This window comes from Crocuta crocuta, unplaced genomic scaffold (assembly GCF_008692635.1).
Source record: "Crocuta crocuta isolate KB4526 unplaced genomic scaffold, BGI_CrCroc_1.0 scaffold448, whole genome shotgun sequence".
Taxonomy (NCBI): Eukaryota; Metazoa; Chordata; class Mammalia; order Carnivora; family Hyaenidae; genus Crocuta; species Crocuta crocuta.
This window is the reverse complement of record NW_027532411.1, coordinates 3653902-3725990: the sequence shown is the minus strand read 5'-3', so window position 1 is coordinate 3725990 and position 72089 is coordinate 3653902. Positions and strand designations below refer to the sequence as shown.

General features: G+C 39.0%; 1 protein-coding gene across 1 annotated transcript; it reads right to left on the bottom strand.

Annotated features, from left to right (window-relative positions):
• Window positions 1-31704: 31704 nt before the first annotated feature.
• Window positions 31705-71374, bottom strand: COLEC10 (collectin subfamily member 10). The gene is made up of 6 exons (XM_077778936.1): window positions 71167-71374; window positions 50235-50306; window positions 48807-48878; window positions 38877-38930; window positions 36901-36996; window positions 31705-34815 (listed from the first exon to the last, which is right to left on the bottom strand). Exons 1-6 carry the CDS (start codon window positions 71312-71314, stop codon window positions 34424-34426), a joined length of 834 nt encoding a protein of 277 aa, XP_077635062.1. The 5' UTR covers window positions 71315-71374; the 3' UTR covers window positions 31705-34423.
• Between the last annotated feature and the right edge of the window lie 715 nt (window positions 71375-72089).

The following is a 72089-nucleotide window of genomic DNA, read 5'->3' as shown; positions in this document are numbered from 1 at the left end:
AATGGTAAAATTAGAGAAATCACAATTATATAATTCCTAACCACACAGAAGAAGGGCCATTAGGGCTTGTGTTTATGGGGTATCCCCAGGCCCTCAGATCCTGTATAGCCCCACAGCTAGTAATAACACGGGCAATCAAGCAGAGCCATACGTTTCTGATGTCACCGTTTTCAACCTGTGGGACTACATAGGGAATTTACACAGCCAGAATAAGTTTCTGTTTTCTCATCTGTAAAATGGTGCCATTAATCACATCTGTCTCTCACTAAGGATGAAATGCTATAAGATCTTCGCTAACAAAAAGTCTCTACTCTGTAACGGGCAGAAATTTATCACTCAGTTTGTTGTAGAACTTACTCCAGGTGCTAAAAATCAAAAGTGGACAAAGCACCCAGCCTCGGGCTTCATAATATTTACATGTTTGTGGTGGGAAGACACAAACACGGTGTAGAGACCAATAAGCAAATGATTATAAGTCATAATAAGTGCTGCAAGGAAAGTAACTATCTCATTCTGTGTGGTCAGGGAAGACTTCTCTGAGGAGGTGACATTTAAACAATGCAAGAAGAGGGGATAATATTGGTGGGGGAGGGAATATTTGTGTGAAGACTCTAAAAAGTTTTGTCTTTGTGGAGTCTGCTATAGATTGAATATTTGTGCCTCCATCCCCAATTCATTTGTTAAAATCATAGCCATAATGTGTTGGTTGGTATTAGAAAGTAGAATCTTTGGGAGGTGAATAGGCATATTAGGATGGAACTCACATGAATAAGATTATGCCTTTATAAAAGTACTCCCTTGACCCTTCTGTGGCATGAGACACTGTCTATGAACCAGAAAGTGGGCCCTCACCAGACACAGAATCTGCTGACACCTTGATCTTAGACTTCCCAGCCTTCTGAACTATGAGAAATAAATCTCCGTTGTTTATATGCTACACAGTTCATGGTGTTTTTGTTACAGCAGCATAAATGGACTAAGACAATCCATGGCAATAAAGCCAGCAGTGTGTCGAGAAACAGGAGAAAATGAGCCTGAAGTCAGAGCCTGATCATTCCAGGTGTTATAGGTAGGGTTAGAAATTAGGATTTTTTTTCCCAAGAGCGACAGGAAACCAGTGCAGAGCTTTGAAACAGATAAGTTAAGTGACCCGGTGTATGTTTTAGCATACTTTTAATGCTGTACGGACTTAGAGTGGGTAAGAGTGGAGAGCGCACAGTCAGGAGGCTGTCACGCTGACCCATGAAAGAAGCAATGGCGGCCAGGTCTAAGGTGGCGGGGGTGGAGAGGGAGAGAAGGACAGGGATTCCAGTTGCACTTGTGACAGAATAAAGAGGACTTGATGGCAATTGGTGCAAGGAAATAGAGAGGAGAAAGTGAGAATCAGGAGGGGGACCTGGTCTTCTGGCTAATTCCCTGGGTAGGGTGGTTATGCCACTTACAGGGCTGAGGAGAGGAGACGAGAGGAGCAGGGAGGAAACGACCAAATTAAATCAGCAGTTCTTTCTAAGAAATGCTAAATGAGAGCCATCTAGGAAAAAATCAAGTACAGAAACTTTGTCTCAGCATGGGAACAAATAAGTGTCATTCATTATTATTAATAACAACCTTAGTATCTTTAGTGAATGGAACTGTTGCTTGGAGTATTTCCTTAGCAATTCTTCATTGTGAACCTTAGACAATTACAAGTAACTGCTCAGATATTTGGGGATTCTATTTTGGCCAAATGTAATGTTATCATGATTAAATTCAGTGCACTAAATGATGTCAGAATTTGTTAACTTTTGAAAACTATAATTTTGAAAACCACACAAAGAGAAAAAAATATGAAGATTAAATCCCGAGTGGCCAAACTGAAATGAGGACCTCACTTTATTCAGTCAATAAGATCAGTCAGTAAAACTGTGCAGCTTTGAAAGCCGAATGATAGCTCACCAATTTTTATTGTAGTTACATGAAAAGACAGTATACCATTCTTGGATTGAGTTAATGTGTTTGTTTTATGCTCCAAATTACTTTAACAGCAGCATTCTTGAAAAAGCAAATGCTATAATACCTTTCCCTCAAATCCTGAAACGTTTTATCTAAATCACTATACAAACAGATGTTCATTCACACTGTCACTTAAAAATATAGCTACAAGGCCCCAGAGTGAGGTGATTGGAAGTCACCATTACCTTCGCAATTGTAAATTGCTTGTGTTCGGCTGACATTTCTTGTGTGACTGAGACCCATATGATTTGAAGGCTTTCATCTTGTTATCATTTAAAAAGTATAAGGCATTGAATTTTCTTACTGCTTTTTCAAATAAAAAGGTAAATAAAACTAAAACATAGTGTTTATTATGTGTGTTACGTTGTCAAACAATCAAATGCTTGTTTTGCTTGAGCAAAAGTTTATATACTAGTCCTTGCAGACGACTAGACACACCTGAGAAAAACCATTGAGTACTTTTTAAATTAAACTAAATTAAGTCTGGTCATGAATGAGCAGGGTGGCCCGGTGTCCTAGCTTGCTCAGGACTGAGGGGGTTTCAGCAAAGAGATTGTTTTTCAGTTTTCAATTGGGACTTCCTTGAGGAGCCTGGACAAGTTATTCACACTCTAGAGTCTGGTTAATTATGGCCCTTGAGTTGGGCGAGGGGTAGTGTTATTTTTACATACGTATATATTTTTAAAAATTTTTTGATGTTTATTATTTTTGAGAGAGAGACAGAGAGCAAGCAGAGGAGGGGCATAGAGAGGGCAACAAAGAATCTGAAGCAGGCCCCAGGTTCTGAGCTGTCAGCACAGAGCCTGGCATGGGGCTCTAACTCATAGATTGCGAGGTCATGACCTGAGCTGAAGTTGGCCGCCCGACTGACTGAGCCACCCATGCGCCCCTACATATGTGTATTTTTTTTAAAATTTGTGAGACCGTCTCCTCAAATCACTAATTTGAATCTGCTGATTGTGAGATAAAAAATAGATCTTTAAAAATATACAAAATTTTATTTGTCCTTTTTAAGGCATGTTTCAACATGGGGCTGGGTCTTACCCTATTTTATTTTATTTTTTTATTTGAGAGAGAGAGAGAGAGAGCATATGAGCAGGGGAGAGGGGCAGAGGGAGGGAGGGAGAGAATATTAAGCAGGCTCCATTCTCAGGGCAGAGCCCAATATGGGGCTCTATCCCACAAACCATGAGATCATGACCTGAGCTGAAATCGAATGTCAGATGCTTAACCAGCTGAGCCACCCAGGAGCCCCAATCTTACCCTCTTTCTATGCTTGGCATCTCAATAATGCCCACCAGAGACACCTGATATGTATTTGGTTTAACAAGATGTTGGTTTGTCAAGAAAATTAAAAGGGAGAGTGATACCACAATGTAAGAGTTTCCTTTCCTTCTCCAAGGCCCCTAATTCTCAGATTTATATTAAAAGGGGAAAATTACTATAATCCATGCTTCATGAAATTTACCTAGGGGAGAGAAATGTGTGAGAAACTTTCAGCTCCCAAACCGATGCAAGTTTTATGAGCCAGACTGCAACTTGGTAATAAAAGCATTCTCATCAGAGCTAGAGTTTGTTTCACTGCGGCAACAAAGCCAAATTTTAAGCCAAATTTGTCCTTTTTTTGCTCTTTAATGAAATAGCTCTTCTTTCATGTATTTTTCAATGTTTAACTGAAGCACTTGATTGGCAGATTTTAAAGAAACTAAAGTTAAAAAACATTCTCTTTCTGTTCCTTTTATTTAATTTTTTAAAAATAAAGAAAACCCATCAAACCAGTTAGTCTACATTCTTGGTAAAGCATTACTTGTTTCTTCATACGAGGAAGTAAAAATACATAAAATATATATAAAGGAGTGTTGGATCAAGGCCACATACCTTACTGCTTATGTTGTCATTTGAGACCAAAGATCAGAAACTCCCTTTTGCATCTCATATACTCTTTTCCAGCCGTGCAATTGATTCAGTGGAGATGCTAAGTACATCTGTGTACACAGGTGAAGTTTCAGGGTAAATCGGAAAAGGGGCAATGCAGAAATGTTAGTGGATTTCCCTTCATGTCACTTACGAACAGGAATAGGTTAAAGCTACTGCACAAGAGAACTGGGTGTGGGGGCTGCCAAGGGAATAGGCAGGGAGGGGGGAGGGGGGTAGTGCCAATAAAAGGGGAGGCTTCTAGCACAGTCTTAGACTTGCCTCAAGAACAGTGGAATTGGGGCGCCTGGGTGGCTTAGTCGGTTAAGCGTCCGACTTTCGCTTAGGTCATGATCTCGCGGTTCGTGGGTTCGAGCCCTGCGTCAGGCTCTGTGCTGACTGCCAGCTCAGAGCCTGGAGCCTGTTTCAGTCTGTGACTCCCTCTCTCTCTGACCCTCCCCTGCTCACGCTGTCTCTCTCTTTCTCCTAGAAATAAATAAAACATTAAAAAATTTTTTAAATAAATAATTAATTAAAAAAAGAACAGTGGAATAACAAGACAATTTTCTCACCATGTTGATTATATCCTAATTTTTACAAAATTGGACAAGTTTCATAATGGCAGATATTCTCAGGTTACTGGAAATGTTTGTATCAATGATAGGTGTCTGTTTTAAAGCAAAAAATATACTTAGTAGCTTCTGTGACTGCCTGCCAATGTACATACGGATACACATCTTTTTGCTCTTTTATTTAAGAATTCTGCATTTAAAGAGATGTCTGACTTAGGTATCTTGTATATGGGGATTATAATTAAATTCCTATGAATTGCTGTAGCAATTTGGAATGAGTTCAGAGAGATTTGGATGGGTGTGTCTACTCATAAGCTAGTAGATTAAACAAATTCTGAAAAAAATAAAAGAAAAATGTATTAGTTTCCTATTGCTTCTCTAACAAATTCAGTGGCACGGAACAAACTTAAATATGTTATCCCACAGTTCTGAAAGCCAGAATTAGTGAAAACATATGTCCATGAAATTTGTAAATACATGATCCGAGAAGGTTTTCCCCAAATAGCCCCAAACTAAAAACACCCAAAATATCTCTCAGTAGGTAAATGATGAATGAATTGGGATACTGTGCAGCGTGTACAGTACTGACGCACGTACTACATGGGCACATCTATCTCCCAAACATTACACGGATCAAAAGAAGCAGGGCAGAAAAGAGAACGTTCTGCATGCTTCCATGTATATGAAGTTCTACAGAACAGGCAAAATTAACCCATGACCGGAGAAATCAGAGCAGGGTTTTCTACAACTAGAGGTGTTGATTGTAAAGGAACATGAGGAAAGTCTCTGGGGTCAAGGAACTATTTCATGCCTCGATGAGACTGTTGGGTATATGGGTACAGACATTTGCCAAAACTCACTGAACTGCACCTCATTTCTAAAATGTATGACTTTTAGTGTATACTAATTTTACCTTAAGAAGCAAATAGAAATAATAGCACACTAAATATATAGCATTATGCTAATTTCATTTTAATGAAAGTATATTTTATGTTTTTCACAACTTACTAGAGGTAAGTAAATTGATTCACGAATACGGGTCATCTCCAAGCGGTAAAATTATAGGTAATTTTGCTTTTTTACACTTTCAATATTGTCTGCAATTCATATTTTATAAGGAAGTCACTTAATAAATACTGCCATCACATACATGTCAGGTCTATGACAAAAGTATTTGCAATTTTTCATATCTTATTTAAATACTTATTTTATTTTATATTTATATATTTTAATATATCACATATTGCTTATTTCATTATATTTAGTTGTTTATATATTTATTTTCAGTTTACATTTATATGTTACTTATTTTTTATTTCACTTATTATATTATGTTATCTAAATAATATTTATTGGAAGTCAAACATAATTTTTCAGTATAAACACTATTTAAAAATTAAAACCAAATTGGGAAGCCTGGATGGCTCAGCCTGTTAAGCAGCCGACTCTTGGTTTTGGCTCAGGTCATCTCATGGTTTGTGAGTTCAAGTCCCATGTTGGGCTCTGTACTGACAGCGTGGAGCCTGCTTGGGATCCTCTCTCTCCTCTCTTTCCTCCCCTCCCCTGCTCACAGTCTTTCTCTCTCTCCTTCTCAAAATAAATAAATAAAACTTAAAAAGAAATTAAAACCAACAACAAAGAATGTCTTGAAGAAGTCAAGCCTTGATCCTGAGAAGCATGGCAGAGCCCTTTAAATGCTGGGTAGTTCCAGGGCTCCTGTCATTGGTTCCTTGTCTTCTTATCCAGTCTGTGTACACTTTTGAGTGACCTTAATTATGTTCAATAACTGCCTCACTGCCAAGCTAACAACTTCCAATGTCTTTTTCTATAGAGCTAATCTCTCCTGAGTTTCACTCCTACATACTTATCTGCCTTCTGGGAATCTGCAACCAAATGGCAATTACTTCAAATTCAGCACTTTCCTACTGGAAATAATTAACAAACCACTTCCCTAACTCTGTGCATCGTTAGGACACAAGCTTGCTCCTCACTTAGCCAGGAACCGAAGGATTCCCCTTGTTTTCCCCTTTACCTCCACTGCGCATCTCATGGGCGCTAGGTTCTGGCCATTGAATCTCCTAAGTAGCTCTTGTGTCTGCCCCTTGCATTTCCTCCCATTGTCATACAGAGTCACAGCTCGAGTCTGACCTATGTCAGTAGCCTGCTGCCTTATTTTTCTGCTTCCACCTCAACTTTTACAATTATTGTGTTTGGGCCAGCTGCCAGCGTGCTCTTATCAAATGCAACTTGGCTTCCAAAGAGGACAGAGAGCAGTAAAACTGGGTGCTAGAATTTGCCACTTACTATGTGTGACGTGGGATAGATAATTAACTTTGACTTCCTCATCTACAGTGAGCAAATAATAATGCCTATATCAAAGTGCAGTGAGAAGCCTTAAATGAAATGATCAATAAAAAGTGCTTTACGTGGTGCCTGGCACATTTGAATAGATCAGTAAATTATATGTTTTCACCTGTTATTCGTGTAAAAAATATTTTGATCCATTATTTTATTGGTGGTTTCATTCTTTTCTATGTTTATTTATTTATTTTGAGAGAGAGAAAGCAATCAGGGAGGGGCAGATAGAGGGGGAGAGAGAGAGAATGCCAAGCAGGCTCTGCACTGTCAACATGGAGCCTGATACGGGGCTCGAACCCACAAACCTGTGAGATCATGGCCTAAGCTGAAACCAAGAGTCGGACGTTGAACTGACTGAGCCACCCATGCGCCCGTCACCTGTTAGTCATAAACTTAGCTTGATTCTATGGTTTAGCATATCTGAAATCTTGCAATAACTTACTGTAATTTGCTGGTTTTTTCTTAGTCATTTCTGTCCACTCTCTGCAATACAAAAAAGCAAGGCTGAAGTTAAAAAGACTCAGTTGATTAATGGAATGCACTGCAGTGTGTATACGATGGAGCCACATCCAATCACATCCTCTTTTCGTTCTGCAACAGGTGGCATAAGCTAACTTCTAACTGACTGGTCTGTGCCTATGCATATTTCACAAGTTCCGGCCAGGAATGGCTCCTTCTCTTCCCTTCCTTCTTCCCTCGCTTCCTTTCTTCTTTCTTTCTTTCCTTCCCTCTTTCTTTTTCCTATAGTCCTATAAGAAGCTTGTCGGACAGTAAAGGTGACATTGTTTTCCATTTACTTTATACCTCCTATAGAATTAGGCTGTTTCTTTCTCTGTAAAATAGTCAAAATTGCATGACCTAGTAGTGCTGTTGTGAGAATTAATTCATGTAAAGCACATATTCCTGGCACATAGTAAGGACTCTATAAATGTTTATATATATTATTTATCGCTGCTACTATTACTATTATTATTATATCTTCAACTTATTCAAACACTATGGCAATCTAGAGATGGTATCAAAATGGATACATGCACACACATTTAGATAGCATCTATATGTGTTATGTATGTATATGTACATGCATAACATATAAAAACACATTAAGGATTTTAATTCATTTTCTTTGATGTGGTTTGCATTTTCTTTGCAGTAGGAATTTCTCATATTTTCAATAATGATTGAAATGACTTCCATACAGCTTCACCTGTTCAATTTTGTTCCATTGTACTGGTATTTATTGGGCTCAATAATATGTGTCAGACACTTTTGTGTGGTAATGAGCACCAAATGGCAAATGGTATTAATATACTCCTGCTCTTGTGGGGTTTAAAGTCTAACCGTGAGGGGCGCCTGGGTGGCTTAGTCGGTTGAGCGTCCGACTTTTGATTGGGTCATGATCTCGCGGTTCGTGGGTTCGAGCCCCGCGTCGGGCTCTGTGCTGACTGCCAGCTCAGAGCCTGGAGCCTCCTTCAGTCTGTGACTCCCTCTCTCTCTGACCCTCCCCTGCTCACGCTGTCTCTCTCTGTCTCCTAGAAATTAAAAAAATAAAAAATAAAAAATAAAGGCTAACCGTGAATATAAATATTAAGCAAGAGATTACAAGTTTGATTAATGTTATGTTTGGGGAAATGAAGGGTACCCTGGGAGGGTGCGCCTGTCATCCGTTGATTTATTGGTTTCCAGGCAATGTATTAACTGAGTTATTTATTCATTTTGGTAATAGTTTCTCAGACTATATATCCTAAACAAGGAAACTTTTGCACTTCTTGCCTGTGTTGTTTTAAAAACAAAATCTTTGAGCAGTGGACGTACCTTGGTAATGAGACATTTAAAGCTTAGAATGAAATAACAAAAGTTTTGAACCAGGTTACTCACAAAATCAGAATGCACAAAGTAAATGAAAGAAATTCAGGCACAAAGTCCTCACCACTAAATAATACTCTGAAGAGATCAGTGCACTTAATGAATGAATAAGTGAATTCAGTAAGCAGAAGATAAGTTTAATTATGACATTAATTAAATAATTAATTAAATTAGTTAATTAAGTTATTAATTTAATTAGATAATTAAAATACTTTTTTTTCAATGCATACTATTTTGCCACCAGCTTTTTTCTCATAGCAGTACATCATGACTTCCTATATCCATGAATAGAATCATATTGGGTTTTTTGTTTTGTGTTTTTAATTTGTTTTTGAAAGACAGAGAGTGAGTGGGGGAGAGGCAGAGAGAGAGGGAGACACCGAATCTTAAGCAGGCCCCGGTCTCTGAGCTCACAGCACAGAGCCCAACACAGGGCTGGAACCCACAAACTGTGAGATCATGACCTGAGCGGAAGTCGGAAGCTCAACCAACTGAGCCACCCAGACAGACACCCCAAAAAACATTCTTTAATTTTAAATTTGCCGTGTATTGACTTTATAACCCTTGGCAATTCATATTTTATTTCTTTTTCTAAGTGTTTTCAAAAGAAAATAATTAGATATAAAATTGTGTACCTTAATGTTTATGAGCTACATCAACTATTTTGAATAAAAGTAGGTAATAAATGTGAGAAATAACATAAAATTTTATACATTTAAGTTTTACTTGACATTTAAAAAAGCTATGCCGCCAAAATTTGCAGAAACAAACAAGCCTTAGATATCTTAACATATGTTGTATTCTTCAAAGGAAACACAGTCCTCTTTAAGGCAGAGAACCTCATTCATCCATTTAACTTAAAGACAACACATAAATATCTTTGCAAGGAATGAAATGATTTTATTTATAATTAAGCAAATAACTAATGAAAGATTTTTTGCGAATATATTTATCTATATATGCATGCATGTGCCCATCTATATAGCCAGGCAGCCAGCCATGTGTTTTGAGTTTATGCAGTGTTGACAGTCATTTTTTCAAAAGCCCTTTCTGAGCATCTGCTGTATGCAGTGCTAGGCTAGGTGTGGATGGGAGGCAAGATGAACAAGATTGGTTCCTGGCTTCAAGTGGTTTACTGTTACTTTCTAAAGATTATTCCCTAAATATAAATTATGGTAGTCATTTGCTCAAAGGTACTAAAGTTTCATGGCTGAAACCATGTAATCATGTAATTTCACGTAATGTAGACTACCATTGAAAATATTCCAGACCAAAAATTTCTTCAAATAATTTTCAATTTTTACGTTGCTATTCTTTTATAGTTGCAATTTCAGATCTTTGAACTGTAGTACTGACATCAGTCTAATATTTCTCTATCAGAGTCTTTGTCTTGATTTCTTTCTTAAACTAACTCACTTTACTATATCTTCAAATATATAAATATAGTTATAATTGTCTATTATTAAATCATAATACCATAATCCCTCCCTTCCTTATAACAAATGTTTTATACCTTACACTGTGAGTGTGCATATGCAGTACACAATCATGCAGGATGCACGTACACGTATATATTTCTGCATCATATACGAGGCTGCCTTTATACACAGGGCACAGTGAGATGCACAAAAATGATAATGAGCAAACAAGTGAACGGGAGAGAGAGAGACAGAGACAGAGAAAGAGTTAGCTTTACTGAGAACCTAAAATGGTTGGCAAATGGCATAACTTAGAAGGCCAATGAGCCTGTCAGTCACTAACTCCAGCTTACATACACTCCCCCTTCCCTAGAAAATAAGGGCATCAGGAACCTGGGTGGCTCAGTAGGTTAAGCATCCAACTCTTGGTTTTGGCTGACGGTTCCTGAGATGGAGCCTTGGGTCTTAGCTGGCAGCTTGGAGCCTGCTTGGGATTCTCTCTCTTCTCTCTCTCTCTCCCTCTCTCTCTCTGTCCTTCCCCTCTGCTTGCTCTCTCTCTCTCTTTCAAAATATGTAAACATTTAAAAAAGAAAATAAGGGCACCCACGTGTACTGACCAGCCAGTGAGAACCTAAAGTTATTAAACCAATAATAGGAAAGGATAACTGTTAACATAAAGAAGGCTAATGTTTATGATGATGATGATGATGATGATGATGATGATGATGATGATAATAATAATGATATCCAGACACAAAAATTCTGAATGCACAGACATCTGAATTAGTGAAAAGCTTCAAATACTTTAGAAGTCCTCCAGGCATTCTTATTTTATAATACAATATAATAATTGATGTTCATCATAAGCACTTCAGCTATCAAAAATGTTTTTACATTTCATGTGGCCTTTTGAAGAAGAAATGTAGTTATAATAATTCAGTGTATAAAGTTGTCCTCTAAAATAATTAACATTGCTTAAGAGTTTGATCACTGCGCAGGGAAAGTTCCATCAATCTAGACACCTTTCTGTGAAATATTTTATTCTCAAATATCTGTGTAAACAAAACTCTCACTTACTTTTCCTGTGGTCTAATGCTATGCCTTTCTTTCTTTCTTTCTTTCTTTCTTTCTTTCTTTCTTTCTTTCTTTCTTTCTTTCTTAATGAATCTGCTCCAATTAATTTTCCTTCCCTCGGTAATGAGATTTTCTTTAAACCAATACAGTATTCTAAGCATCAATAGACAGAAAAGTTTGCCTCTGCTGTGCGATGGGGTCTCACTTTAAGTTTGCCATGCCTTGTCAATGACAAGGTTCTTAGAAGTTCTTACCAGAAATATTGTATTTTCAAAGTTACTCCACAGTCAAGAATGTGACTCGATTGTATGATCTTCCATTCGTGGTGTGCAATTCCATTCACTCCAGGCTCTTTTGTTAATGTATCCAATTTCTCTGAATGACTATAACATTTCTTGCCTGTTGATACCACCAGCCCTTCCAGAATCCCAAAATTTAAAAGCATAAGACTTTATAAATCTTTCAAAAAATATTATCTAATGTCTATCTTTCAATTATTTTAATTCTTTATACAACTACCAAATCTGATTACGATTTGATTTTCGATCCAGATTTGGTGACTTATTGCTTCTGTTTTTTCTGTTTTCTTTCTTCCCTTTCTTCTACTTTTCCCCCCTGGTCATCTACATCCATTTCTCCTTCTCCTTCTTGTGTTAACCTGTGTCCCTCCCCTACTGAGGACAATGGTGGTGGCAAGAGTTCCTTGCCCTTTCTCGGCGAAGGGGTGTCTAAAGTCTCACAAAGACTGAAGTGTAAATTTGCATCAATAAGTCACATAGGAATGCAGAAGACTATAGATTTTATACTATCTACCAGGGGAAGGATTAGTGATATTTTTTCTTCATACGCCACCTGGATGATCATCTTTATGAGTTATTCCCATTATTCCCTAGTGCAGATGGCTTTCTGCACTAGGAGGAGTTCCATGATAGCTCTTGTTTCCATAACCTTTATTGTTTGTAAGCCCAGAGGAAGACAGACACATAACCTCTACCACCGTACATATATTAAACCTTGAAAATAGGTGACTGGACTTGTGCTAGAGTCACATGGCTATGCCTTATTTTTTCCTTTCATGTTTATTTTTGAGAGAGAGAGACAGACAGATAGAACATGAGCGGGGAGGGGCAGAGAGAGGGAGTCACAGAATCAGAAGCAGACTCCAGGCTCAGAGCTGTCAGCACAGAGCCCAGTGTGGGGCTTGAACCCACGAACAGTGAGATCATGACCTGAGCCAAAGTCAGACATTAACCCACTGAGCCACACAGACTCCCCATCACATGCCCATTCCTGAACCGATCACAGTAGTCGGATAAAGAAATATATCTAACTGATCAGCGTTGCTCTTGTCCCCATCCATGGCAAGAAAGAGGCCAATTCGCATTTGGTAGTCAGATCACAACCACGTGGAAGTAAGTGTTAAGCAGATTTCACCAATGTCTAATACAGAGACTATTCCAGCACATTCTTTTCGTACAGACCTGGTTTTACTCATAATATCAAACGCACAAATTCTACATTTAAAAAGTGCTGTCTTGTGTCAAATGTCCATTGATTAGACCTGCAACTTTGTAGTAAATGTTTTTCTTTTCTAAATGGAACATAGTAAATTGTCAGCTGGAATGCAGGTTGACTTTTTAAAAAATGTAATTCTGTGGCTAGTGCCTAACAACGACAAGTAACAACACAAAAACAAGGAACGTGAAAAGATCATATAGGAGCAGAATCATGTTAACAGTGGTGAAATCTATTTTAAAGCCGTTAGAAAAGCTTCAGTAGGTACAAGTAATGAGTTTTAAAGCACCTGGGCCAGACACACCACACAAGCTGCTAGTTCACCACACAGGATTCATTAATCATTTATGTTGCCTGCAAACTGGTTGCTAAAATGGACTGGGCATGCAGTGGATGAGAGGCTGACCCATGATTTTCGGACATGAGGGCTGCACAGATGTCAACTACCAATAACAGATTCAATAAGAAATAGATTTTTGATACTACAAGGAAGAGAAGATTAGGAAAAGTGACTTCTAGAATATTCTAGCCAGATGCATATTTCTCCATTTAAGGTTCCAAGCAACACAGTCAGATGCTCAGCATAGAAGTTCACTAGAAGCTCTCTTTTCTTTAAGTCTGATTGCAGGTTTTACCGTTGTACTTCCTCACTCAGTAAATCATAGTGACCCATTCCTCTGGCCGTTGGCTCCCTGCAGAGGCCAGGCACCCTTGTCATGTCTGTCTGCTTCAGTTGTTAGCCACTGATACGCGTGCTGCTAAGAGTGAAATGTGTAATGTGTCAGTTCCCAGACCTGGTTTTGCCAATTCATTTATTACTATAATAAAATCATTAAGTATTAATAAGCTGAGGCAATATTTACAGTAAAGGAGAGTTGTTTAGATGAAAATTAGGTTAAATCCATTGTAAAATCCTGGCTAATATAATTTTTTTAAATGCTGTGTAGTTAGGTACATGCACCAATTTAAAATTTTTTTTTAATGTTTTATTTATTTCTAGGAGAGAGAGAGAGACAGCGTGAGCAGGGGAGGGTCAGAGAGAGAGGAAGTCACAGACTGAAACAGGCTCCACGCTCTGAGCTGGCTGTCAGCACAGAGCCCGACGCGGGGCTCAAACCCACGAACGGCGAGATCATGACCTAAGCGAAAGTCGGACGCTTAACCGACTAAGCCACCCAGGCTCCCCCATGCACCAATTTTAAAGTGCTGTGATGGCTATCTTGTTTTCCACCTCAGATCCATCTTCCTCCATTTCTCCACCTTTGATACCTTCTGATGCCCCCCCTCAAATTCACTCTTCTTTCTCTCCCCCATCTTCTTCAGTTCTTTGGAAGGCTGACCCGTAAAGACTTATTCATCAATGGTCTCCCCTGATGTCTGACTTTTGCTTGTTTTGGTCAGTGAGGATCACTGGCAGGAAATCAAAGAGAAAGGAATATTGAGTATTTCTTGCCTCAGTCCCTTCCCTGTAGGATCACAGTAGATTGGCTACAATCTTGGACCAAAATTCTCATTTTTTTGACAGGTAGCCTTCTCTCTCTGGCTTCTGGTAACCAACTCTTTTCTCTTCCTTTTAAACCTGGAGGTAGGAACTTTAGTTAGATTTTACCAGTTCTGCTGTATGACATTACACCAGTGTCTCCTCATACTTTGTCCACATTTTTATTTGTAGTCCCTTCTTAGAACTCACTTTGACTTACCTATTTTGAGTGCACTGGCTGTTTCCTGCCAGCGTTCTGGCTGATGTGCTGGAGGAGTGAAAAAAGGGTGGCTACTGACACCAGACAGTCCTGGATGCAAATTTTAACTCTTCTCCTATAGTAAGTGAAGAAAGCAGGGCATCAATGTTATCTTTTCAAACTCCACATTCTTCTTCTTTTTTTTTAATTTAGAAAGAGGGAGAGAGAGAATGTGTGAGGAGGGGAAGGGAGCAAAGGAAGAGAGTGAGAGAGAGACTTAAGCAGGCTCCACACTCAGCACAGAGCCTGATGAGAGGTTCAATCCCACGACCCTGGGATCATGATCTGAACAGAAATCAAGAGTCCCATGCCCAACCAACCGAGTCACCCAGGTGCTACTGCTGCTGCTGCTGCTGCTTCTAATTCTTCTTCTTCTTCTTCTTCTTCTTCTTCTTCTTCTTCTTCTTCTTCTTTTTCAAGTTTATTTACTTATTTTTAAGAGTTACAGAGAGCACAAGTTAGAAAGAGGCAGAGAGATGGGGCCAATGATCTGAAGTGGGCTCTGTGTTGACAGCAGAGAGCCCAACACAGGGCTCCAACTCCTGAACTGTGAGACCATGACCTGAGCTGGAAGTTAGATGCTTAACTGACTGAGACACCCAGGCACCTCCTTCTTCATAGAAATGTAGATAATAAACACTACTCCATAGACCTACCATCTCCTTCTATTGTCACAGGGAGAACCATATGTATAGGTTTTTTTTTTTGATAACTCAGTATCTGGCACATACTAAGTGCTTAATANGAGGTTCAATCCCACGACCCTGGGATCATGATCTGAACAGAAATCAAGAGTCCCATGCCCAACCAACCGAGTCACCCAGGTGCTACTGCTGCTGCTGCTGCTGCTTCTAATTCTTCTTCTTCTTCTTCTTCTTCTTCTTCTTCTTCTTCTTCTTCTTCTTCTTCTTCTTCTTCTTCTTCTTTTTCAAGTTTATTTACTTATTTTTAAGAGTTACAGAGAGCACAAGTTAGAAAGAGGCAGAGAGATGGGGCCAATGATCTGAAGTGGGCTCTGTGTTGACAGCAGAGAGCCCAACACAGGGCTCCAACTCCTGAACTGTGAGACCATGACCTGAGCTGGAAGTTAGATGCTTAACTGACTGAGACACCCAGGCACCTCCTTCTTCATAGAAATGTAGATAATAAACACTACTCCATAGACCTACCATCTCCTTCTATTGTCACAGGGAGAACCATATGTATAGGTTTTTTTTTTTGATAACTCAGTATCTGGCACATACTAAGTGCTTAATAAGTTTTGATATGTAAATATGTTATTTTATGAATGAAAGACATTATCTTCTCATAGACTCACTTCTTGGTAAATTTAGCAGTCATCAATCAAACAGCTCCTCAAGAGTTTTTAGGAAGAACTCCTTAAGTGAGAACACATCTGGAGAACTTTCAGTAATGTCTCATCCCATTGGCTTAACACACAATCTGAAATATCCTGCAAAACTGAAATGAGCTAAAGTAAAAGGACAAAATGAATCATGAAGGTATGTACTATTTTGGCCTTAGAGCCATATGGGCTAGGATTTTAAAATGTTTGACTTCCTAATCAACTAAACGTTCTAGAAGATGGCACATTTGCTAATTATCCTGGTGTGCTCTGTACTGACATATTAACAATTTGCTATGCAACACTTATATAACTTTATATAGCACTTACTGTGGACCAGGCTTATTGGGATTACTCTCTCTATATATAGTAAAACCTTGGTTTGTGAGCACAAGTCATTCCATAAACATGCTTGTTGTCCAGAGCACTTGTATATCAAAGCAAATTTCCCCATAATAAATAATGGAAACTCAGATGATTGGTTCCACAACCCAAAAATATTCATATAAAGTGATTACAATTCTGTAATATAATACAAAATAATTAAAATTAAAAAATAAATAAGAGTAGACAAATTAACCTACGCTTACCTTTGAAAACTTTTGTTGCTGGTGTGAGGGAAACAAGAGAGAGGAGGGTTATTGCATAGGATGACTTTCACTGTCACTAACAGAATCATTGCTATTTATTGGCTCAAGGGAACCCTTATAGCATATAGAATCTCTTTCTGTGTGTGCTTGCACGGATGTTGACTACAGTACAGTGTTAATAAACTCTTGTCATACTGTATGTAACGTAACTGGCAATAAGGCAGCAGAGGAAAGGGTCTATATCTGTAGGCAGCATGACCTAAAATGAAGCAAAGCCTTCCTAAGCTGACTCTTGCATGGAAAAGCAAAGGACAGTCCTTGGGTGCTTTGAAGTGACAAAATACCCTAGTGCCAGTTGTGGGCACCTTTCAACATTCTGAAAAATCACGAATTTCTGCCAAACACCATGGCCTGAGACCGAGCATCCAAGCACGGGAGATAATTACCCACCATCCCTCGGGGGGAGAGGGAGAAAAACCATTGGCTCAGCTGTGATCATGCGGCATTCGGCATCAGATACTGCTCGTACTGCAAGACATCACTCGTTTGTCAAGTGAAAATTTATTAGAAATGTTTGCTTGTCTTGTGGAACACATGGAGAACAAGTAACTCACAAGCCAAGGCTTTATTGTATAAACTTATGGCCTCCCTGATGTACCAATCCTTTCATTATCTCCATTTTACAGAGAAAGAAACTGAAGCACACAGAGATTGTGTAGCTTGGTTAATGGCCCTTGCCCTGTACATGGTGTGATCAGAACCTGTACATTCAACCACTAGCTTGTAGTTGCCTACGGCAGAGAAAAGGTTATGTGTTTACTACAATGTTTCCTTCTTTAGATCACACAGAGAGGCTATATTTCCTCTATTGTCCTGTAACTAGATGGGACTCATTAACGGAATTCCCGCCAGAGGGATGTAGGCAATAATGATGTAACCTCCCCTTCTGGACTTGGCCTTTGGAATTACCCTAGGTAGTCCTCCAGATCTTCTGTGGCAGCTTAGGATGTCAGGGGCCTACAGGGACCACCATCACATGGAAAAGGGCTGCCTGGTCTGTTTTCAACCATGATATGAATGAGAAATAAACTTTCGTTACCTTAAACTATTAAGATTTAAGAGTACATTTATTCAGACATAGTGTGTGCTAACAAAGAAATTGGTATTTTGAATCAGACTGATCTAAAGTAAAATAGTAATCTGGGATGCCTCGGGGACTCAGTCGGTTAAACATCCAACTTCAGCTCAGGTCATGATCTTGCGGTTTGTGAGTTCCAAAAGCTGTACTGACAGCTCAGAGCCTGGAGCCTGCTTCGAACTCCATGTCTCCCTCTCTCTCTGCCCCTCCCCAACTCGTGCTCTGTCTCTCTCTTAAAAATAAACATTAAAATTTAAAAAAAATGAAGTAGAACAGTAATCTATGGCATTCGCTTCATTGCTAGGCAACAATAAGGTCACTCTGAGAGATGAGGATATATAAGAAACTAACTATCCATTTCATACTGTGGAAGCGCAGCTGGAAAAACTGTTGCCTGTAGTAACTTGGGAGACAGAGTGTCTGTAACTTGTGCTTTGGAAGAAATAGAAGAATAGGATAAGAGAACTAGTGTCTGTTGGTATTATTGGCTACCTTTGGGAAGGTTATTGCCAAAAGAAAAATCAGAAAATAACTGAAAGTAGAATTCAAAGAGAATAGATTCTGGAAACTGGGGTCTTGCTAAGTTAGAAGATGCAACCAGATAGTTAAAGAAGAGATTTTAGGAGAAATTTAAGAAAAGAATCAGGCTTCAAAGGGTTATAAGGCCCCAAAGAAGACATTGTATCGGACATCGGACTGTATCCAAGGAGAATAAGGAACAGGGAGGAAAGGAGGAACTTCCCGGCAGATAGAACCAGGGCCAGGAGAGAACGATGGTCAAACACACCCCCTGAGAATAGAGCAGAAGCAGTGGGACAGGAGAAGAAAAGAGCACATGTGCGCTTATTCCGGCAGCCCACGACTTCATGCTCTCATGTGGCTGATGACCCTGTCACATTGCCAGGTACAGTGTGTCAATTTAACAGCAGTATCTTGCCTTAAATCATAAAGCACCTTTCTCACCTCAAAAATGCCAACTTGATAAAAAATATCTATAGCAGACAATAAGATCACCACGGACATGACAATAATTTGAAATATCTCACCGCAGTTGCTTTCTGAAAAGCTGGAATTGCTACTTCCTCATCTGGGGAATTTCTAGTAATTGCCAAAACACTTAGGGGAACTGAAGTTTCAGTGACTAGGAATGTGATGCCGGAACGCAGGGTTGATTTTGACTGGCAGTCAAAATCACCCACGTTTGGTGTCTTTGTGTCGTAGGAAGCTGAGCCTTGCCTGTTGGATGAAGGTGTTCAGAGCAGTGTGCAGAAGGGGCGCAGGGCGAAGGAGAAATATGGCGGGCCTTTTTCTACTACTAGTTTTACTTAAATGAGTGGTAGATGCATTCTTTTACGTTAAAACCAACACATTATATTGTAGATTGGATTGTAGCATTTAGATGAGTTTTTGAGATAAGATATAGAACTACAAATAAATTTATTTCTGCATCATCCACAGACTTCAGCCTCCCTGGGCTGAATCACTTGGCAGGGACGAGTTTGTGTGTCTAAGTTAACCAAGAATCTGGGAGGTGAGAGAGAACAGAAGGAAAGACGGGGTGTAGGAGGCATCTTACAATTCAGCAAAATGGGGGTTGGTGTTTCTTTTTTGGGGGGAGGGGGTTGGTGCTTCTTGATATTTATATCTAAATCCCAGTGGTCTTAGGTCACTGGAAAGAAGAACAAAATTCAGACCTGGGATTTCTAAGGGTGAATGTTCCAAGTAATTATGATGCATAATGTCTCCTGGCAGAATGAAGATGGAGTAACAGCACACCTATGCCCTTTATCTCTTTTCATTCCTTTCCCTTTCTCTCCTTACATCCTTCGGTTCAGCTCAAATGAACATAATTCCAAATGTTATCACTCCAAACAAAGGTGTATTTATTTCTAGATAAGTAAGTGGATGGATGTATGGATAGAAAGATAGAAAGAAAAATTTAGACACAGAGAAAGAGAGATTCCATGAGTTAATGAAATCACTATTCCCCTCCCCCAATCGCCATCTCACTCATTCACCTGCCAGCGTGGTGCCACAAGACCAAGTCAGAACTACTTGGGGACAGCAACAGGACATTGTGCCCCAGACGGCAGGACACACCATGTTTTTTCTGCAGTTGGTAAAGTAGAAGAATGGGGATCTGGGCTTACAGGGGATCATCTTTCTTACCATGAGATGAGTCTGTAGAAAGGAGTTGAACAAAGACCAAGAGAACCCAGAGCCTTTTCAGGGCCTGGACCCAGATGAGTCACAGTCTCGCCCTTGTGTTTCCCACTTTCCTTCCCTGCTTCAGTGTGTCTGAGTTGAGTTTCTGTTTCTTCCCATTAATAGATTCTGAGCTGAAGCAGCACAAGTGGGGATCTACAAGAGTTGGTGGTGCAGAGGGAATGGAGAGATGTAGTCTAGAGCAACCGTTTCTTTTCCAAATGACCTTTTCCTTGATTGAACTGATGGCGACTGGGTCATGCCCTATGTGTTGAGATTTTATTAGAATTTAGATAGACATTCCAAAAAAGCAACTTACTGGTAATTTTTTTGAAACACATAAGAATATCATTATACATATTATTAATATAATTATAGCATAATTATATATGTTATAATACAATTATATATTATATATGTTATAATATAATTATGTTAATAATATATTTAATACTATAGTTATATTTATAATGATAACATCTATAATAATTATAGCATATAATTAACATATAGTTAATATATAATGGTATAATTGATATATAATGTTAATCACTTGTAATATTATTATGTTAATATATATGTGCATATGTATATATCTCCACTTTAGACGCATGATGGCTGTGATGTCAAAGAATTTCAGAGTCTTGTGGGAATGCTCGAAAATAATTCTGAAGGACTAGAGTCACAGGAGAGATGTAATAGAACTGAGATGCTAAGATATGCCAAGCGGTGGATAGCACTCTAGAATTGTGTCTGGCCCTTTTGACTTTAGCAATTTAGAATGTTCCTAAAGTTAGGAATCCTATCTTTTCTTTTCTTTTTAATTTAAATTCAAGTTAGTTGACATACAGTGTAGTCTTGGCTTCAGGAGTAGAACCCAGTGATACATCTCTTACTATTGATACCCAGTGGTCATCCCCTAAAGTGCCCTCCTTAATGGCCATCACCCATTTAAATCACCACTCCACCCACTTCCCCTCTAGCAACCCTCAGTTTGTTCTCTGTATTAAAGAGTCTCATATGGTTTGTCTCCCTCTCTATTTTTATCTTAGTTTTCCTTCCCTTCCCCTATGTTCATCTGTTGTGTTTCTCAAATTCCACATATGAGTGAAATCATATGATTTCTGTCTTTCTTTGACTTCTTTCACTTACCATAATACACGTTGTTTGAAATGGCAAGATTTCATTTTTTTTCAACGCCAAGTAGTATTCCACTGCGTGTGTGTGTGTATATATATATATACCACATCTTCTAGCAATTGCACTACTAGGTTTTTATCCAAAGGATACAAAAAGCTGATTTGAAGGGGCACATGCACCCCCATGTTTATAGCAGCACTATCCACAATAGCAAAATTATGGAAAGAGCCCAAATGTCCATGGATTCATTGATGAATGTATAAAGAAGGACTCACATCTTAATCTTCTTTGTATCTGTGAAAACCAGTTCTGTAGACTTGCCAGCTCCTTCTTCGCCTATGAATAAATCTGTATATATTTTGAAAACAAGACACTACAACCAACTGTATTATTTTAGATAATTTCTCCTGGCCACACCTTCTGTATTTTATTAAAACTGTTAAATTCTGGATTCCTGTCCCATTGCTCACATCTGGTTTCTACCATTCTGCCTAGCTCTTTGCTCCGATGCTTTATGAGGACTGCCCATACCAATCCTGGCTGTACACTGTTTGTTGCCTTTCTGATTCTGAAGCTCTTCCAACTTCTCCATCTCATTCTGGTTGCCAGAATTCACAATAAACCATCATCAGATTTTGCTTGCTGAAGGAGAGAGTTTGGACTCCAGACTCTATGCTGGAAATCTTTGTTTGACCTTCAGTTCCAATGCTGTCTGGCTCTACCATGTTCAAAGCCTCAGGAGGCTGAATTTTATAGCTTACAAACAACTGGATCTCTTACCCTCTGGCTTCCAGTTGGGATTGGCCATTGGGAAGCATTTGTATGAGAACAGAGAACAATGAGACCTGAGTCAGCTAATGACCTCCTGGCTTCCCTGTGGTCCCAGCAGCAGACTGTTTTCTCACAGCTAAGGCCATAGGTCCTGTAAGGTAGCTCTCACATGTGGCTCTTTCCAGATCTGGTTAACTTGACCCTCACACTGGCTCCTACATGCCTTGCTATTGCCTAATACTAATAAAACCCTAATGGTTTCCCTTAATTCTGTCTATATCTTTGTATAAGATTTCTGTTTCAACTCTTCTCAATTACCTCATTTATGCGTGCCATCCATCTCTTTCCTGTAAGGACCCTGATTAAAACACTCCCAGTGTCTAGAATGCTACCCTGCACATAGTGGGGCACCAGGAGACTTTGAATTCTATTCCTGGATTCTTGACTTTTAAGGCCACACCTTAAAAGCAAACATAAACTGGTTAGTTCTTATATCCTGGACACTTTGCCTTTGCTTTCAGTCCCTGTCCTCAACACAAGATGCCATGACAGAAGGATGTAGAACTGTGCTTACAGAACAGTGGGAACACCCCTGAGGGCCTTTGGAAACTTTAGGTTGTGAGGCATATTCCACTAGATGCATGAGAGGTTGCTGAACACAAAACAGGGGACAGTATGCAAAGGCAAAACACACAAATCAGAGAGATGAACTTGTTGTGGAAACTTCTAACACATGTGTAGATTTGGAGGTATGCACTTGGAAGTGGGTAGCAAAAGGAGAGGCTGAATAGGCAGGCGGAAACCACATTACAAAAGCTGCATATTCATTTATCAAACATCTAAGTTTGATAATACATTATATTATGAATTTGTGGCTCTATTCTTTTTTTAAAATTTAAATCCAAGTTAGTTAACATATAATGTAATGGTTTGAGGAGTAGAATTTAGTGATTCATCCCTTACCTATGACAACCAGTGCTCATCCCAACAAATGCTTTCCTTTAATGGCCATCACCCATTTAGCCCATCTCCCCAGCCACCTCCCCTCCAGAAACCCTTAGTTTGAACTCTGTATTTAAGAGTCTCTTAAGGTTTGCCTTCCTCTCTGTTTTTATCTTATTTTTCCTTCCCTTCCCCTGTATCCATCTGTTTTGTTTCTCGAATTTCACATATGGGTGAAATGATGATATTTGTCTTTCTCTGACTGATTTATTTTGCTTAGCATAAGGCACTCTAGTTCTATCCACGTTGTTGCAAATGGCAAGGTTTCATTCTTTTCGATTGTGTGGCTCTATTCTATAATACTATGAGTATGAGATATAAGTGGACATGAGACTTAAGTGGCTTTATACCTGCAACAGTTAAAAAACTGCTGCCTCATGGAATAAGTGATATTGCATTCTTGAAATTAAATAAAGACAACTATTACGTATATCACAATAATAAGAGAGGAAGATAGCAGTCATTTTAAAGAGCTAGGGAGCTGTTTTCCCAGCCTAGAAGACTATCTCTACAGCAGAGGGACCTAAATGCTTTCAGAATCCCAAACAGAGGGCTTGAAGTCCTCACCACATGCAACCTACAGGCCACGCTTCCCTCCAGAGGTCATTCATGGTGTCCTAAAGGAGGATCCAGTGTTCTCCATCTTCCTGTCATACTCCATCTCAAGATCACACCACTTCAGCCCAGGGGACCTCAATTATGTCATTTTTCCTTCTCTTGGTCAGAGCAATTGCTTCTCAAGGTTCTTTCAGAGACTTCATGTTTGTCTTTAAGTGTTTTCAACCAGATCCCCCTGGAGCACTCTATCTCTATTAGGATCTTTTCCTTTATGTGAGGCAGTCTTTTTTCCTTGCCTTCTGAAGGACAGAATAAAAGAGTTGTCTTCAGAATTCTTGAAATGTCTGTTTATCCTTTTTGGAGATTGGATGAAACGTTCTTGAGTTTCCAACCTGTTCATAACTGATGGAGGTATTGTGAAACAGTCATGGTTTTGTGCAGTTTTTCCTCTTTTCCATACATCCATCAGTACATGCATTGTATATGCAGATAACAAGCTCAGAGAAGTTAAGTGAACTGTGAGCAGTTACATAGAATATGAGTAGCACGGCAGAAACTCTGGACCTTCCAAATATACTCATTATCCTATAGTGAGACAGAATAGTGCAGTGATTAATAATGCAAACACTGGACTGGATGGCCTGCATTGAATCTCAGCAAGGTGAACTTAGGGATGTTACTTAATCTTTGTGCCCCAATTTACCCATAGGCAGACCCAGATAATAATAGTATGTACCACATAGGGTTGGTTTGTGCATTAAATTAAAAACCATATGTAAAATGCTTAGCATAACACTCAGGTTACATCAGTTATTACCACTGTTTTGATTGGCTATGTCCAACCACCATTCTTGATCTTGTTGCTTTAACTCTCCTTTACAAAGAAGCTTCTTAGAAATATTTTCGTCACTAGATGTGACTTGCCTTTTCTGTTAAATCCTCTGGTTTTAAATTAAAACACATGTCTCAGATGTCACTTTTAAAGTGATCTACTTCTTGGAATTCTGTATATTGGAATGTTTTCTATATATACCATCTCTACCTTCTCATAGCCCATTTTTCCATCAAGCCTACTGTACTTTGTCTTCTGCCTCCATCATACCACTGAGATGTCTTATGCTAAGTTCCTTTATGATTTCATGTTGACAAATTCATCATCATTAGGTGCCGATGGAAGAAACCATACTAAGAGTAAAGAAACTAAGGACCTGTAATCCCAATAGATACATGGTTATTATACTTCAGAAAAGCATGAGGATATTTTCCAACAACTATGGCTAGAAATTCCCAGGAAATAATGAGCCAAAAAGATTACACTAAATGCAAGAATGTTTCAGAATCTCAAACATGCAAATTATTTAGGAGTATTTGTAGACAATTGGACAGTAAATATTTCCAGTATAAGGAGTTTGCATACCAGGACCCAGATGTCATGTAATTTCTGTCCATGTGGATCTGAGGGCGTGTTTGTGGTGATCAGAGGAACACAGTCGTTACCGTGTATAATTTCATCCTGTAAATATTATCTTGATAGTTGATAGTGGTATGAATTGGTGAGGCCAGAATATTAATGCATATCAAGCTACTGAATTTTTGAAAATGGAAGAATGAGGGAAATGGGTAATACAACATTTTGAAAGAGAAGCAATAGTGTCATGTCCCATCCCATCCCTAATAAGAGATTCTCTGAAAAAAGAAAAGCGTTGGTAGTTTTTCTCTTGCACTTTCAAAGGTGGAGATACAAACATATGCATTTACCCCCTTCCTTCCTTTTTTTTTTTTTTAATAAATTTCAATGTGCAGGGGTGCGAGGTTTCTGAGTTCAAGCCCCACATATAAAATCTCTATGCGTCGTTCTAGGTTTATTAACACTAAATATTCTATTCTATTTTATGATTTCTTTTTTAAAAAATATTTGTCTATTTGTGTGAGAGAGAGAGCATGAGCATGAGCAGAGGAAAGGTCAGACAGAAGGAGACAGAAGATCCAAAGCAGAATCTGTGCATCAGCACAGAGCCCAATGTGGGGCTTAAACTCATGAACTATGAGATCATGCATGACCTGAGCCAAAATCAAGAGTTGGACACTTAACCAACTGAGCCACCAAGGCGCACCTGCATAGTGAGATTTTATTTTTTTTAAAAAGGAAGGAAGGGGGGTAAATACGTATGTTTTTATCTCCATCTTAGAAAGGGCACAAGAAAAACTACCTAAGCTCTTCTTTTTTCAGATAATCTCTTATTGGGAATGAGACTTTGAGAAATTTAACAGAAGACCATGGGGGAAGGGAAGGGAGAAAATAGTTACAGAGAGGGACGCAAACCATAAGAAACTCTTAAATACAAAGAAGAGACTGAGGGTTGATGAGGAAGGTGGGGGAAGAGGGGAAAATGGGTGATGGGCATTGAGGAGGGCACTTGCTAAAATGAGCACTGGGTGTTGTAGGTAAACAACTAATCATGGGAATCTACTCCCAAAGCCAAGAGCACACTGTATACACTATATGTTAGCCAACTTGACAATAAACTATATTTAAATAAATAAAAGTTAAAAAAAAGAAAGGAAAGAAGGAAGGAAGGGAGGAAGGAAGGGAGGGAGGAAGGAAGGAAGGAAGGAAGGAAGGAAGGAAGGAAGGAAGGAAGGAAAGAAAAGAAAGGAAGAAACCCAGAAGAAATATTTTCAAGCTTCTTTAAAAACTACACTTTTTGGTACTTTATTTTAGTGTCTTAATATGTATTTTTGTATATATCAACCTTTTTCTCAAGTGTAGAGACCAAAACTGGAAATAGCTTCTTGTGTTTGTTCACTCTATTCCTTAAGTCCTAAGGTCCCTTAGGGAAAATATAATATTCCTATTCTGTGTAAGAGAGAATTATGGTGCTTGTAAGTTGCCAGTACAAAAATCCTCCTCCATCCTGAAAGTTGTGTCCCTGTAAAACACCAAGGTCGTCAAATTCAAAGATAAGATTATACAAAACAAGGAATTGGGGAAAATATTTTTAAACATAAACATTTCCAGAAATNTTTGTTCACTCTATTCCTTAAGTCCTAAGGTCCCTTAGGGAAAATATAATATTCCTATTCTGTGTAAGAGAGAATTATGGTGCTTGTAAGTTGCCAGTACAAAAATCCTCCTCCATCCTGAAAGTTGTGTCCCTGTAAAACACCAAGGTCGTCAAATTCAAAGATAAGATTATACAAAACAAGGAATTGGGGAAAATATCTTTAAACATAAACATTTCCAGAAAACATTCTCTTATAAAACACATATGTTTCTCCTGGTAGCCCTCTCCAGAATCACCCTCTCCAAATTGATTTAGGATATATCCATATGACATTATGATCTGCAATGGTAGGAGTCTCCCATAATTCTATGTCATGTTGACTGCACTTAATAAAAATATTCATCTACACTTTATTGGATTTAAATTAAATGTGTTTGCAATTACATCTCTCTTTACCTCAGTTTCTCAAGACTTAGAAAATGTTCTGTGCCTGTCTGGGATTTTCACACATCCTGAGAGAGCTTATGAGTGCTCATCCCTGGGGCTGATGTTCTATCAGTATATCCAGGGGTTGACTGCAGACAGTCCTCATCTCCATCCCCTCTCCCAAAGGTCCACCAACCAGGTTTACACAAAGAATAAGTGTTAACTATCGATAAATTAGTGTGCCTAAGGGTTATAAAGTGAAAAATATATGTGCCAAAGGGTTATATAGCTTTAAAATTGCATGGGCACACATTAATCTCCATTATCTCCCAAATGCAGAGGCCAACATAGTGATTAATTTGGGGTTGCTGTACTCACATTTTAATGAATTGCAAAATGTCTGACTCACTTCTCTTCCCTTCCTCCTATGTGTCCTTATTTTATTATGAAAGTGACAATCTATGGCAAATCTGAGTTTCACTGAAGGTCAGGTGTAGGTCTCTAGGAAATAATAAGGCAAGGGAACATTTACCAGGTATCAATGCTCATTTATGCACCACCTCAATGATACATTCTATCTTCGTGAGGAAGTGATGTGGGTGAGCATACCCACTGACATAAGAACTTTTTGTTCACCTCAAAATGAGTCAGCCAAAATGGATGTGTAAATGTATTCAAAGGAATGTGTCTGTGTTACTCTTTGAGAAAGGGTAATGTGGTACTGTGACATAAAAATTCCTTGCCCAACTTATTTCAGTATATCTTTGAAGAGGTGTTATGTTGAAGAGGAAGTACATATAAAAATAGGATAGATTTATATATTCCATTCCTGACAATGGAATAAATCTTGGGCCTCAGTGTGGTAGGCTTGATGTTCAGTGAGCATGAGGGGAGTTCTGAGTCTAGAAATGAATCTAGAAATCTGATTTGTCTTCTTTTCCGTTGTGTCTCCTGCCTTATCATGGTGCCTGCCACTTAACATATATTCAACACTCCGTAAATATATTTGATAAATTAATGAACTCTACTATCCACCCAAGCCAATTGCTCATCACGTAGGCTTTATGCACATGGACTCTGATTTCGACTTGATTCTCCCATCAGTATTGGACACCTGCTCTGAACCCTCTCAGTCAGGCCTTACCCAACCATCTACCTTTTAACAGTATCCTTCCTGCGGGTTGAACCCTGTGCACCCATGTACCTTCCTAATAAATAGATGATTTATGATTGAGATCCCCCACATGGTTTCAAATACCATTCATACTCTACCTCTGTGTCTCTCATGTCTTATAAACAAAATTTGAATTCATTGAATGTGGGGAATACCATCTAGGTTTAGAGAAATGTATAAAACTGGATATCCACCCTAGTAGTCAGTGCCCTAGTGAGGACAATTCCCCCTGCCCTGATTCGTACTTTAATTAAGCGCCTGCTCCAGCTTGTCTCTGGGCCAGAACTCTCAGAGTTATAAACAGCAGAGGGCAGAACAAGGATGATGGATGGGAATTAGAAGGAAGATTTTAGTTCACCTTCAGGAAAATTTCTCTAATGGGGGTTAGCAAATTACCAAAATTCTTCAAATATGGATTGCATGACTATCTGTTACAAGGGCAGTGAAAGAGATTCCTATATTCATAAAATGATTTGTGTATACAATATCTATGGCAAATGGTTCCTTTCCTTTAACCTTCCTTCAAAAGGACATGACTATCTTCCCTTCAAATTTTAAGGGATGCGGCGAAATGATGGCCTTACAACCTCTAGGTGATGCAAGTTGATGGTTTCCTTTTTAAGTTTAAAAAATATAGTTACTTTTTTATGTGATCAACATGAGTTCAGATGAACTACATCTTAGGAAAAGTAGAAATGGTTTTTAGGAATCTATCATATCCAGGAATGAACCTCAACACTAATTCTAATCAGCCATGCAAGTTTTGGCAAATCTATTCACTGCCCTGAGGATGAAAATTTTATCTAGAAATGAGGATAAGAAAAGTTACTTGGGTATACATACTACAGACACACATATACAGCACATTCATATATATGTATATATATGTATAATGTATACATAAATACATGCATATAGCATACCTGCTGCATACATACATTTTGTCACTTAACTAATTTTTTGTATATAAAATGTATATAGGCATCCCCCACTTTTAGAAAGTTCTCATGGTGCTACTTTGCTTTTATGAAAGACCTACATTAGTATTTGCTTTTACTAACTGAAAGAATCTGAAGAGAATTTTCACTTTTACAGGGAAAGTATCTGAAAAATGAACATAACGTTTAGTGTTGACCTTGCAGCAGCCCTGACGGAAGAAGCCACACCCTGAAGAGTGACAGTTGCCCCTCCAGGCTCCATCCCTGTGACCTACACTTAGCAAGCATCTCAGCATCAACTGCCAGTGCTTTGACCTGTGCCCATGAGCATCTGGGATTTACCTCAATTTATTTATTTATTTATTTATTTATTTTTAAATTTTTCCTTAAATAGTTTATTGTCAAGTTGGTTTCCTTTCTTTTTNAAACCCACGAACTGTGAGATCATGACCTGAGCTGAAGTCAGACGTTTAACCGACTGAGCCACCCAGGCGCCCTGATATGGGAGTTTTATTGTTAATTTTCTGAGGAACCTCCACACTGTTTTCCAGAGGGGCTGCACCAGTTTACATTCCCACCAACAGTGGAGGAGGGTGCCCATTTCTCCACATCCTCGCCAGCATCTATAGTCTCCTGATTTGTTAATTTTAACCACTCTGACCAGCGTCAAGTGGTATCTCAGTGTGGTTTTGACTTGTATTTCCCTGATGATGAGGGACGCTGAGCATCATTTCATGTGTCTGTTGGCCATCTGGATGTCCTCTTTGGAGAAGTATCTGTTCATGTCTTCTGCCCATTTCTTCACTGGATTATTTATTTTTCGGGTGTGGAGTTTGATGAGTTCCTTATAGATATTGGATACTAGCCCTTTATCTGATATGTCATTTGCAACTATCTTTACCCATTCTGGGTCAGTTGCCTATTTTATTGATTGTTTCCTTTGCGGTGCAGAAGCTTTTTATCTTGATGAGGTCATTTTTGCTCTTGGTTCTCTTGCCTTTGGGGATGTGTCAAGTAAGAAATTGCTGAGGTTGAGGTCACCTCGATTTATTTTGTGCATCATTAGCAAGATGTGTCCTAAGGCATAAAAAAGGCCTAAGACAGGTGATACACTTAGGTCGGAACGCTCAAAAAATGATCCATGTACGTTCATGGTAATTGTTTCTTCACACCATTTCAGTTTAAAAAAAGGTTTCATGGGAAAGCTCTACTTTGGATCATAGGGGAAACCTGTATCTTAAACTATGACTTATTTCTTTTCAATGTGTAGCTGATAGTAATGGTTAAGTATTATTGCACCCTTATAATGTGCCTGGCTGGTACCCTGGTTCTTACCTCTTTACACATCCTGTCTTTAATTGTCCCAGCACTCTGTGGAGGAACTGTACACAATAGGAAAAAAAGGTTTAGAGCATGGAAATTTCCCCCTTAATAGTGATAATAAGAGGCAGAGTTGGCATTGGAATTCAAGACATCATGACACTAGATCTGGATTTTCCCTTTTTTTTTTTTTTTAACTTTTTATTCATTTCTGAGAGAGAAAGAGAGAGAGAGACTGAGTACAAGCACAGGAGAGGCAGAGAGAGAAGGAGACACAGAACCTGAAGCAGGATCCAGGCTCTGAGCTGTCAGCACAGAGCCCGACACGGGGCTTGAACCCACAAATTGTGAGATCATGACCTGAGCCGAAATCGGACACTTAACTGACGGAACCATCCCTGAGTTTTTACTTTTAAAGTGATACTCAAAGCTTCAGTGTTCTACATAGAATCTCATAATGATTTTCTTTCTTTTTCTAAGTTTATCTATTTACTTTGTGAAAGAGAGAGACAGAGAGAGAGAGAGAGAGAGAGAGAGAGAATGACCCAAGCAGGCTCCACACTGCCAGTGTGAATTCATGAACCTCAAGATCATGACCTGAGCCAAAATCTTGAGTCAGAAGCTTAACTGACTGAGTCACCCAGGCACCCCATGATTTTCTTATTAGAAATAATACTTGAAGACATTCAGTCTCAAATCTGTTGATAATGCAGTGGGTGCTGTTATTTAATTAGTCTTTCCTATTCAATAGATATTTTATTGTCTCAAAGTATGCAATCCAGAGAGCTGAAAATTAGTTGGTTAATATCAATCAAATCAGCCCATATTTGGTTAACATATATCTAAGCAGGACAAAATATACATATATTTTTAGTGTCAACAGTTTTTATGGGTGAGGTGTCCAAAGTGTAATCAATGTTTGTTACATCTGTCTCAACCTTGAGTATACACTTTCCACAGTGTTTGGGGAGTAACTCTGGATGTAAGATATTTCTTCTTATCTAGTTATGGAATGTGTTGCTTTGAGAAAGTAGTTCTGTGAAGTTGTCAATGTATTTTTTAAATTTTCTTCCCATGGAAACTTTATGTAGTCTTTGGGAGGTACACAGATGTATCCCTGAAAAGCTGAGTACAAATTTAACTTTTTGAGAATAAAATTGACTTTATTATACTTTTTAATATAATTTATTGTCAAATTGGTTTCCATACAACAATAAAATTGATTTTAAGTGCTAATTATTTAAGGGAGTTCTCATGAATTTTATGGGGCAAATAAATTGTTTGCTCTTTTGCATTTTGAGCAAATCTTGATTTTCATACATCTGCTTTGCTTTCTCTTTAGCGGTGGTTATCTGCAGGACTATATGGAGGCAGTACTAAGTCACCTCCTCAGTGCTAATGCCATGGAAAGACATTGATGGATTAAAAAATTAACCAGTGAACACCAAATTTGCAAGGCAAGTTTATTTCCAGCATGTCTGTTAATTGACTCTAATCTTTAGCTTTGAAAAATAATCAAGAGAAAGAATTTGAGTGCCTGCTCTCATGAGAGAATCATGAAGGAGCTTCCATTTAACATGATCAGGCTGAAGAGATCACTGGATTGACAGTTCTTTTTTTTTTTTTTTTTATTTCTAGGAGAGAGAGAGAGAGAGAGAGAGAGACAGTGTGAGCAGGGGAGGGTCAGAGAGAGAGGGAGACACAGACTCTGAAATAGGCTCCAGGGTCTGAGCTGGCAGTCAGCACAGAGCCCGACGCGGGGCTCGAACCCACGAACTGCAAGATCATGACCTAAGCGAAAGTCGGACGCTAAACAGACTAAGCCACCCAGGCGCCCCTGGATTGACAGTTCTGATCAGCAGGTTGGTCTTGTTCTCCCAAATGAGTTTACTTTGGTCCATTGGTTAGCTTCCTTGGGCCTCAGTATTCTCGTTGGGAAAATGGCAGCAAAGTGTCTTCCCTTTCTACTGCACAAAGCGTATCAGGATCAAATGAGAAATGGTGTGTGAGAGTATTTATTTTGTTATATGCAAAGCACATAGGGCTTCATAAAATTGAAGCAAGTTTTATAGTAAATCTAAATGTGTGGTACCTTAGACTTCTGTCATCTTTTCTTGAAAGCATTGCTAGCAAAAATGAGTCATTGAAAGAAATGTTTTAATAGTAATAATGATAATAATAGTACTTATAGTACATACAATAAATATTCTTATTTTTGCCAGTTAGAGCAAATCAGAATATGGAGCTCACTGCTAGTGGCCTCTAAGCAATGCTTGCTGTCCATTCTCTCTCCCCTTTCTTTTTAGCTCTTTCTTTTCCCCCAACTGTCTCTAGGTTCTTTTCCTTATGCTCCACTCAAGGTTACTGGCCTTGATATAGTGTCCTGTTTTGTACTTTTTATTAAACTGCCTTGCCTTCCAAATATCATATGCCACACTCTCAGAAGTCTGAATAAGTAACTAGTTCATTAACTTGACGAATGGCAAACACTGGACAAATTCCTGTAATTGAGCTGAACTGATTGAAGTTTAAATGGGAGACTTTGACTTTGATATCATTGTATCCTAACGACATTCGACATGGTTAGAACGTTCAGAACTTTTCCTCAGAGGTGAGAAATAAAAAGTTCAGCTTTTTGGCTAGGGGATTGTTTTGTATGACTTAAAATTGGGGTAAAAATGGACTAATTGCCAATATTTTCAAATATGGATATAAATTATGAAGTTCCAGCTTTATGACTTCTCTTGAAATATCAGAGCATGTAGTGATACTGGATCTCCATAAAAAAAATAGCAGTGACTGAGAGCAGCTGGTTTCTTTAGAAGAATAAGCTGTGTTCAGTACTAAGATCCCCCCCCCCTCCTTTCCACTGGATTTATTTATGTCATCTTGTATGGCCCCTGTAGGACCTGAGTTTGTGACTCTCAATAAGCTCACAGAAATAACCTAATTAAATCTTATCTCATAACCAGTTAGTCATGGGTGAAATCATGGACAGATGGTTGAAGGTGAACATATGTTGTTGATCTGTTTCTCTTACTTCATTAACCATTTTGCCAGCATTTTGAAGAGTCTGATCATATGTCACAAACTATAGCTGGTGCAGCAGTTTAGAAGGGGAAAAATCTAGAGTTTTGTTGACTATATTATTTTCAAATTTGAAATGAAAGCTGCTTTGAGTTTTGATCTGCAGTTCAAAGTAGAATTTTACCAGCTCAATAAACGTGAGTCTGAGGCATGTTCCAAACTCCACACCTGCCGCATTCCTGTGATATCAGAGCACTACAAAGAGCCTCCCTGGTATGGGGTTTTTATAACATATAGTTATGGCAAGTAAAAGGTCTCCAGTGAAATGTCACCATAAGTGATATATTAGAGGCAAGGAGTAGAGGACTTAGCAACTTGACATTGGTAGCAGCTTGAAGCTTCTAGAGTTTTCTAAAGGCTTCACAATCTCCTTCCTTTGTTTCCCATGTCTGAGGGGAGGAAAGTTGATATGGATACACCCAAGACACAGAAAAATGAAGCCATATTAGTAGCAAGAGGCAATTTAACAAGATTATAAGTAATATTGTTTGGGAAAAAATTCTCCCTTTCTTTTTTCTTTTCAATTTCTAAAGCTCCCCTTTCCTCAAATCAGAGCTAGAGCCTATAGCCCTAGGATTAAGGTTTGGGCCTATGGAAAGAGGCCAAAGCAACCTCCTGGTAGACCTCAATGAAGGCTATCAATCAGAAGCACAGAAGTTCCGTGTGATTCCATATCGTCTGGAAAAAGGTCACAGGCTAGTAGTTTCTCACACAGAGGCTTGGGGTTGAAAGTATTCTTATTTCCGAGCAAACAAGAGGACCTTGCAAGTGTGGCAATAGACATGGTGGGTGACCAATAAAAGAAAAGGGGATCTTGGCTTCAAAGACAGATAACATCTCTACATTACTAACAGAAGGCTTTCCCATATGTCTGGCTTTGAGCAAGGGCAAGTTAGCCTAGTCATCACCAACCAACTGTCCAATTATCCACTGTGTTAAATAGACAGTGGATTAGGAATCTTGGGAGAGGTAGCAGAGCAAATGCCAAGAGAACATTTCATTTGACACATGGACAACCACATCTTGCACAGCTAGTAATTCAAGCTCTCTCAGGATCCATGTAACTCCGTGAGCTATTGGCTCCATAATATACTGTGTATGAAAATGCTCAAAATCATCAGAGAAGACCATGGCAATGGAGATTCCAAACCTCAGTTCAACATTTTCTACTTATGTTGAGTCAGAATGAATTTGGCATAATTAGAAAGAAAAGGGTGGATAAAGATAACTGCAATGGTAGTCACCGAGAAAAAACAAATGTGTAGCCCGAGGGAAGTTACTTTTTCTTCTTGACAAACTCACAGACAAAGTACATGGTAAGATGGCACTCTGTGTCATTCCATCTGCCTGAGCTCAGCATTTCCACACAGTCCTCATGACCATAGGGGTCACTGGGCTCCCCCTCTCTCCAGTTGCTGTAGTTCTGCAGTGGAGTGTTGTCCGTGAACACATACTGCCCCTCCTTCTCAAGGTCATTTACCCCGATGAATACCCGGAAGAAGCCACTCTTGGCGACATAGTCAGCAATGAGGGTGTTGGCAGCTTCATCCTTTGGCATGGCGAGCATCCCACCCCGGATCCGGCAGTGGGTCAGGGATTCCCTATAGTTCTTCTCCTCCTGCACGATGTAGTAGAATTTCTCCTCAGTTTCTCTAATCCCTGCAATGACTTTGCAGGGAGGAAAAAGTGAACATGATTATGCATCTCAAAAAGGGAAAAAGCAAATATATAACATTGCTGTATTTAAATTCATTTATTTGAGGGGCACCTGGGTAGCTCAGTCGGTTAAGTGTCCAACTTCAGCTCAAGTCATGATCTCTTGGTTTGTGAGGTCAAGCCCCACATTGGGCTCTGTGCGGACAGCTCAGAGCCTGGAGCCTGCTTCAGAGTCTGTGTCTTCCCCCCTCTCTCTGTCCCTCCCAAGCTCATGCTCTGTCTCTCTCTGTTTCTCAATAACAAATAAATGTTTAAAAATTTTTTTATAAATAAGTAAGTTAATTAATTGATTTGATGTTCAACAGTTATTTTGCAAGCCCCTATTATGAGGCAGGTACTGGTTTAATATTTTTGTCACCTTCATAGTTTTCAAATGGAGAACAAAGTCTTGCCATTTGTCCTCCCTGTCCTTCCTCCTTAACTTTCCACACGACTGTCTTTGTCTTTGACAAAGACTTGTCACACAAACTGCCTCTCAGCTCCTCTCAGACTATTGTCCCATCCCACTTTATGCTCTGCCATACAGAGTCCCAACAGCATGTCCTTCTCTCTTCACTTCAATGACTGTCGTGCCTGGAAAGTCTTCTCACTGCTTTACCTGGAAAACTCCTACTGGTCATTAGGTCTAAGTGGAAGTATTTTCTCCTCTAAGGGCCTTTCTAATGTCTCTGGACAGACACGGGGCTCTTGTGCACTTTTCTCCGTGTTTCCATTGCTCCTCTCTCTTCCTCTTTTGTATCACTCAATGCGTTCGAGTCTAATTGTTTGTCTGCATGTCTCGTGTACTAAACTATGAACGTCTTGAGGATGATGTCCATGTGTTTACCACTCTGCAACAGTACACAGGGTGTAAGAGCTTATTGAATGAATATCAGAAAAATACAGGAATTTTTCCATTGGGGGCCTAATTCCTGGGCTATGAACATGTACATAGATTAAGACCATCAATAGTTCACTCCAGATACATGAAGTACTGAGCTACTGAGTAAGCTTCAGGACAGAACTGGGGACTCAGAATCATGCTGAGCTCACAATATGTTAAGTATGTTTTAGGCTTTGGGGGTGTGTGCATATATTTCTTAGGGTCTATAAGTTAAAATTTGCCAAGAAATCTGTGAGCATGCCAATATATGTCAAACACTGTTGCTCTATGTTGAACCTCAAGGGTCTGGGTTGTTCATGAGAATCCAAGTCATGTCAGAGACAACGTCTCTAAGAGTATTCCAAGATGAAGATGAACACGAGATGGAATACGTGTATTTCTGATAATGTACAACAAACAGAATTGGATGGCAATAAATAAACGTATAACAAAGGAAACCAATTTCAACTGTAACTACCATCGATTCCTCATTTGTTCTGTCTCTGAGGAGAACACATAGGCCCTGCTTTAAGGGTTTCACTGCTAACTACAAGGGGGAAATGGACCAAGGATAACAAAAATGGCTAGTGTGAGAAGTTGCACAATTCAGAGAAACAAGTTATGATCTGTTGGTTTTTACTGAGGGTAGAGGAATCAGTGAAACCCACAGCCAAATCCCTGATTTCCTGTAAGTAGCTCTGTATCTTTGGGCAAGGTAATTTTGCTAAGCTTCAGTGTTAACAAAATATCCACATGGTGATCACTATTTCAAATTCTCAAGAAAGTAGCTATTTTTACTATTACTTCTCTTTTCTGAGTTGCTAACTCTTTTGGACTCTTCCTGTCCTTTTTTATTCTTAAGGCATGGCTTGCTAAACTCTGCTCTTTTCTCCATTCCCTTCCCTCCAGAAAGTGTCTTTTTCTATCTATAGGCAAATAAACTTATTATGTATGAATATATATAGGTACTGGTCCTGAGTGTCCTGGAGTCTGAGTGGATAATTAACATTTTGAGACCTGTTAAGTAGTGACACTATCTCAGTGGGCTTTTGCCCCACCCAAGGTTTTTCCCACTAAAATACTGGAACTACCTTGGAATTGTATTCTTGAATACTGGAATTGCAGTGTTGTAAGAGATTGAATCAACAGCATAAAGCAAAAGACAGTATACTCACCATTCTTGACAAACTTCATAGATGTTTTGAGGCGAGCAACACTAATATCCAGTTGTCCAACAACTTTCCGGTATCTTCCACAATCACAGACAGTGCCTTTTAAATGACAAAAACTGTGAATTCATGTTGAAGTACACACAGATCAGTTGGAAAGGATAATTGCTCTCTTCTCAATATTTACTATCTTTTCCTAGTCTGGTTGTATGTTTCTGTGAATGGCTATACTTTTAGTCTTTTATTTAAAACAAAGTTTCCAATTGACATTGTCTTCAAGAATTTACAGAATATCTTTTGAAGTATTTTGAATGAGTTAAAATACATCCCTAAGCCAGTTTTTTAAAGTGAAGAGTAAATCATGGCAAATCACTGCACACATACTGTGGACCGTTTGGCATTTTTGTTGAATACAGAATGTGCCCATCCAATCTCAAAATAAAATCTTGACAGCTTTCTTAAAACAAATTTCTGGCCAGTCTTCTCTTCTGTTACTGCATTGCTCACTGGCTCACACAAATTTCCCAAGACAGGAGAAAACCTTCGTGATGAAATCAAATGGTAATTCTGATTATCCATTTCAAGGATGGCTTGAATGATCCTTGAATGTTTCAAGGACTAAATTTAAATCTTGTGAATAGATTCAACTTATAATTTCAAGAGACATTTGCCCCATTTGCGGACTAACTCTGATGTTAATTTCCTCCATTCATTCCCTCTTTCCTCATTTACCTTTTCAGCTACCTGCTGATGCTGAGACAGAGAAAGAATTGTAAGGAAAATGATGTGAAATGTTTTCTGGAAATGTTTATGTTTAAAAATATTTCCCCAACTCCTTGTTTTGTATAATCTTATCTTTGAATTTGACGACCTTGGTATTTTACAGGGACACAACTTTCAGGATGGAGGAGGATTTTTGTACTGGCAACTTACAAACACCATAATTCTCTCTTACACAGAATAGGAATATTATATTTTCCCTAAGGGACCTTAGGACTTAAGGAATAGAGTGAACAAACACAAGAAGCTATTTCCAGTTTTGGTCTCTACACTTGAGAAAAAGGTTGATATATACAAAAATACATATTAAGACACTAAAATAAAGTACCAAAAAGTGTAGTTTTTAAAGAAGCTTGAAAATATTTCTTCTGGATTTCTTTTTCTCTTTTCTTTCCTTCCTTCTTTCCTTCCTTCCTTCCTTCCTTCCTTCCTTCCTTCCTTCCTTCCTTCCTTCTTTCCTTCCTTCCTTCTTTCCTTCCTTCCTATCTTTCTTTTAACTTTTATCTATTTAATGGCTGCTTCAGGTAATCAGTTTCTTTTGCTTTCTTTTGTGGCAATTGAGAGCAAAAAAAAATTTATTAGCCAAAGTGGGGGGAAATCTGTGGCTTTTCCGAACATTTATCCATGTTCACAGTTAAAGACAAAGAATTTAAAACAGTTCTTACAATTAGTCTTCACTGCGCCTCCATGAGCTTCCCTCTGAGCAATCTACATCTTCCCCCTGCACACAGCACTGGAAATAAAACTCTTTCAGGACTCAGAAAAACTCTCCCTGGCCACTGATGGCATGCTCTATATCCATGGGGTCTTTCCAGATCAGACCAGATTGCTGCGGGCCTCTGTCTGGTTGAGATGCTGGTGGAATGAAAGGAACGCCACTTCTATCCTACTGCTGAGGCCACAGTGGATTCCCCCCTTCCCCCCATCTCTACGAGAGTGAGGGCTGCTCCCCGATGTGCTAGGTTTGCTTCCTCCCACTAAGCATGACTAGGATGGAATGTGCCATCATTCCCTTCCCCCAGGGCTTGGAAAGTCACCAGCAGATGGAGAGGAAAGTTCCCTTCTTTCCTTTCCCCCAGCCCAAGTAAAATCAGGTTAGGCACTGAGAGGACTATTTTTTTCCATAAAAATGTATTTATTTTTAAAGAGGAATATATTTGGAATGATAACAGACACTGAAGAGAAAAATGGGCAAGACTTACCTGCTTTGCCTTTTCCTCCTGGGATTCCCGGCAAACCTTTTTCCCCTTTGTCACCTGAATGAAAACAATCACCACAAAAAGAACAATGAACTAAAATGGCAGGTTATTTCCAGCAGACACTATCTTATATACTTAAAATCATAGGAAATAGTTTTTGAATTTCATCTGTAGTATTGCCAACTAATATTCCTTGGTTTCATATAAATAATTTGATTTTGCATTGGCTGCACAGGTACAACTAATCAAACAAGTCATAATTTATTTAGATTGAATGTGGAGCTCCAGTAGAATGGGTAGGGAACATTTAAATTTGTCACCTGCCCTACTAACATGGCCTTCTGAGAAAGGCTCATACAATTCTCTGCACGTTTTTAACTTTAAAAGTACCATTGTTTTGTATACCGGCATCAATTGATTAGCACATTGAGGTGCCTGTGTATTTATTACATCCCCAATTCTCCTGTATGGCTCCATTCTTGGATTTTCAAAAACATATATGTCCTTTTCCAATTTAATTCAAATATTTACTATTTATTCTTACTCCGTGCAAGACAAAAGGCTTGATATTTTGAGAAGGTATAAAGAGAGACAAGATTAAACTTCTGACTTGAAGGGGTTTATATATTTTGGAAAAGATGTGATATATGCAAATATCTGTAATATAAAGCTGTGTCAAATATATTATGCTGAAATATCAACCTTGATAATTTTCTCTTCTGCCCTTCTTTGTATGTGGCCATTTTCTTATGCAGTCAGGGGTATCCAGAAAACAATTCTCAGAGAATCCGGAGTATTAAAGCAGAGAGGGAAAAAAATGTTGATTTTTTTTTTTCAACTTCAAAATAAGCCCTTGAAGCCTACATCAGACACAATAATTGAAAGCAAAAGCTTTTGATTTCCAAGAGGAAATGTTTGGCTGAAGTTCTTGAGAATCAAAAGAGAAGACCCTGATAGAAGTAAAATAGAGTTTATGCTTCAATGGTGAACTAAAAAAGAAAAAAAAAAGAATTGGGAGGGATGAATACAGGTTGAAGGTCATCCAGGCCACAAGGGTATGGGGCTTACCTTTGTAGGAGTTTGGTGAGGTCAGGGAATTAGTTATGTGCCCCAAAGGGCAATGTGAATGGAAACGGAGTCAGCATTAAGGTTCTACCTAGCCCCATCCTTTACCAGCAAAAGGGAAAAAAATGGGAGCCACTCTAAACCCATAGGGTAGCCCATATTGCCTGCTTATTAGCTATTCTTTTCATAACTGCTGCTGAGTGTCTTTTATTAAAGTCCTGTACATATTGGGGGCACCTGAGTGGCTCAGTTCTTGTCCGACTTCAGCACAGCTAGTGATCTCACAGTCCATGAGTTCAAGCCCCGAGTTGGGCTCTGTGCTGACAGCTCAGAGCCTGGAGCACTCTGTCTCTCTCTGCTCTCTGTCTCTGTCTGTCTCTCTGTCTCTGAAAAATAAAGATTAAAAAAAAGCTAAAACAAAAAAAAGAGTCTTGTACATATTGACTATTGATCTTCCGGGAAAGCCTGCCTGCCAGGGCCCTAAGAATTTGCTGGACATTTCCAAATTGACCCATGTGGATACTTCTTTTTACAGTGATGCCAGACATTCATGGGCTCCCCAAATAGAAAAAGCAGTCCTTGGAACCCACAGTGCAATTTAAGTGTGTAGGAGGAAGCCTCAGAACTTGCACTTGAATGAAATAAGGCAATGGTGAAATCCATGACAATACAATGTGATAAATGCTGTAAGAGGGACGGTGAATGTTGAATGGAGATAACATACTCTGGGAGGGAGGTAGACAAGCTAGTGCTTCAGCTGGAGGGATGAAGGAGATGGCACTGGAACTGGGTTATGAAAAACTTCTCAGGTGAAGATGGGAGGAAGGTAGGGGACGATGTACTACAGAGGTACATTGGAAAAATATGGGAAATATGCCATGCACCCTGATGAGGAGGATTGATCTTCTCACCCCTACATTGTGTCCTGCAAATTCCTCAATTTCTCTTATATGTAAATTGTTAAAGATAAAAATAGCATTTGAGACTATATTAATGGCAGAAAGGGAATATACCTTTGCTAAGTGCTCATCATTTGGTAAGCGCTGTTCCAGATACTTTGTAGATATTCATATTATTTATAGATATCATCAAATTAAATCCTATAAGCTAGGTATTATCATTATCTTTATTCTACAGCTGAAAGAATGGAGGATCCTAGAGGCAAAATAACTTGTTGATGGACAGCTAGCAATTCAGTGGCAGTGCTGGCATTGAAACACAACCATTTCTGACTTCCCAGTTCATGGTGCTTCCCAAATGAGTGAACCAATGATTCAATGACATAAAGCGAAGTATTCAAAAACTGCTATCAGTAGTTGGAAGGCATGCCAAGTCCTTGTCACCAGCAGACACAATATGGACTTAAAAGTTCATATGAACATAGTTTAATATGTTATCTTTTTAAAACAGTGTGCTTTCTTTATATGTGGATCTGTCTCAATTCATCATGGGCTGAAAGTTGACTATAGCCCTGCTATCATCCTTGTTCTGGGCTAAACCCAGTGGTGGACATCAAAGAAGCCTAAATGGAGTGTTTGCTTTATAAAAGTAATGGGGTTTTAAGGAAAACAAAGCACACATCACAGACCAAGGAAATGGGACACGATCACTATTACCTACTCACACAGTGAAATAAAGGAAATGCCTGCCAGGTTTTCGGCCAAAATGACTGTGGATCAGAGCAGAGAAGACGTTCACCAAAGCAAGAGCCTTCTGCTGGATCTTAATAGTGTGGAAAATAGATTTTTGAATTGATAAATGGCTTTTTTGGTCTGACAAGATGTAAGCATTGTGACTATTTTCTAGTATTTTCCCATGAATGTCTCGCCTTTTTTGACAGATAAGAAAATCAAAGCGGTGTGGTAGAGGGAGCAGCCAAGGCAGTCCAAAAAACCAGGGCCTGAATCCTGGACACTTGCTAGCTAAATTTGGACAGGTTACTTCATTTCTGTAAGCCTCTGTTTCTTCATTTTTTGAGTGGAAATAATGGCACCTAAAATTGGAAGATTGTTAAGGAGGATATGAAGATGTCATCTTATCACGGGATTAGCTCTGTGCTTAAGTCATAGACGATGCTCAACCAATGTTAGCTTCTGCCATATGCTTAGCTGATTCATGGAGGATGTGAGCTTACAATGCTTATTTCCTAAAAATGAATTCAGGTTTAAGGCCATACACAAAAACTTATTTTGGCCCGTGGGTGGGAACATGTCAGTAATTACTGTCCTAAACTTGAAGAATTAAAGGTTGCATTTAAACAAACAAACAAACAAAAAATCATAATGCTTCCACTGTAAAAGGATTATTGACCTTAAGTAAAAACATTTATTTTGCTATAAGGTTGAATTTGCCTGTACTAAATCATTCTCTCTTATTCCTAAAATGAAATATCGGCATCCAGAAAGCTACCTTGTCCATGCAAGTGACAGCATTAAGGTCAGCCCAGAAAGTTGAGATTAATCTGACTCAGTGAAAAATTTAGAAGAGCCACTGACAAAGTGAGGACAATAAATTTCAAAGTATAGATTAAAAATGAAATTAATCCAGGTGAGCCAGAACACTAAACCTCAATTTTTTTTTTTAATTCCGGGACATGCTCATAAATTTTGATAGCATATCTCTGGAAGAGAAAGAAATCTTAGTGAATGGTGGAACTGATGATAAGGGACAGTAGTACTTATAGAAATAAAGAGTTGAAAAGAGGGCCATATCACAGGAAATAAAACATACTATCATTCACATTTTCATTCTTTTTAAAAAATTTATGTTTATTTAGTTTTGGGAGAGAGACAGAGTGTGAGCAGGGGAGGGGCAGGGAGAGAGGGAGACACAGAATCTGAAACAGGCTCCTGGCTCTGAGCTGGGACTCACAGAGCCCGACACAGGGCTCAAACCCACAAACTGTGAGATCATGACCTGAGCCAAAGTCGGACGCTTAACCAACTGAGCCACCCAGGCATCCTTCACGTTTTCATTCTTAATGCAATAAGCATCTAGAGAGTTTCCACTGTGTAATAGGCACTAAGATAAAACGTGGGACCCAAACCCACATACAACTTATCTTTATTTAAGCGAATAGACCCAATAAATCTTTCATTCATTTGTTCTTCCAGACGTTCACAGTCTATAGGGGAGAAAAGACAAGCTAATAAACCATGACGATGAGTAAAGTAATAAAGGTATGCAGGTATGGAATTGGCTTGAAGAAGATAAGGTTGATTAACTCTATAATTTCCAGACTGTTACTTTTTCAACATTTGTGGAAGTTCACCCCCTGAGGCTCAGAAAATCATACCGAACTCTACTCTTCCTTGTCTCTGTCGTCTACCACCCTCCCAAGACAGGTTGTCTTAGTCTATGAAAGGTTTAAACTTGACTCAAGATTCGGACCTCCAACTCTCCTAGCTGGAGCTTCAGCTGTATTCGACACACTTAAATCTAGGAAAGTGCAACATCTAGAACAACTCATTGAAAAATGAACTTCTTGAATTCTGGACGTGTTCATGACAGTGACTCTTCTTCTGCCTCCCCTTCTGCTCATTTCCAGGGAGATACTTGGGATCTCAACCTTACTGAACATGGCTACATCTCAGAAATCTTGAAGTCCAGCATCGCACTCTCTGGCTACATCTTTCCATCTCTTAACTAGTTGTTACATGAAGCTGATATGGCCAGGGGCAGATCCATGATTCATTTTATCTGAAACGTATACAATTTGGGGAGCACTTTTTAAGAAAATTAATACACAATTACAAATGGAAAAGTGGTATAAAAATGAATAACGGGGGCACCTGGGTGGCTCAGTTGGTTAAGCGTCCGACTCGGGCTCAGGTCATGATCTCACAGTTCGTGGGTTCAAGCCCTGTATCAGGCTCTGTGCTGATAGCTCAGGGCCTGGAGCCTGCTTTGGATTCTGTGTCTCCCTCTATCTCTGCCCCTCCCCTGCTCACACACTGTCTTTCTTTCAAAAATAAAAATAAACATTAAAAAAATTTAAAAATTAATACTAATAAAAACAAATCACAAAACTGAAGAGTAGACAAACACCACAAAATTCACTAATAATCATAACATTTTAATTAATACATTTGTGCCTCTATAATTCTTTTCTCATACATATGGGCTGCATATGTTTGGCTGCTTTCATGAATATCCAATTGACCTCGTGCTATTTATTGATAAATGCATCATTTCCCATTGCAAAGTCATGTCAACTTTACATAAACCAAATTTAGGAGTCTGTTTCTGCATGTTCCATTCCCTTTCATTGGTGTATTTAACTATCTCTGCATAAATTAACACTGTCTTAATGGATATAACTTTAAAATAAATGTTTAAATTCAGCCTTCCAGCTTTGTTTTTCTCTTTTAAGATTGTCTTTGAGTATTCTTGGTGCCTTTTATTTCCATATAAATTTTGAATTGGCTTATTAAATTCCAAGTGAGCTACTTCTGGGATGTTGATGGAGATAGCATTGATCTAAACATAAATTTTGGGGTCATCTTAACAATATTGATCATCTTAACAATATTGAGTGTTTCGATCTCTGAATGTAGTTTTACTTCCATTTTCTCAAACATTCTTTAATTTCTCTCATTATCATAATGTTGTGTTTGTTGAAGAAGGCTTAGACACCTTCTTTTTTAGCTTTATTCTTAGATATTTAAGAATTTTAATGCTATAATAAGTGCATCTTTTAAATTTCATTTGTAACCGTTTCTGGTATGTAGAAACATACTTGATTTTTGTATGGCTAAGCTGTGTAATAAACTTAATACAAATAGTTAATCTGTAGATTCTTTTTTAAATTTTTTAAATTTTATTTTTGAGTCAGAGAGAGAGAGAGAGAAAGAGCGAGCAAGCGAGCAAGCTAACAGGACAGGGGCAGAGAAAGAGAGAGGGAGACACAGAATCCGAAGAAGGCTCCAGGCTCCAAGCTGTAAGCACAGAGTCTGACGGGGAAGGGAGGTGATGGGGGGTTGAAACCCACAAGCTTCGAGGTCATGACCTGAGCCAAACTCAGATGCTTAACCGACTGAGCCACCCAGGTGCCCCAATCTGTAGATTCTTTTGTGTTTTCTGGACATGCATTCACATCATCTGCAAATAATGACCTTTTTATTTCTTTGTTTCCAATGATTGTGATTCTCATCTCTCATGCTGGCAGTTTTACTCTAGCTAGAACCACTGCTATTACGTTGGTTAAAACTGGTGATGAAGACTCCCAGTCTCAGGAGAGAAGTATTCAAGGTTTCATTATTGAGTATGATTTTTAATGGGTTTTTGTTGCTGTTTTTGATCTTCTCTTTCATATTGAATATGTTACCCTCTATTTCTAGCTTGCTAATAGTTTTTGAAACATGAATGGGTTTATGTTTAATTCAATGTTTTTCAGAATTTCGGGAGTTCTAACTGAAAATGTTGATTTTTGAAATGAAAAGGAGTGCCACTGTCCTGGGCCCCCTTTCTTCGGCAGGCCTTGAATACCAACTCAGTTTGAGCAACTTTCTGCTTGAGTTTCTTGGTCTCATAGTGCTGCCTTGCTCATGAATTGATGAATGACTTGAAAGGAAAATTAGAACAGAATACATCGCTCACCTCAGTGTGGTTCCCTTCTCTTCCAGATCAAGACCTGAAAGTCCTATTCAATTTGGTGAATGGGACCTATTCAATTTGGTCCCATTTATTTCGTTTTGTGAGGTTCTTTTCTTTTCTTTCCTTTTTTTTGGACTCAGGTGGCCATTTTAAAAAAAATTTTTAATGTTCATTTTTGAGAGAGAAAGAGTGCAAGTAGGGGAGGGACAGAGACAGAGGGAGACACAGATTTCTAAGCAGGCTCCAGGCTCTGAGCTATCAACACAGAGCTCGATGTGGGGCTCAAACTCCCAAACTGTGAGATCATGACCTGAGCCAATGTCGATGCTTACCACCCAGGCTCCCCTCACATAGTCATTCTTAAAGGATTAATGCTATAATGACTTATAGCAGAAATCTGAATTTTGTTTCATTATTAATAATGTAAGAAATTTCTTTCGCCTTCACAACTTATCATTGGTGATGAATGTAAATTAAGAATATTGTCAAATTTGATAACACCTCTGTAAAGCCTTTTTCACATAGGAGCCATTGGATTTGAAAAATTTTTCCACAGCCTTCCTCTGGCCCTGAACATTTCAAATGTTGTTTCATTTCCCCAACTCACACATTTCACGTGATGACTGGATCTCTGCACTTTGTCATCATGACTTTGGATAGATCTGCCCAGTAAGTGGAAGAAATAGTCTCGGAAGCTATTCCTACACTGAAATTATTAGCAATAACTTAATTGTACCTGTGAACTATGTAAGTATAGCTATGATGTCCAAACTAAATGTTCCCTCCACTCAAGTTCCTCTTGGCGAGCTCCCCAGATACTCTTGTCCACTCCCACATGCAGCTGATACCAAGAGAAGCCTGATGGAAGGAAGCTGGAGCAGAGGGAGATAGTAGGGGCACCTGGGTGGCTCAGTCAGTTAAGTCGGACTTAGGTTGCAGTTCAGGTCATGATCTCACGGTTTGTGAGTTCAAGCCCTGCATGAGGCTCTGTGCTGACAGTATGGAGCCTGCTTGGGTCTTCTCCCTCTCTCTCTCAAAGTAAGTAAATAAACTTCATTTTTTTAAAAAGGAGATAGTAGTGTTAACTTGTGCATTCTTGATGAGGACAATGCCAGCTCAAGGATATAAAAGTCGGTTCTAGGAGGGTGAAAAATCTTGCTCCCTTTTATATATAAAGCACAAATGTACACACAATACATAACAGATGTTTAGTCCATGGGTGGTATTAAAATTTCATAGGGAGGGACAATTAGAAAAAAAATACATATAAAAAGGTTTGGAAAAGGGGAAATGCTTTGTTTTTGTTTTTGTTTTTTAATGTTAAGGGATTCTATTGTAACCAGTTGAGGATAAAATGCCTTACTTTCAAGCTTCCCCAAGCCATCTGGCCATGTGCACCCGTTGCAAAGGCTCCTAATCAGGGAGCTGGGAAGGACCCAAATAAGTGTGGGGCTCTGAAGCCAAAGCTTCATCAGCTTCATGGTGAAACCATCCAAAATACATAAAATGCGAAGAGTCATAGTCTCTGAGGAGTCCATGGAGCTCTTCCCCAGCTATGAGAATTTCAGTCCTAGGCAAACATACCCTACAGGCCATGGGATCAAAAATAAGCATAGCACTTTCTTTTCAGTGGCACTACCCTCTGTCCCTGCCCTCAAATGTAGGCTGAAGGAAAATTCTCAAAGGAATGAGTTGGAAAAAGACAGGGAGAGAGGAGATACCAACCTCCAAGACAAATGGAGAGGGCCGCAGCCTCTCTCAGGCTCTGCCAATCCACCCGCTCAAGAACATGGTTGACTAAGCTGCGGCTGGGGCCCGCATGGCAGGAAGGCTGCAGGGTACACATCCAGGCTGTGGAATCCTGTTACGTGGGGCACTGACTTTCCCCAGATCTGTACCCTGGCACTAGTATCTCTTGCCTCCCCCTCGAATGTCTTTCCCTCCATTTCCATAAACATGTCACTGTTCTTCAAGACCTAGGTCAGTTCTTTATGTCAATCTGGCCTTACTCTCCCACCTGGTTCCTGTAGTAGTCTTTTAGTTACTCAGTATTATGATTCTTTCTCAGCAAGTCCTGTCTTCCCAAATAGTCTATGAGCTTCTTGCAAGAAAATTGTGATTCTCATTCAGTTTGGTATCTTCAAACCAAGTGGAACAATGCCAGTATGAACTGCTGACCATCAGGAGCAGTTAGAACCTGCTATCATTGTGGGTTTTATGAGAAGACAGTAAGAAGAGTGCTCAGATAATAAAGAGGAAGCCACCTCTACTTTATAACAGGACAGCAGTGAATTTGTGCAGGATGGGCAGAGGACTGAAAACAAAAAGACATGAATATATACACTCAAAGTTTCTAACCTGTTAATAAATCCCAGGTGAAGAATCTTTATTATTTCATTCAATTTAGGAAAGAAAATTCCAGGGACACCTGGATGGTTCAGTGGGTTAAGCATCCAACTTTGCCTCAGGTCATGATCACACAGTTCATGGGTTCAAGACTTGTTGGGCTCTGTGCGTAGAGCTCAGAGCCTGGAGCCTGCTTCAGATTCTGTGTCTCCCTCTCTCTCTGCCCTTCCCCCACTCATGCTGTGTCTCTCTGTCTCTCTCTTTCTCTCAAAAATAAATAAACATTAAAATTTTTTTTAAAAAAAGAAAATTCCACTGCCCTTTGCTGCATTGAGTTTTATGAATGGTTGTTTTCTGTTACTTAATATGCTTCATGGTCGTGATACCCATTTTAACTGTATCAAGGATTACAACCAGCAGACCCCAGGAGATAGTTCAATATGGAGACCACCCCAGTACTATTTTTTAAGTTATTCACTTATTTATTCATTCATTCATTTATTTATTTAGAGAGCATTCATGCAAGCTGGGGAGGGACAGAGAGAGAATCCCAAGCAGGCTCCATGCTGTCAGTACAGAGTGTGATGCAGGGCTGGAACTCACGAACTCAGAGATCATAACCTAAGCCGAAATCAAGGAGTCAGCTGCTTAACTGATTGAGCCACCCAGGAACCTCAAGACTACCAGAACTTTAGGTTTGATTCTGTCCCTGAATTTCTGTTTAATTTTGTTGAAGTGCTTTATTACATTTTTTAAGACACATTGTTTATGTAAGGAAGGAACAGCCAAGATATGAAGAAAGAGAAAACTTGTATTTTAAAAGAAAGAAAAGGGACCATTTTCATGATACGGAATGTTTTGGAATATATCAAGGGTACACTTGATTTGCCTCAAATTACCCTTGGAGGAAAGGAAAATGCAGCTTACCCTTCTTGCCGATGGGCCCAGTCTTGCCAATGTTGCCCTGGTCTCCTGCATCGCCCAGCTCCCCCTTAATTCCTGAAAAGCAAAGCATGCCATCTTTATATCCCAAGGTTTTGAATTCCCTTTGAAGATGTGGCTAACACATGCTATCCAGTTGGAGGAAATACCAAAAAGTACATTCTTCTATTTGTGGTATGGAACATATATCCTATGCTTTATAATCTATCTTAATAGTATGTAGTGTACGTACTAAAACTAAATGTGGATAAGAATGAAAATCTTGGATACAATAATATTAAAATGCTTACTGATACAATATTTCTAAAAGGTCTATAGCAGAGGATGTTTAATCTAAAGGTCAAATAAGGGGCTGAGTGGAAGAAATCTTGCATTTTATTCTAATTCTGTTCCTCTCTAGATCCATTTGGGCTTCACTTGGGAATTCTGTTTCTTCCTTATTTCAAAACAAGATTTGACTATCTTAGCCATTTTTAAGAGGGAGAGGGAATGTATAATCATAAAACCTCATGAGAGGTTGTTCCACAGAGTGTGTATCCAAAAAAATATGATCGAAATCATGAGTTCCTGCAAAATTGTTATCAATTTTGTTTTTTTCTATGATGACCTAAAAAACATTTACCAGTTATAAAGCTGTATAATTTTGCAACTGATTGTACATAATTATAGAATATTGTACATATTTATAGAATAGGAAGAGTGTAAATCAGCATTTCTCAAATTGAGGTCTCAAAGACTGTGCGTCTTTCTTCTCTCTAACTTGCTAAAGATTTTGAAGTCAGTGGTCTAGGGCCACCACCTTGTAGCAGTTGGCAGGGAATGTGTCCAGTGTTTGGAAGACACATGCTTACACACCACAGTCCGGAAACCATATTTTGGTGAGGCTGCTCTTGATGTTGTGAGTAGAAATACTCCCTAAGGGCCTTTGTGTCATTCTCATCTTCCTTGCCCTATTCCTCCCACACCTCACCATTTGCTGACCAATCTCAGAGAAAGGTGAGTAAGTCAATGGGTCAGACAACTCTTTCCGTTCCTTCTCATCTTCCTCCTTACACTAGGCCACCCAAAAGGAGCTGCTCAGGAGTGGCTTCTGAGAAGAGACACAGCTATGAACCCAGCTGTGTTTCTAAAACTCATGGTTTCTTAGATATTTCTGGAGACTTCTCCTCACTAGATCTCCTGGACTATCCCACTCCTGCCCATCCTAAGGAGGCAGACTGAGAAATGCGTGGTGACTTATTGACAGTCAGTGTCAAAAGAGCTCTCTGGCGGTGAGTAAATTCATATCGGAAATACATATCATTCATCTCTGGAGCAAAGAGTGTTCCAAAAGCTGCCAATTTCCAGGTCAAGGCCAGTAGAAAGAGGAACGCAATTCTAATATTAGAATATCATTCACGTCATTGCACTTACCTTTCGGCCCCATGCGTCCCACTTTGCCATGTTTCCCTTCCTCTCCTGGATCTCCCTTTTCACCATCATCTCCTTTTGAAATGGAAAATGAATGAATGGAGCAGTTCAAATAATAATATAGCACATCCTCCCCAGGATATGGCTGTGAACATGGTTGGGATCTGTTCCTCAGCCAAGTCCTTGCCTTATAGCTCTGATGTGACTATGTACATGGGCCCACATAGACTGGACAGTGAAGGAAAGACAGGACACTTCTGGTATCTACTCTTTCACTTTTCTCCATACTGTTGGGGGAGGTCATTGAGGGGATGTGACCACCCATTGGTCTGTGAACCAGACTCAGGAAATCATCAGAAGCTCCTCATCCCTTTCCCTATCTTGAAATGTATGACCACCATTCCCACAGTGGGAGCCATTTCAAGGATGCAGCTTTGAGAGAATGAGTTGTTGTTGAGACCATCTGGCAGGTGTATGTGACTGAACCCTGATATGTCATCCATACAAACTTTTGAGATTCTGGCAGGCAGGTGTGGAAACCTTCTTGTCTTACCACCACTGAAGACAAACCTCATATGTAACTCCCTTTGCTTGTTCACACCACCACCTACCAATCTGGAGTGATCTGCCTCTTTCCTTCGTCTCCCGTTGCTCTCAGTGTAGGTATGGTAGGAGGGCAGTTTCAAATTTTCCCCAAGAAATTCCCAAGTTTGCAAACCTTACTAACTTTATGTTTGAAGAAATATCTTTGCTGGTGAATTCCTGAGAAGTTTGTTTGGTTTGACAAATCATTTTTTAACGTTTATTTATTTTTGAGAGACAGTGTGCACAGGCAGGGTAGGGGAGAGAGAGAGGGGGGAGAGAGGGAATCCCAAGCAGACCACACATTGTCTGTGCAGAACCAGATGTGGGACTCGATCTCAAGAACCATGATATCATAACCTGAGCCCAAATCAAGAGTTGGACGCTTAACCAATGGAGCCAACCAGGAACCCCTCTTTTTTTTAATTGAAGTGTAGTTGAAAATTTCATGTTAGTTTCAGGTATATAAGTCTGATTTGACAAGACTATAGGTTATGCTGTGCTCACCACAAGTGTAGCTACCATCTATCGCCATACAACGCTATTACAATATCATTGACTATATCATCTCTGATTTATTCATTTCATAACTGGAAGCCTGTATTTCCTATTCCCCTTCACCCATTTTGCCCATTTCCCCACCTCCCTTCCCTCTGGGAACTACCAGTTAGTTCTCTGTATTTATGTCTGTTTCCTCTTTTTGTTTGTTTGTTCGTTTATTTTGTTTTTAGAATCTACATATAAGTAAAATCATATGGTATTTGTCTTTTCCTGTCTGACTTATTTTACTTAACATAATGTTCTCTAGGTCCACCATATTGTTATAAATGGCAAGATCTCATTCTTACTTATGGCTGAGTAACATTTCAGTGTGTGTGTGTGTGTGTGTGTGTGTGTGTATCATATCTGGTGTGACAAGATATTTATTTGTGTTAGCAAATTTGGCAGGTTTGGAAGCATGTACATGTTCAAACATGTATATTGATGTGTGATACATATATAAATAATATAAATCTACACTTATATATAATTATCTAAATATATTAAAATTATAAAATATGTAAATTATAATTTATACTTTGTAAACTATTACTCTCAGACTGCATGCTTGAGAGTCCCCAAATCGTAGGCATAAACCAGGTAGACAGGTAGGAAGGGGGAAAAAAGCTGCAAAGCAGTTCTGTGGGGGAAACAACTATTGTAGTCATGGATGGGTCTAGCTCTTGCACCTCACCTACCCAAGGACTGAATGGGTGCTTTCATGAAAAGTGTGCTGGATGGTAAATCAGGAGTCCTGGATTTTAGTGTCATGTTGGTCTCTGATGAGTGAGCAAACCTTCAGAAGTCAGTGATAGAGCTCATTGGCTTTGCAATAAGACTGATCTGGACTTTATCACTTGACCACTCATTATCTGGAGAAAGTTAGGTATGTGACCTCCCTTTCTGAGTCTCAGTTTCCCCTCATACAAATTGAGCTAATAATGCCCACCAAAGAAAGGCCCTTATGAGAACTTTAATAAGATAAAATGCATAAAAGACCTGGAACATAATCTATTCTTAGCAATGGAATAAGCTATTCCTTATATTTCAGTGTCCTCATCCTTAATGTGGACTTAATATCTGCCCTCCCTACCTCTCTCTTAGTTGTTTTAGGATCAACAAGGTAAGTATGCAAATGTGCTTTGAAAATAAAGAGCACAACACACACAATATTATGACCAGCCACCTGAATTATCACCATAGCAATCTCAGGATATGAAGGAGTCCTGTTCATCACCAGTGGAAAAAACCTTTTAAAGACAGAAGTGCAGTTCCTCAGATTATAGTTTGGGAGAGAGAAAGTTGAGATGTCATTTACTTGTCCAGAAAAAGCATGATCAGCCATTCTCTATTTTTTCCTCAGGGCAGAATGTAAATATTTTAAATGAAAGTTTAAGCCAAGTACGGAACAGTTGGATTTCCAGGTCATGAGATCGGTCAAGTGTTAAAACGCTTCCCATGTGAAGCTCTAAAATTTCCTTCTGAGGAAGCTTGCAAAAAAGAACACACATATGATTTGTGTGATCAGACCAGAGGGGTGAAGTGGATGGACGAAGTGGCATTTCTATAGATGAAGTTAGGAGCCAATGTTTACTCCATAATTATAATGTATGCCAATACTGTTAATCATCATACCAATTCCAGGAGGTGAAAACCATTGTTGTGCCATTTTATGAATGGAGAACAGACTCAGTGAGGTTAAGTTCCTTCTATAGTGTCATAGTGCTTGTGGATGGTAGAGCTAGGATTCACCATGTGTATCTCTGTGCCTCCAGATCCCTACCAGCAAACAACTATCCCTTCCAATCTAGGATTCTGTGACCTTTAGCAGATGGTGGATTTTAAATAATTTGATACTGTGCCCAATTTTTTAGAGAGAAAAAGGAGAGATGCAGAAAGAATGACTGTTTTTGTTCCCTTTTAAAAAAGAAAAACAGTGGGGAAGAAAAACAAAAGAACAGCCTAGTATCTCAATGACTTAATTCACAAGGAATGTATCCTTGAGGTAGTTCAGTATAATTGAGACCTGGCTTTGCCACACTAGCTGAAGGAGCTTGGAAAGTCCTTGACCTTTGATGAGCCTTGATTCGCTCACTTGGAGAATGGACAAAATATTATCTTCTTTAGAGCTTCAAGGGGTTCTAGTAAAGGTAAAATTAGAAAAGTATTTTTCTTCGGGAAGCCCTTTCTAACACTTTCAGCTTGGGTTAAATCCTCCCTTTAATTGCCTTCATTACTGAAAATATCACTTTATCTTGAGTGAGTCTATTTTTCTGTGTTACTCCTTACACTGATCTGTGACCTGTGGGATAGCTGGGGTTATGGGTGATTTATTCTAGCATCCTCGTAATTTAACACAGTGTTTGTGCCTGGTGCTTAATAAATATAGCTGAGCTGGATATATTTTGTGAGCTACAAAACGTTTTACAAATGTAATGGTAGTGTTTAATGACTACTGTGTACCAAAGGGTTCCTAGTACTTGATATGCATCCTATCATTTGGCCTCTACAACAGCCTTTGAGATGGATATTATTATTCTTAGCTCCATTTTACAGGTGAGGAAATGGGTCAAAGAAAGGTTAAGTAACTTCCTAGGGTCACATAGCTTGTAAGTAATAAAGCCAGGATTCAAACTAGGGCAGGTGCCTTCAAAGCCTGTGTTCTGAACAAGGTATCTGATTAGGAACAAATTCTTTACATCTCTGGGTGGTGGACTGCTATTCTGTACACTGGGACCAAAGGTGTGTGTCCTGCTCATCAAAAATCAAGATCAAAGACAGGCATGCATGTGTAGCACTTTGTGAATCATGAAACCACAAAAATGACTGATGCCATTGTTATATCTCCTCCTTCTCCACCTTCCTATGAGATTTCCCACTTGTTTTCAAGCAAGTATCTAAGTGAAAGCAGCCAGATGAGGGACTTAGTCATCTACTGCTCCCTGGTGGCTCCTGATGGAGACCTGGGTGGGTGAAAATAGAATTATGATTCTTCTGACCTGTGTGCCTGCATCCCACCCTGGTGGTGAGCAGGCTGCTGGCAGAGATGAAGTAAACAACTCATGGCCTTGCCTTCAGCTTGTACCCTGGGTTCATTTGATCTTTGAGACTTGCTTTAATGAGAACAGAAGAGAGGTAGAAAAGCAAGCTTTGGAAAGGGTCCCCCACATGCCTCACAGTTGTCTGCTTTCATCCACTTGGCAATATTTCATTGGGTTAGTAGTGCAATTTAGACTTTCTTTTTTCCTGTTAAAAATAGCTACTTACATTTTAAAATTAAATGAAAAGCTATCAATTGAAATGAACTAATTTCAATTTTACAAAAATGATTTGTTTCGGCCCCCCAGGCCGCCAGCTTGCTGTGATAATCTCTCCACCAGAATTCCAGCAGAGCGCACAGTTGACTAATTTTTCTTAGGGAAAGGGAAAGGGTTTTTTTTTCCCCCAACAAGCAGAAAGTCTTTTAAAATTAAATTCTAGTTTGAAATGAAGTCGCTGAACCTAGGTCAGTACCCCCTGCTCAAAGGAAGCAATTATTAAAAATTAGTGAATTGGTTTTGGAAATGCTAAAGAAAAATCACTAGAAGCTGTACTTTTCCCACTGCCAAAATAGTGTTATGGACTAGAGGGAGGTTGTTAGCAATCCTTCTCTTGATCAGCCTTTGGATTTAGTGGAGCAGGTGCTATGGTGTGCTTACTTCATGGGACCAGCACTCTTCTCTAAAATATACCCATCCCCTCGCTACCTACACCTTCTTGCCAATTACATTCTCATTCTTGGAAAGCTCTGCTGTCATATTGCTTATTCCCTGGACCTCTCATATACACCACATATCTTAGTATGGCCATAAAATGGACTATCTCCCAGTACTTTTACTTCCTCGATCACCACCTCCTCCTTTCACTGGAATGCTCAGCCATCCTTGGGACCTACTATGTTTGCTTTCTCCACATTCACTTAGTTTATCAGTCTTTCTGTGCCTTTACCTACCTTCCCATTAGTTCTGAATTCTTTCAACTAAGTCACTCCTATGCAGCTCTCCCTAAGGCAAGAGGAGTGCCCTCCTTTGGTGAAGAGAGCTCTCGGAAATTATATCATTTTTCTGAATCCCAGTGGTATCCATCACATGAAGAAAATAATCATTACTTCATAGGATTGTTGTGGACTAATAGAGACAATGCATGAAAAGGGTTCAGCACAGTGCCTGGTGCTTGATAAACTCATCTGTTCTTTTAATAAGACTACAAGGCAAGTGTAAGAATGATTATCATCATCATCATCACCACCACCAGAAAAGACATTTCTTTTAAACCTTCCCTTGTATTTACTACCTCAATCCTTATCCTATAACCATTACTTACGTTTTTACTTAACTATGTGTGCTAAGTAAATGATAAATGGAAATAGATATATACCCATTACTGAGATTTAACAATTAACGTGTTGCCATTGCTTCTTCTATGTATTTTTATTGATTTTTTAAAAAAGTAAATTACAGACATCATGACATATCTTCCTTAAATACTTCAACAAATCTCCAAAAGGTAAGAACATTCTCTTATGTACACATAATATCGTGTCAATCTTAAATCTTAAATCTTAAATTTTACTGGGATTTGCTAAAGTCACTTTTATAGAGTTCTATGACCGCGTTTACCTTGAGCCCATACTACTGTGCTGCATATAAACTAATAAAATGAAATGAGCACTTAGAAAGAGAGACAGATATTCAGAGGAGTAAACCTAGGTTCATCGAAAACAAATCATGACAAAAATTCCATTTTTAATTCTGAAAGGACATTAATAAATCAAGATATTGTCATGACCCGAGTGGCTGGAAGAAGACACATCTCCATTGGTCATTCACAGAAGACTGCAGTCCCTGTGAGGCTGAGATGATATATTGATGAAATCTGTGGGCTTCACTCTTACGGATCCTGAATTCAATTTCTAATTATATTTCTTCCCAGGTTTGTGAATTCAGGTGTGGTATTTGACCTCTCCAGGTTTCTGTTTTATCTGTAAATGGAAATAAATAGAGTCCCTACCTATTTAGTCTCTCACAGTGAGGGCTGTTTCCTTATGATGAGACACATGATATTTTTCTTTCATTTTAGTAGCTTTGTGATGGAAATTGCAGGTAGAGGAAGAAATCAGTAAAAAAGTTTTCTTATTTCCTTTATTTCCTGTCCATGTATTGCCAGGTTATGTCTAGGGTTACCTGTACTGCTCCTGCCCATTCCTTGAAGGTGGGATTTTTCAACTCTCCAAATGGGCTTATATCTTAGGATGGGCACCAAGCACTTGGGTAACAGGGGTCAACAGGAGAAGGTGATCTGTAATGTAAAATCAGGCCTCTGCAAGCATGGCTCACTGACCCTCAACGATAGCAGTGGTCATAAACTGGGGAGAGGTTACAGACCCTTAGTGACACGTCATCCCAGCTCTCTTTCCTAATTTCAGACACTGAACGGGTTTTCTTCGTATTTCTTTTAATGAAAGCATAAAAAATGAACAAGCATAGTTTGTAAAGGGAGAATGATGTGTAGACATTACTTTGCATCTTCATTGCCATGACACAACTTATCTGTGGTCAAGGGAGACCCAGATCTTGGCCAACTTAACTTAAGAAGAACAACAAAACAACAACAACACAACAACAACAAACTACAACAATAAATGCTATGTTCCTCATGAATAGAAAAACATCTTTCTGTGACAGTAGGGCAGGGGTCCTCTAGCAGATTTTTCTGAGGCTCTTCCCTAACATTACCTCACTCAGTTATAGACTGCATGTGGAATAGACCATCCTTGTAAAACAATTACCACCTTTCCCAATACATTTAAAGCATTTGCAAAATGTTTATTTTGGTCCTACATTCGGGATATGATTACAAAAGAACTAAGTTCATTTGAGTCCATAAGAAACTGCCTGCCTCTAAGGAGAAAGGCTGTCCAAGGGAGAATCTTCTGTGGAAGAAAGCAGCTCTTAACCAAGATGCAATTTGGCAAGGGTCTCAGCCTTCAGAACCACAGGTCTCTGGAAACTTGGTGCAGTGGGCAGAATACGAGTTTTATAGCCTGTTATGGGCTGCATCGTTTCCTCACCCCCAAAATTCACATGTTGAAGACCTACTGCCTGTACTTCAGAAGGTAACTGTATTTAGATATAAGGACTTTAAAGAGATGAATAAGTTAAATTCTGGCTGTTTGGGCAGTCCTAATCCAATCTGGCAGCATCCTAATGAGAAGGGAAAATTTGGACATACCAAAGGATACAGGGATAAATGTAAAAAAATCCCTGAAAAGGCCATGTGAGGACAGAGTGAGAAGGCAGCCATCTGCAAGCCAAGGAGAGAGGTCTTAGCTAAGAGAGACCAAACTTGTCAACAACTTGACCTTGGCCTTTCAGCCTCCAGAACTGAAAGACCATAACTTCCTGTTGTTTAAGCCACCGAGTTTGTGGTATTTTGTTATGGTAGCCCCAGCAAACTAGTTCATAGTCACAGAGACCTGGGCTCGAATCCTACATCTCCACTTAACCACTCTTTAATATTATACTAAGTAAGCACTCTCTCTGCTTCAGTTTCCAAAACTAGAAAGCTGAGATAGTTATATTTTTCTTATGGAGTTGCTTGAAGATTAAGTGATATTATAGATGGCAAAGTTCCCAGTGGATATCTGTGCACTGCATGTGCCCTTAATGATACACTAAATGTTGAGTGTATAGTGGGAATCTTTTGCTTTTACCTTCCTGGTATCTTCTTCTGTGCTTCTAGTAGCAACCCCACAAATTTGCATAGGAAATCACACTTGTTCATTCTCAGTCTATGTCTTCTAAACCTAACCCACAGTGATTGGTTCAGCAATGGGCATGTGACTCAACAAGCCAGTGAGTCTCAATTTGTAGATAAGTCTCCTCAACAACCCAAGCAGTTACAATTTTCAAAGCTGGAGAATTGCTTTCTGCAAGGGTTGCAGAAAGGACAGATCACTATCGAAATATCTGAATCTATTTTACCACCATGAAGGGAGAACTTCTTTAAAATGAAGTCATTATTGAACCAAGGTATGAAGACTGAGTCCTGAGCACATCATTCCAGACCAGATATAGCACAGCTTGAATCTCTCCCTATTACACGAGTCTATAAATTCCTCTTCTCTCCTCTGTTTGCTTGTTTGATTAACCAGTTTAAGCTTGGTTTGTAGTTGGTTTCTTTCACTTGCAAACACAAGTTTCCTGACTAATATAAGGAAACTTACATTATGTGTCTACTAGACACAGATCAGGAAAAAGGCCCTTCCTACGAGGAAATAAAAGCCTCAGGAGAGGATGGGCATGTAAGCATATAATTACCGTGATAAATGCAAGAAGAACAGCTGTTATGGGAACATAAAGAAAGAAACACCTGCCTTTACCAGCTCACACCTGAAACTTTTCCTCTATTCTTTCTCTGGAAGAAATGGGATCCCTTGTACCCGGGCTCTACCAAAATATATTTATAACAAGATAAGTGAAAAAGAAAATAAGATAAATACAAATTTGTCATTATATGTGGGCATGCTGGTACCACACTGTTTTCATCAATAAAATTTCATGTGGGTTTTTATTTTCCATCCAAACCAGGCTTTCTGTGGGTTCGGCTCACATGTCACCTCCTCTCCCCAGGAGTCTGCTCGGGACAGACTTTCTTGCTGCCATCTCCCTCTTTAACTGTCAGGATAATCTCATTCTCTGGAAAGAACACCACTTCTACTTCAGAGCACTCACCACATTGTGTCCCATCATTCACATGATGGGACACGTCAGGGGTATACACTATTTTCTCTGTATCCCTAACTCTTGGCACAGTGTCTCAGATGTAATGGGTGCTTTCTCAACAAAGATTTTCAAAAGAAAAGGAATAACACCCTTAAAGTTAAGATAGATAGATGTGAGCTTAATGACAATACAGTTAAATAAATTAGTGATTGATTGAAATGTCATTCTCTTGAATGGCTGATTAATGAATTGACTTGAGTTGGCTGAGACAAATCTGTGTGATGGCTTGTAATCTAGGAAGGCAGACAGACTGGCTCTGCTACTCTCTCCACCTCATATTTTTGTCTCCTCATCTTTTTTCTTAAGTTTATTTATTTATTTTGAGAGAGAGAAAGAGAGCACATGTGTGCCCACAAGCGGGGTAGGGACAGAGAAGGGGAGAGAGAGAAAATCCCAGGCAGGCTCTGCACTCTCAGCACAGAGCCTGACTCAGGGGTTGAACTCATGAACATGAGATCATGACCTGACCCGAAATCAAGAGTCAGATATCCAACTGACTGAGCCACCCTGGTGTCCCTGTTCCCTCTCCTTATTTGCCCGTGTCTCCCAGTGTTGCTGCCGTGCTCTAATCAACCAGGCTCAGTATCCAAATTGGCTTTGGCTGCTCCTCACTCCCACCTTGATTCTTACTTTTTTTTCACATATCTCCTTTCTTTTTCTTCCTAACCTTATTGCCATCATTCTACCTCTTCCTGTCTTCATATAATCCCTTCCTTGTGGGTGGTCCCTAAATGATCTACATTGTGTTTTCTTCACTGGTGACTCCAAGTGCCTAGAATAGTGTCTGTTCAATGAATAACGTGAAATACTGGTTTCCTTACACCCGAACTTCACTTTTTCAAACCATCTTGCAGACTAATCTTTATAAAATTACATTTTCATTATAAAATTGCCCCATTCAAAACATTTCAGCAGTTCCTCTGTGTTTACAGGCCAAGTCCAAACCAGTTAGTCTAGCATTTGGACTTTCACAGACTGGCATCATTGGAACTTTCTGGTGTTATTTTCTGACATTGAGTTGCATAACCTTCTATTCCTGTTCAACTTGCTTATTCATTTTTTTATTAAAATGTCTTTCAGTTCATGGCTCCATTGAAAGGCACACACTTTTCTCTCTGTTTGAAGTTCATCTCTTCAGAGGAAAAAAAACCCGACATCATAAGAGAAAAGAAAAACATATATGACCCTATGTGAAATTAAAAGTTTGTATATGATAAAAGATGCCTCATAAACATATATGGTTTATAAACAAATATATGACAGACAAGGAAAAAATCAAGACTAATATATAGAAAATGATTAATATTCTTAACATGCAAAAAGCTTTTGCAAAAAGACAATAAGTGAAATAAAAAGATGATCTAAAAATATAAATAATAAATGATAGATGAAAAGTGCCCATACTCACTATTAGTCAGAACAATAGTACATATGGAAATGTCTTTATCATACTTTGCCATTAGATTTAGTAATAATTTAAAAAGACTAATAGTATCCAAAGATGCCGTAGAAACAGAGAGCACTCAATCAATGCTTCTGGCAACATCAATCGCCACACCATTTCTGGAAGCTAGTCTTTCAATAAGGATGAACATAAAGAATTCAAACCCTCTATTTTACCTTAGGGAACTTATTTTATGGGAATAAATGTAAGAACTAATAACTAAGTGTAAGAACGTGTGTGTGTGTGTGTGTGTGTATTTATGTATATGAGAACATCTGTTTGCAGTGGCAAAGACAAAAACCATAAACAATCTGAAGATTTATCATCATGGAACTGATGAAAATACAAGGCGAAATATTGTGTAGTTGCTAAAAATAGTGAGTTATAGAGAGAGAGACCTCTGGAGAAGGCATAGAAAGAATGTCTCTTGGAGAGTCATATGCATCTGATCCTCCTTAGGAGAAAGAATAAATGAACAGAAAAGATATAGAGAAAAGTGCCAATACCAAGCTATTAGTGATGATTACATGAGAGGAGTGGGTCTCTGGAAACAGAAGAATCACAGCCACATGTGAAATCATTAGATTTCTCTTTACCTGTCTTGATTTGCATATATTTAAACATGCTAGATGTTTAAAAAGCATGAAGTATTCTTGCAGTTTAAAAAATAAATCATAAGTAATGTAAATAAACTATGGTCCTTCTCTCCTTTTGTAAATTTTACTAATCAGTCTGTCTCAAATTCTAAATTGTCTGAATTTATTGGTAGGATTATTTCCTTGGTAATTCGCCATCTGCTTCCTTGTTGCTGCCTTGGAGTATTATTTTAAAATGCACTGTTATTTAACCTTTTGTATCAATGTCAACTACATAATTGGAGTGTAAGTTCCTTGTGATGAGGCCAGATATTTTACACTTTGTTCTCAAGAGCTGCTTGAAACTTCACAATTTGCTCATTCATTCATTCCTTGAACAAATATTTACTGAGTCTCTACTAGCTACTAAGTCCTGTGTTGAGTCCTATGCATACAGCACAGTTTCAGACTAGACATGATCTAAGCCTAAAAGTTTGGTGGGAAGGAGACACCAGACAAGGTCTTCTAAGTGTCATGAGTATTACGAAAGGGAAATTGTCATGCGTGCTGTTGGCATCTAACAGGCTGAGATTTTGAAAAGATTAATGATATGGGGGTAAGGAGATTTGGCTTTTATTCATCTCTACTGCTCTTTCCTCAGATGACAAGATAATGTGTCAAATAAGGATAGAAATAGAATAGAAGTGCTTTTTCTATATCAATATTAATATGCTAAACAATGCAAGGAAATATAATTTGTAAGGACATATGATTAATCTACCTAATAACAATATCAGTGTCAATAATGATGACAACTATGTTTACTGGGGACTTCCTATGATCCAACCCAGGTTGTTGACATGCATGACTATGATCTCAACCAGTTCTTTTATTGTACCCCATCAATTTCAGAGACCGATAAACTTTATTCCTCCTTCAGCCCATTCCTGTGTAACCTGGCAAAGAAAGGTGAAGATTTCAAGTATCCTGCAATATTTCTTACTTGCATTATAAAGCATCTCCTCTTGTTTTCAGGTTTTTTTGGGGGGGGGGTTTAAAAAAAATTACTACTCAGAACCTGCAAGTCTTTTGTAGTTACTGCATGTCTAAGTAACGGGAAGAAAGAAAACACAACAGGTAACATTGTACTTAATGAAAAATACAATATCAAGGTTTGTTGGGCAGGTTTTCTTCCGCCTGCACATATCATTCATTCATTATTGAAATGCATTTACAGCCATGTCAGTAGAAACCAATGCAAGGAGGAATCCCATCCATCCAGGACTAAGTGGCAGGTGCTTCTGCAATGCGCTGTGGTAGTTAAGAGCAGATCTGGGATCTGAGGGCTCAGTTCAAGTCCTGACTCCCATCACTGGCTCACTGGCAACTCACTTAAATTCTACAAGTCTAAGTCGTTTATAAATCAGAATAGTGAAATATCTCCCTCACAGTGTTGTTGAGGGGAATAATTCAAATGAAGCGTCAAACAGTGCCTGGAATGCGGTGAGCACTGGAGAAATGTATGTTATAACAGTATCACCCAATAGGCCACCTAGAATTTCTAGCCACTAGAAATTAGAGAGATACAAAGAAGGGGCCAAGGGCAAGCAGTGCCTCTTTTAGCCCATTCCTTGGCGGTGCAGATTTGCAACTCCCTGGCTGATGTGTATTTTTGTTTCCAGAGATTTGTGCCTCTGGCACGGAAACGTTTACAACACTCTGTAGATGTAACATACAATATTCTGTCTAAAATCCCTTTCAGTACAAAAAGGCCCGGAAACTAATTTAATGAAAAAGAATAGCATTATAAGTAATAACTGTGCAATTATATCCCAGCATCCCAATCCATGGGCATCCCACATACCTGTGAGGATGGTGGTGTCCTCCCTGATGATTCCAATAAATGAGACAAGTTACAAAAACTATGAGTCAAGACAAATAGTGTGATTTGTTTTCGTAGAGAAGAAATGCCTAAAAAATATTTACGGTATCTATTTTCAACTGCCTGGCTGGACTTTTCCATATGAATGTCCAGAGGCGGCCCACGCTATTTAGAACTCATTATAATCTGCCAGTTTTGCTTCTGAAATCTCTCTCTAATCTCCCCTCTTTCTCTGTATCCCAACAACCCTCATTCATTTCTTGCTTTTGGCTCATATCCCACCGGAAGCCTCCCACATCCTTCAGTGCTTCAGTCTACCTTCAACCTTGCCAAGAGATTTGTCTACCTAAACAAACAAACAAAAAAAATCTAAGTTGCTTCGTCCTGCTCAGACTTTTATTGGCTCTTCTGGTTTAAACTATTATTTGCTGGTCAGGCCTGATACAGTCTTATAACTTCTACAAAATAGCGACAAAAACTGAAAGAAAAAAAGAAGAAGAAAGAAAACCAAGGTACAATGAAAATTAGGTTAACAAAATGTAATTAGCTTCCATTTACAATGAAGCCATTGGAACTGGAATAGGGAAAACGCTCTACTTTATTAAAAGATTGGTTTTAATAAAAGGCAGTGGAATAGCACTTAGTGTCTCCTCCATTGAACATCTCTGTTCCAAGAGTAAGTCGCCACGGACCAGAAAATTAAGTCAGTAACTTTGTTGCTTTAGTGATGCATTTGACTCGGCAGAGTACTATGCCCTAACCTTCCATATCCACACATATTTCTAAATCCAAAAAGTAAGATAGGAAGGAATACAGGAGAACAGGGAGTAAAAATGATGCGTTTGGGAGATGCAGCTCTCACTAGAAAAGCCTTGTAGGCACGTGCAGACACACCCTGGCATCAATGAACGCTGAGCATTTTCACTTTGCATACACTCATCTGTGCAGAGTTAAAATGCTAGAGAATTGGGAGGAAGGAGCAGGAGAAAGTTCCACGTTAGTGTGGTTGGGTCATCTTCGAATAATACTAACATGCTATTTCCTCCTTTGATCACGAGGAGACAAAATATAGAGACAGTTGGGAGAGAGAGAGAGAGGGAGAGATTAATCAAAATGTTGAATCCATTCTAATTTGAAAAATAAAAATGTTACCTTACGGCTCTCTAACCTAGGGAAGTGGGTCATATCTCTTGACTTTGTGCACTCCATGTGAGCATTAGTTCAGTGTATTTGGTCTGTGTCTATGGGCTAGTACTGACTGCACCAACATCACTGGTCCAGGCTTACTCTTCAGTGCTAGGGTAACACTGACGAATTCATTCCAGAGACCTTCTTTTGTAATATAGCAAAATCCCTCCATCTCTCTGGGGACTTTGGCTTTGGTCTAGAGCATATTGTCATACTTGCTATATCATTCCATCTCCCATTGGACATAAGGGCCTCTTCAGTCACTCAGCATGTGGTCTGATGTGGGGGTGCTGTGGAAAACTTTGGTTCTGCACGTCAAAATCTCTTTCTAGATTTTTCTTCATCTGAAGCCAAGCAGAGCAAATTCATTTAAATTATTTTTGACTGTACTTAAGACTGTAGTTTCTTGGGGTGCCTGGGTGGCTCAGTTGGTTATGTGTCTGACCTCAACTCAGGTCATGATCTCGTGGTTCATGGGTTCGAGTCACACATCAGGCTTTGTGGTGACAGCAAGCTCAGAGCCTTAAGCCCGTTTCAGATTCTGTGTCTCCCTCTCTCTCTGACCCTCCCCTGCTCTCTCTCTCTCTCTCTCAGAAATAAATAAAACATTAAAAAAAAAAAGACTATAGTGTCTTGCACATACAGTCGTCCCTGGGTTATATCAAATAAATCACCCTCAGAAGGTTCACAGGCAAGAGTAGTGTGCTTTAGTTTCTTCTCTTTAAATAGGAATAATGATTCCTGTAGTATGTCCGCAGAACCAGTGAAAAATAACTGATAAACCCTTTGTAAATCCTAAAGATTCATATTCATGTAATTTGTTTAACAGATAAAAATATTTTCAAGTGGCCACAAGAGACGTGAAATAATGGTTCTAGAGTTTTCAAATAAAAAACAATTACAATAAATAATTTGAAAACAATTACATTATTTAGATGCTACTTCACTTGAGCCTTTGAGTGTCATATTTTCATTGAACATATTTGTAGCAGAGGATGTTACAAACGAATTTTGTAAAATTATAGAATATTGCAGACCAAATCTGTGGTGCAAAAACCAGACAGACTGGTCATGGGTTGGAAAATCCTGAAAAGATATGAACCATTTCTAACTGAAGTATATTTCATAAACATAAGTAAACAGTGAGAGGCTTAAGTTTGTATCTGGCCTTCATGTATGGTCATGACGCAAGGCGAACAGAACTGTCTGCCTGGGGCATGGGAAAATATCCCTTAAAGGAAGAAAAAAGACCCCCAAAACAAGAAAAACATTCTTATTTTCTTTTGAGTTTTGCTAATCCATGGTTTTCTAATATTTAAAGAATCCTTGGCAATATTTGAGAGAAAGTGCTAAGTGCTCTGTGTGTCTTAACTCATTTCTCCTCACCACTAACCTATGAAGTAGTCACACTATTATCATCCCATCTTTTCTTGCTGCAAAGAAAACTGATGTTTGGTTTTGTGGGTTTTAACTCATTGAATCCCATTACATCCATAGGGGGTATTTACAACATTGTTGTTCCTATTTAATTGATAAAGATCACCAGGCTCAGTTGGAGAACTGCTGAATGAAGGCAACATTAGTGAAGGGTAATGGGGTGGTCTCAAGTTTGTGAGCTACTGAACAAAAGTGGACTTGGCATTGGGACTAAAATAGGCAGGAAACTGCAGCCATCTGCAGAAGGTGGCGGCATGTCCTGGGTATCTAGATACCTATTTATAGGGCCAACTTTACTGCCTGTGAGCCTTTCGTTAGGGATAAGGGGATAAAAGAAGCTCATAGTGGCTGGTAATTGGAAACAGAAGCTAATGGCAAAAATGAGGATAGCTAAGCTATATGCTAGACGTGTTTTAATTTTCAAATTAAGTATTTGATACGGGCAATGTCATTATCTCCATTTTAAAAATGAGGACACGGAGGCTTAAGGTCTCATAAATAGGTAAGTGACAGAGCGCAAATTCAAAGTCCAGGATCTTTACCAACATTCAAGTACTTACTCCTGTGGCCCTCGCAGTGACTAATAGATAGTCAAGTTATTGTGCAAGAGAGTTGAGGAAGGAGGTGGTATGAATAAAGGACACATCCTTATTAAAATGAAACAAGCTAATTTTTTTTAATCATTATCATTTGTACCTGCTGCCTCATCTTTGCCCACACTTTGATTGACTGGAGTTTTACTCTTCTTTTTCTGGTTTAACCTTGAAATATTTTTTTGGAATCTCTTCAAAGGGAAAAGGAGAGGAAACATTGTTCAGAATACCCTGGCCAAACCACTTAAAATTTTGCTTTGTCTTTATGCATAAAATGCATATTAAAGCTCTCAATGAAAGAATCTAGTGAATTAATGCAGTTAATATAAAGGTCTTGGGAAAATACCCACTTGCTTAACCTCTCTGATAAAGTCACCAGAAAGAAATTAGCAACTTAATTTGTATCAAGGTGACCGAGCTAAAACAATTCTGTACCATGTTTATACACTGACCTCACAGAACTCCTTTTCTAATGTTATAAAACTAAGGGAAGGATCATTTCATACTTAATGAGAATGACAGACTGTGAGGATGATGCTATAACATGGTAGAACGGAACAATGACCGGCCTGGTGATTGGAATAGGAATTCCAGTTCTAGCCTCTACCAACCAATTAACCACTGTGTGACCTAGAACAGGTTATTTTACCTCTCTGGGTTTTGGCTTTAACAGATGTAAAATTTGTAATTTGGGATTACACCGAATTACCTCTGATAGTTACATTACAGGTAGTGAGGCTTCCGATTTGGCTGTGAAAGTGACCCTGACATTCCTGGGCATATTTGGCCATCTGTCTGGGGAAGTCACAAGAAGGCTTGTTTGCACTGGAGACCAAGAAGATTCCTGAAATAACTCAAGCTGTGCCAATGGTGAGGACCAGAAAATGAGGGGTATCAGGTAGGGCCTCCTTTGCAAATGGCATTTGAGCTAAAACCTAAATGAGAAGAAGGAACTATCTTTGGGGAAATCTGGGCTGAGGTGAGGTTGGGCCAGAAAGAGGGGAACACTGAGTACAAAGGTCCTGGATTAAGAATGAAAGACAAAGCAAGGATGCCTGAAACAGACTACAAGTGAAAAAGCAGTTTCATGTGGGAGAAGTAGGGAGAAGCCAGATAGATTGCAAAGGAATTTTTAGGCCACACATACAAAAGTCATTGAAAAACAAAAAGCTCCTAAACACAAAATCTAATGGAAGCCAACATAAGCAATTAGGTAAAATACCTTTAATTTCCAAACAAACTAATAAAGTAATGGAGTTGATCATCAGAGAGGAGGTATATCATAATTTCAGCATATACCGGTACAATGTTGAGCTGTGATGTTGAATGGACGCTCTGTTGTTCTTAGACATTCTTGCATCCATTTCTTACCACACAGGGGCCAGTGGAATATACTTTCAAACCTGACTCTAATAGAAACAAGCGGATGTCATGGAATGGCAGTGGACCCAGAGCCAGAGGCCCGGAGCTAACGTTTAAATTGCATATCTGTTCTGTAAGTGCACGAAAGAGTTTGAGAGTTCCCCTTGGCCTCATTCTGATTATGTCCTTATCTTTAAGTTTAAAGTAGTTGCTACCACATAGGGAAATTGCGAAAATTAAACAAGATAATCTACTTGAAAATACTTTGGAAATTGTGAATCATCACTCAAATATTTATTGGTTTTAAATTTCTTTTTAACATTTCTTGTTAAAATTTACCACCCCTGCCGTTTTCAACTAAAACCACTAGAGGTCAGAATTTTACACAAATTGTTTAAAGAAACACCCTAGGTAGGAAAGAGAACATTTTCCTACTGAACAGTATAAAATAATAAAGTTAAGGCATAGAAAGAAAAATAAAGATGGCTTTCAGCAAAGAAGTTTTGATAATTGGAACAATGCTTATTCCCAAAATTGTTACTCAAAAGACAGATAAACAGGGAGAGGAAGGAAAGTTAAGTAGAGTTTAATTATCTATTTATGATGCCTACATGGCTTAAAGTTTACAGTGATTATCTTACATTATTCTTCAAACAGTTCTCTGATGAAGCTCAGTTTGCAAATAAAGAAACTAAAGCCTAAATAGGTGTAAAAACATACGGAAGATCAGATTGAATTCAATGTCTTTCTTCCCACCAAGTCATGCTTGGCAAATAATGCAGTAAAAAATGGTCAGCGTATGTTGGAAAACATATTATATGACACATTAGCATTACTGGTTTTCCACCCGCAACTCTAAATTATGTATTTAGTTCCCAGTCTCCCAAGTTAATTTAGGGAAAACTCCTTTTAATGTTTCTAGACTATCTAGAATATCTAGAAGTTTCTGTGTGCAGTGCTAGTAACTACGGTATTGACATGATTAACCTTGGAGAAAAATATAGACCAGCTTGCTGTTAGGAAAAATGTTTTGAACAGAAGCAGTAATTCAGTCCTTTGAAATGATTCTTTATCTATCCAGCTTTGTTCTTTTTCTTTCTCTTTTGTCTCCCTTTCTTTCGTCCTTCCTTCCTTTCTTATTTTGTAGAAATAAATATGCAAGTCTACCTTGTTGGGAGGGGAGGAGCTATGCTCTTGTGCACGAAGGACTGGAGTAGGGTAGATGGCAGTTTCTATCTTGAGAGAAGACAAAAACTAAGTCTTGTTTCTCGCTGTAAGTGTAGCATCTAGCACAGTGCCTAGAGTGTAGAAAGGCGGTGATGAACATGTATACATTGCTCCACGTGCATGAATACAGGCAATTGCAAAGAGAAAATGAATTAATTGAACCCTAAGTCCAAGAGTTTGCAATCTGATGCTCAGCTTGAAATGTATACATGTTCTGGGACAAGTGCTTTCATTTGAAACCTGTAGTATCTAACAGGAGGCCTGAGGTGTTGTAGGTAGTCAGTACATTCCAGAATTGTAGAATCTCTTCTATAAGAAGGGACTTAGAATTCATTTTAATGCAAAGTCCCCAGGACCTGAGGGAAGAAGAAGGTATCATACCAGGTGCCTAACAGACTTGGTTCTGGAACCCGGGGTTCCAGAGGGCTCCCTCCCAAGTCTCTCCTCCCAGAAGGACTGACTTCTTCATTCTGTCGTATTTCTGGCTCATAATCATCTCATAATTTCTACACAGGGTCAGGAAGAGAGTGAAGGAGATTTACGTTGTTTTAAATCTTAGCAAGGTTGGGGCGCCTGGGTGGCTTAGTCGGTTAAGCGTCCGACTTTCGCTTAGGTCATGATCTCGCGGTTCGTGGGTTCGAGCCCCGCGTCGGGCTCTGTGCGGACTGCCAGCTCAGAGCCTGGAGCCAATTTCAGAGTCTGTATCTCCCTCTCTCTCTGACCCTCCCCTGCTCACGCTGTCTCTCTCTCTCTCCTAGAAATAAATAAAAAATATTAAAAAAAAAATCTTAGCAAGGTTTCCAGGGGGAAGGGGAAATTTTTCATTAAGGAATGAGGGTAGGAAGACCATGGCAAATAGGCTGCTGGTATCTAATAAATATTAATTGCCCTCCTTCCCTCCTAAGTTTTTTCTCTATTGTTCAAGATACTGATGGATGTTACTGAATGCATCTATTATGCCTAAAATAATGCTTAGAACTAAGAGGTATTCAATATGTGTTGGCTGATTGGAATAAATAGAATTATTGAATTGGAATGCATTATATTTTGGATGTTATTTTGACAGTGTTTTGTCCATTCTTCTAATAGCTTGAAAGTTTTAGTTTCTCTGCAAGGAAAATTGTTTAACAGTGCTCTTCTCAAATGCACTCTCCCATTTGCAGGGACAAAGAAAACTTTAATTTTCAGCATTTTCCATGATACCCCAGGAATGACAAAAAATTTGTTATACTCTGTTGGAAAGTCCACTAATAGTTTTAAGTAAATACTTTTATTTCTAATCAAAACTTTCTTTTTTGAACATTTGCCCTCACATTATTCATTTATTCACCCAAGAAATTATTTGGAAGCCCCAAGGTCTCATTGTTCTTCCCTGCATTTATTTTATGGTATCAAAGGTTAAAGCTTGGATTGCAATCTTAGGAGGAAATTAATTCACTGATTAAGAAAAATGCACTTTAAGCAATACGCATTTAAATAACTGACGAGCATAAGGCGATGTATTTCTGTTTTTTCTAAAAGGCCCTTTTTTTCTACTTAAAATTTTAAGCAGCTACAATTCTTCCACCCTATAGCCTGGAGAAACATAGCATGAATTACTAATAAGGAAGCACCGATTTGCACTGCAGTGACCACTTTCAGAACAAAAGGGTCAGAACTGAAACCAGGAAAACAGCAGCATTTTTTATCAACCAGTTGCTTGAAGCACATTTAGACCTTGGCTCTACTTGAAAAAATTTTGCAATAGTCTTATCATCCTTCTGCTAAAGGCACTTGGCCCCAAAGACTCCACTTTCAATAAAGAAATGTTCATTTATACACCACCTGCAATCCTCAACAAAAATTTTCCTCTTCTTTGGAAGCCAGAACCCCACTAATTTATGAGATATATGAAAGATTTCATTTTCTCTTTACTGAGCTTTTCTTGGTAGCTTTACCAAAATCAGTACTGAGAAAGGCATTGGAATAGAGCAGCCCAGGAATAGAGATGGTCTTCAGGAAAGCATCCCTGAAAGACCAAAGCTGTGGCTTGTGTATCTTCCCCTGGAGCAGCACAGGGGAGGGACTTTTCCCCTGCCCTCTCCCCACATTCTCCTGCCTAACATCAAGGGAGGTTTTTAAATAAACCACAGGCCATTGGGTTTGCAAAATAGAAGGAGAGAAGGAGGAATATGAGGAGGAATAGGGAGAAGAGAAAGTCATTGAGGGCTCCAGTAGGGTTGAGGGAGGAGAAAACAGAGTTTGCTTATTATATATGAACATTTTGGGGTTTTTTTCCTCACCTTTGGGTCCTGGTGCAATAGTGTGTGTGGCACAGGCTTCAGTGGTAGGTCGACTCTCCATGTCCAGATCCAGACCCTGAATTTGCAAAAGAAAAAGCATCAGAAGGATGAACTGGTTTCTTCGAAGTAGGGCTCCAAAGCCACTCATGGCTGTCGTTCTTCAAACACGGATTTCCCAGAAGTGCCAAACAAGCAACTTTATTTTAAATAAAACTTCTGCTTTGGGGAAGAAAGTCGTGTATCTGGAACACATTCCAAAAAGGGCTACAAAGACGAGAAGAAAGCATATCCTAGGTTGTTTATTTTCTCAGTACTCCAAATGGACTGTACATTATCCAGACTGTTTATTTTCAAGTGACAACAGTTTACTGAAAATTATCTCTGAACTAAACACTTGTGTGCAGGTCAGTAGAAACAACCCAGAGAGCAGAGAGGATAGAGATGTCTTCCGCTCAGTACATGAGCTGACAATTTAATACCCCACGTTACTCTTATATGTTGGGTTCCAGATGGATTGAGTCAGAGATTGCTTGAATTACCTGCATGTTATGGAAGCACCATGCAGGGCTTTGAGTTACTTCTTAAGGAAATATTCATTACCTGCTTGTGGCAGTTGAATGCTAGGGCTCCCACTGCCCTTCATGACCTTATTTCCTTCTCTTGTTATAAAGAATTGTCTTGAGATTAAACCCCAAAGAAAAGAACAACAGCTTTTCTGCAATGCAATTTGGCAATAAGTACCAAGAATATTAAAAATGTGTATAGCCTTTGGCCTAGTAATTGCCTTTCTGGTACACTACTTTAAGGAGATGTTCTAAAATGCAGGCAATGTTTTATTTGAGAAAATGTGGCAAAAAGAGGGAGGGGCGTCAAATGCCTAACAACACATTATGGTTGGCAAATCATAGTAAATGCAAACACAT

Bases quoted from the DNA above. Each gene is read 5' to 3' on its own strand.
- COLEC10 (XM_077778936.1), bottom strand. From the start codon at position 71,314: ATGAGTGGCTTTGGAGCCCTACTTCGAAGAAACCAGTTCATCCTTCTG. The intron at 50,307-71,166 runs GTGAGGAAAAAA...CCATTTCAAAAG, and splicing joins TATTGCACCAGGACCCAAAG to GAGATGATGGTGAAAAGGGA. The intron at 48,879-50,234 runs GTAAGTGCAATG...TTTGCTTTTCAG, and splicing joins GGGACGCATGGGGCCGAAAG to GAATTAAGGGGGAGCTGGGC.